General features: G+C 35.5%; 4 protein-coding genes across 5 annotated transcripts; 1 reads left to right on the top strand and 3 right to left on the bottom strand.

Annotated features, from left to right (window-relative positions):
• Positions 1-12,360: 12,360 nt before the first annotated feature.
• LOC131640754 (small ribosomal subunit protein bS16m/bS16c-like) lies at positions 12,361-13,534 on the top strand. The gene is made up of 3 exons (XM_058911142.1): positions 12,361-12,519; positions 12,696-12,931; positions 13,154-13,534. The coding sequence occupies exons 2-3, from the start codon at positions 12,753-12,755 to the stop codon at positions 13,365-13,367; spliced, it is 393 nt and encodes a 130-aa protein (XP_058767125.1). The 5' UTR covers positions 12,361-12,519; positions 12,696-12,752; the 3' UTR covers positions 13,368-13,534.
• Positions 13,535-18,530: 4,996 nt separating this feature from the next.
• Positions 18,531-20,332, bottom strand: LOC131640755 (uncharacterized). 2 transcript variants are annotated; one of them, XM_058911143.1, is made up of 4 exons: positions 20,128-20,332; positions 19,742-19,982; positions 19,580-19,638; positions 18,531-19,050 (listed from the first exon to the last, which is right to left on the bottom strand). In XM_058911143.1, the coding sequence occupies exons 1-4, from the start codon at positions 20,153-20,155 to the stop codon at positions 18,815-18,817; spliced, it is 564 nt and encodes a 187-aa protein (XP_058767126.1). In that variant the 5' UTR covers positions 20,156-20,332; the 3' UTR covers positions 18,531-18,814. The 2 variants fall into 2 exon arrangements, with proteins under 2 accessions (XP_058767126.1, XP_058767127.1); XM_058911144.1 differs by having other exon boundaries at positions 19,742-19,979.
• An 8,396-nt stretch (positions 20,333-28,728) lies between these two features.
• Positions 28,729-29,922, bottom strand: LOC131640756 (ribonucleoside-diphosphate reductase small chain-like). Its single transcript, XM_058911145.1, has one exon. It carries the CDS (start codon positions 29,854-29,856, stop codon positions 28,864-28,866), a length of 993 nt encoding a protein of 330 aa, XP_058767128.1. The 5' UTR covers positions 29,857-29,922; the 3' UTR covers positions 28,729-28,863.
• Positions 29,923-41,275: 11,353 nt separating this feature from the next.
• LOC131640758 (lycopene epsilon cyclase, chloroplastic-like) lies at positions 41,276-47,497 on the bottom strand. The gene is made up of 11 exons (XM_058911146.1): positions 47,007-47,497; positions 45,157-45,328; positions 44,640-44,775; positions 44,412-44,522; positions 44,165-44,267; positions 43,499-43,642; positions 43,307-43,414; positions 42,614-42,710; positions 42,411-42,539; positions 42,026-42,158; positions 41,276-41,718 (listed from the first exon to the last, which is right to left on the bottom strand). Exons 1-11 carry the CDS (start codon positions 47,316-47,318, stop codon positions 41,553-41,555), a joined length of 1,611 nt encoding a protein of 536 aa, XP_058767129.1. The 5' UTR covers positions 47,319-47,497; the 3' UTR covers positions 41,276-41,552.
• Positions 47,498-72,089: the final 24,592 nt, after the last annotated feature.

Raw genomic sequence — 72,089 nt, 5'->3', positions numbered from 1 at the left:
TGCACTTGGAATATTCTTTGAATTCCTTCATGGCTAAGAAACCAAACTCACTACACTAAGCAAGCTTACTATGATCAATTGCTCTGAACCAATTGCCTATAAATAGAGGCCTCTTTCTCATTCAGAAACCACACCAAAGCAACAAAATTCTTGCTTTCTCTCTTCTTTCTTCATACTTAAGGTTTTCAAAGGTTCTTTGGCAAGAAGACTCGGATTCTTCAAACCAAAGCTCTTCCTTTGGAATTAAGTATTCAAACACATTAGGGAAGTCATTTAGAGGTGATCCAGACCTCTGAAACACTTCTGTAAGTGAAGAATCATCATCTTCACCTCTCACTTGGAGCTGTTGCAGTTGGAGGTCCATAGAGTAATTCAGGAGGTTTCAAGCCAAGCCAATCATCCAGGCACACTCCTCAGGTCATAGTGAAGCTAACCAGATGGCTGCAGCTCGTCTGTAACTCCAAATTCAACAACCTCCATGTCTACTTGAAGCTCAAATCGAAGGAGGTCCATAGAGCAATTCAGGAGGATTCAAGCTCCAATAAGCATTCAGTTAGCATCATTGAGTCTCAAGGAAGCTATTGAGATCATTCATTCAAGTCCAGGTGTTCTCCATCACCCTCACGACCTCCATTTTCAGAGGTAAGTCTCTGAACCTCACCTCTTTAATTTAAGCACTCTTTGAGTTAAAGCTCGATTCTATCTTGTTTAGCATCATCAGAGGATTGAAAACCCTCTATCATCTTTCATTTATTCATCTTGTTTGTCATTTAATTTCAAATTTAGGGTTCATGTGTTCTTAGAGTTTTCTGAGAAATTAGGTAGCTATAGTTCATATAAATAAATGTTAGTTACATATCTGGATTCGTGAGGAAATTTAGAACAAGATTGATGTTTACATCATGTCATTTAGTTGAGAAACCAGAGAGTTAGGATTTTGAAAATTCTTGAGCTCGAGGAAGAAGATGACTATGGCCATGGCGCGCAAAATTTAAATCTGGGGCCAAAGTTTATTTTATTTTGAATGGAAGTTGTTTTATAAACGACTAAATCGTTACAGCCCAGTGGTAAAGAGTGTTTGTGTGTTGCGCGTGTCCAAAGTCTGGGGTTCGAATCCCCCTCGCCCCAGACTTTTTGATTCTTTTATTTTTCAATGATTTATCACTTGTTTTGAAACATAACCAATTGAGTGAGAGTTATTATCACCAAGCGCGCGTTGGCTCAGTGGTGTTGTTTTGGGCTGGTGACTTCAAGGGCGTAGGTTCAAATCCTCCAAGGGCCAAAAACTATTTTTTAACACATAATTTCTTTTATTTTCTTCACAACTTCACATGAATAATTCACCTATCAAATTAAATCATTTTCACTTCATTTTTCACACACTTGTCATTTAATATATCTATTTTGTAAATAATAAAAAAAAATCATAAAAATATTATTTATTTCATGTGTTTTAATTAGGTTTAAAATAGTATGTTTTAAGTGTTTTCTTAAATACTTTAAATGTATATATTCACTTTGTTTTAACCTAATCATTTTGTAAATAAGTTCATGATAAAACCCTAATTGTTTAGGTCTTAATTAGTTAAAAATCTTTATTTTTACCTTAATTAAGTTGACTTTTGTCAATTTTCAAAACTGTTTTCAATCTCCGAATAAATCAAATGATTAGGGTTTTCAAACAACAAAACCTTGTATCATTCCAAATCATTTTCAAATTGCTTTTACACCAGTACTGTAAAGTACTGGGCCTCTAATAGAGTGTAAGTCCCAAACACCTTCTCTTCTTAGCTTGTTTTCAAAACTGTATTTTCAAAATCTTCTTTCTGTTTTCAAAACATTCTTCTGGTATTTGAAGGGCATTATTCCCGGTGAAACTCTTCAGATACCTATGTGACCTTTGTCCATCTTCACTTCTTCTGTTTTCAAAAACCATTAACTGTTTATTATATATATTCAACTGTTATCAACAAAACAACAAAAATACTGTTGAGGCTCTGTACATACTTCTTCAAAGGCCTCCACTCCATCCAGGTTAGGCTTTACAAGCTTTCAATGTACAGTCTTTATTTAAATTATTGTCAAATATAAACTGTGCATATATTAGTTTAGAACTACGTTTGAGTATAAACCTTAGGACAGTTAAACTATATATATATTATAGGAATATGACCTAGGATTGAGAATGTCTTCCCGGTGAAGGCTCTTTCCTAATTAGAGATCTGTAGTTCAAACCACCAAGATGAATTATTCCCGGTGAAACATCTTGGCAAAAACCTTAGAATCCAAAAATAATAGGACACATCCACCCAAAGAGGAATTATTCCCGGTGAAACCTCTTACCCATTTGCTTAGAGCCAAAATAAGTTCAAAACCACATAGCTTTCTCTTGTGCTATAACAAGGACCCTCGATTAGCCTCCTCTTGGGCTTTGTACAAGGACCCACAAGCTTCTTAAAAGCATTTCCAGCTTCCTCTTGAGCTTGTATACAAGGACCCATCAGGTTTCTTATAAACATAGGAACAGGTCTTTAGTCACCTTTTAGCCTACCCTGGTGAGTTTCTTCCAATTTAAACTAGACTTTAAACAAGCTAAGTTTGTCTCAATTTTGCATTGAGTACACCTTTTGGAATGAGAGACATGGACAGTCTCTGTCACCCTTATCTTCATCAATCTTCCTTAGCAGAATCTAGGATCCATATTTGCTTATCCTCAGCATGAGTCAGCCTTCATCTTGGGCTTTAAACAAGAAGTCTCCACTAGATAATCTTTCTGCCAATCATTTCAATAAAACCCCTGGAAAGGGTTAGCCTCCAAATCAATCCATCATTTCAATAAAACCCCTGGAAAGGGTTAGCCTCCAAATCAATCCATCATTTCAATAAAATCCCTGGAAAGGGTTAGCCTCCAAAGTCAATTAATAAAAATGTCAAAAAATAAAGATTCATTTCTCTTAGGAGATAATTTCCCCAAAAGAGTCAAAACCCCTGGAAAGGGTCAGCCTCCAAAAAACATGATAAAGTCAGTCTTTTACCAAATAATTTCTCCAGTTGAGTCAAAATCCCTGGAAAGGGTTAGCTTCCAAAGAAAAACAGTCTTTCAATAAATAAAATCTCCTCAGTAGAGTCAAAACCAACAAAAATAGTTAGCCTCAACCTTGGGCTTCATACAAGGCACCAAACAATAAAACTCCCCTGTCAAGAGTCAGCCTCAACCTTGGGCATTGTACAAGGCAGATAATAGAGTCTCCCCAGTGAGTTCTTCATCACTCAGTAGCCACAACCTTGGGCTTTGTACAAGGCAGATAAACCATATTTTCATGTGTCAAAGATTCCTAACACCTAGGATCTTTTCCCCATAGAGTCATCCATACTCAGTTTATTTAAGAGTCTGCCACAACCTTGGGCTTTGTACAAGGCAGAAAATAATGTTTTCCCTAGCTAGAGTCAGCCACAACCTTGGGCTTTGTACAAGGCACACAAAATAGAGTCATTCATAGTCATTCATTCAATTATCCTCAGCAGTCAGCCACAACCTTGGGCTTTGTACAAGGCACACAAAATAGAGTCATTCATAGTCATTCATTCAATTATCCTCAGCAGTTAGCCACAACCTTGGGCTTTGTACAAGGCACACAAATAGAGTCTCCCTAAATAGAGTCAGCCTCAATTCTGGGCTTTGTACAGAACACAAAAATACCCTGTAATTAATCCCCAGTGGAGTCATCTCCCAGAGTCAATAATATTAATAAATCAATCAAAAAGCCTCAAGCTTGGGCCTCATACAAGCCAGCTAAAGTCAAATCTTTTATACAGTAGATAGACATAGCTTATCTCTATAGAGAGATATTTTTACTACTCTACCACATTCAAACAAACAAACATTTCAATTTCAATTTCAATCAAAGTCTCCCATTTAGGACTCTGAAAGACATGCTCTGGCACATCCCCAGACTTGTACACTTTCCCTAATTTGGACGAGCATCTTTCTTTCATTTAAGAGGCATCTGACTGGCATACTTGCACACACAAGTAAGGTCCCCCTCTTGAATGAAATGAATCCAGTTATTCTGTCACTCCTTTAAATGTTTGTGGTAGAATAGTACAAATACCTCTCTGTAAAGATGATTTCATGTCTCTTTACTGTAAACAGAGATTTAATTCCAAGCTTCAACCTTGAGCTTCAAGCAAGGCACCAAAAACATTTAATTTCCCTAGTTAGTTCCCCGAACTACATTAAGCTCTGACTTCCACTAGGGATATGTAGGCATGAGGTTCACAAGGAATCTCAGCGAGCTAATAAAATACCAAAAATAGTCAGTTTGTCTGTCTGTCTGTCTTTTCAAATCAATTCAATTCCTTCTCCTAACACAAAGGAGAAACTTTCCCAATCATTAGCAGCAAACACAATCACAATGACACAGAGAAGGTTCCTGTAGAGTACTACAGATATGTAGGGTGTTTAAACACTTCCCTATGTATAACCGACCCCCCGGACTCCAGAATTTCTAGTCTAGGTGAAATCCCCACACTTAGCAAACTCCTAGGGTTTAGTTGAGATCTTTTTTTTCCCTTTCCTACTCGTAGGACCAATAAGAAAGTTCGTGTGATATCGTAGGAAGAACTGAAATAAAATTCATCCCACCACGGGCGCATTCTCCTTCCAAATTTCGCGTGAAGGGTTTAGCGTGCCGTCCTCCCAAGTGAAACGGGGAGGTAAAGAAAACGACACCACACCGAATTGGAATAAAAGATCAAATATGGCAGAGATTGTATGCAGTTGATTTAAGACTTTTGGAAATTTATCGTGTAGTCGCTATGATTCTATCAAGCTTCTGATAAATTTTCATTAACTTTAAATCCGAGATCATCATTCACTCACCATCGATCTTCACTAACATCGTGGATATACTTGACTAGCTTCAAGATGATTCGCGTGCTAACATACTAACAATTAACTTTAAATTCCGCATTTTATTATATTGTTCTTTATATTTCTTGCTTTATACTTTATTTTATCATTCATCATATTTATGTTTATGTTATTTTCTCTTTGTCCATTTGGACATATTATTTATATTTCTGCTATTTTTTTTTCTTTGTCCATTTGGACATATTATTTATATTTCTGCTATTTTTTTTCTTTGTCCATTTGGACATATTATTTATATTTCTGCTATTTTTTCTTTGTCCATTTGAACATATTATTTATATTTCTGCTATTTTTTCTTTGTCCATTTGGACATATTATTTATATTTCTGCTATTTTTTTCTTTGTCCATTTGGACATATTATTTATATTTATGCTATTTTTTCTTTGTCCATTTGGACATATTATTTATATTTCTGCTATTTTTTCTTTGTCCATTTGGACATATTATTTATATTTCTGCTATTTTTTTCTTTGTCCATTTGGACATATTATTTATATTTCTGCTATTTTTTCTTTGTCCATTTGGACATATTATTTATATTTCTGCTATTTTTTCTTTGTCCATTTGGACGTATTATTTATGTTTCTGTTATTTTCTCTTTGTCCACTTGGACGCATTATTTATGTTTCTGTTATTTTCTCTTTGTCCACTTGGACGCATTATTTATGTTTCTGTTATTTTCTCTTTGTCCACTTGGACGCATTATTTATGTTTCTGCTATTTTCTCCTTGTCCACTTGGACGCATTATTTATGTTTCTGTTATTTTCTCTTTGTCCATTTGGACATATTATTTATGTTTCCGCTATTTTTTTCTTTGTCCACTTGGGCATATTATTTATGTTTCCGCTATTTTCTCTTTGTCCATTTGGACATATTATTTATGCTTCCGCTATTTTTTCTTTGTCCATTTGGACGCATTGTTTATGTTTCCGTCATCTTCCTTTTGTCCACTTGGACCATATTTTTACCTTTAAGCTAAAACATTAATAATCAAGATAAGACTTAAAAAAAAAAAAGCACTTTGCACACTTGCACCTCTATGGTTTTCCCTCTTATTTTTTTTAATCATACCATCATTTAAGAAAAGTATTAAATGCATAGGAAAGGTCTTATAAATTGAGAGTAGATAACTCCTAATTGCTTGCTCAAACACTTTCATTTTCAAACAACGTATTTTCAAAACTTCTCATCTATTTTCAAAACTTTTATCTGGTATTTGAAGGGCATTATTCCCAGTGAAACTCTTCAGAGACCTATGTGACCTATTGTCCATCTTCACTTCTTCTATTTTCAAATCAACAAAGCATTTAAAAAAGTGAGCTAAGCAATTAAGAGCCCATGGATAACCATGGATACAAAGGGTGCTTAAAACCTTCCCTTTGTATAACCAACCCCCCGAACCCAAAATCTGTCAAAAGGTCTTTTTCTGTTCTTTTATGCCTTTCCTAATATAATTGGATAAAATAAAAGTCGGTGGCGACTCTTGCAATAATAAAAAAATCAAAAAAAAAAGAGAGCAAGGAGTCAGTTCGCCTCAAAAAAAACGAGTTACAGTTATCACACAATCAGTAACAAAAAAATTAACAGATTCTTAACACGAAAAAAAACAAAAATTAAAATAGTTACAGAAGTACTACCTGATTTCCTTGACTGAATTAACAGCCTCAACAAATATAGGATGATTGACGAATGCTACACGAGGGAAACTCAATACTAATAGGGAAATGGAACATTACGACATGCCGAGGTTCCTCAAAATCTCACATGTTATGTCACAGGATTCATTACTACATCAACCTGCGCGAAGTTTGGGGTCAAACTAAATTTATCAGCGCATTTGTCACGTACAGATGATCTAACAATGTGTTATTTTGAATGAGTAAATAAAGAAACTAAGACTCCTAAGTGTCTTTGTCAATACAACAAAAATTTATCTCAAACACCAAACAACTCTTGACAATTTATTGAAAAAACATTACGCATAAAGCAAGCAACATTATCGGTGTTGTGTTCACATAGGAGGTACATGAAATAATGGAAGACATTAAAAAAATTGTTCGGTAAAAAGGGTGTTTGAATTTCTGATCACCAATCCAATAGAAAACATAGGAGGTACCTTTCACTAATAAACATCCATTTTTCAATGTCCAGAGCATTTATTCCAACATAAAGGAAGATAAAGATCTTAGCAACAAACGATAGGGTAGCATAAGAATGTCTGTGGAGTGCTAGACAAAAAATATATGTTTAGATGTATAGCAGATATCTCTATATAGAGAGACTCAGACGGTGAACATATCTTAATGAAACCTATTTAGAAAACATACCTGTTAATGACTTTTGAGCTCTCAGTCACATTACCTTTTCAACTTACCTGCATAAAATTGAATTGAAGTTTGGCTCAAACTCGAGGGAAGTCCACATCAGCATGTAAACACGCATCGCAAAGGTTTGTAATACGGTGTGTCCATTCATCTACGGCTTGATAAAGCTATTACCTCAAAGGTTGTTGGCCACAACTACAATCTAGGCTCTATCTTTAATGCTAAATGCATATCTCGTGGTCGAGACCAGAAGAATAAATCCTACCGGTGTTTGTGAATTGGTAGCACTCTCCACATAAACTTGTAATATTGGTTGCACCAGTAAAATATTGGCTGCAATCTCGACCACCATTCCCACAACAATTGAGCAAATGCATAAGTTACCAATGGCTGTCAACACTTGATCGCCATAGCCATCAAGATATATGTCAGTACTGATTTTCATTAGTAATCAACATATATTACCGAGCAAATTTTGAAACAATATCGATGACGGATTAGTAAGAAATAAGTACCTTTTGGAAATGATGTAATCACCCACAGATGAATGTTGTCAGTTACCATTTGATTAACCACCTTAATTGCAATCATTAATCAAAACTGTCAAACCAGACCACACATTAGAACATTAAAATCAAAACACTCAAACAAATAGAATGATATTAATAGTACAAACTTCATTATTCAATTCACTATCGTCCTCGTACATCAACATCAACTCTAGTAATCTTATTAATAAAAGAGCTCTTGCCAACATTCGGATAACCACAAATCAAATTCATTCTCGTATTCTGATCAATCGAAGAAAGCCTAGCCATATGATGTCTAACATGTTCCAAATAAGCCAATTGAAAACAATAGTTATTATTATAACTATAATGATAAGTAAAAATGAATAAGTATTAAAATGATGTACTCTGGAAGTGCTACGGATAATTACATGTCACTGCAAACTGATTTTAAACATGCTGGATATTATAAAGTCAGAGACCACACTACAACACTGTTGTTTACCAGCTTCCCATGGAATTTTGATATAAATATTAATATATCTAACCGATCAAACAATGAAAAATATATACTCATCAAACATATGACACATATACATTACTTTAACACTGACTTCAGTACATACTCTCACATCATCTTTGACATCAGGGCGACAAGGATCCTGAAGATGGAGATTAGTTTTAATTCAGATGAAGGAACCCTAAAATATGCACATCATTGCTTATTACCATCCATAATACTTCATCACCTTCAAACAATAACAATATCAACCACGTCAACAACAAAAACATATTCAACACAACATTAATAATGAAAATGGTTAAACGAAACAAATCCAGAAGAATGAAACAAATGAATGAGGAGAAGAACAAAAAATGGTAAGGAAATGAGAAAGTCAAAGTTTACCTAACCACCGCGTCTCACTCAGTCCAAACGCTGCACCACTGCAAATCGAATCGCATACCACTGTTGTTTTCGGTTCCCTTTTTTTATCACAAATATATCCATTGCAAACGAAAAAATAAAGGAAGAAGAAGAGGAGAAGGAAGAAGAAGAGGAAGAAGGAAGAGGAAGCAGTTTGTGAGAGAAAGAAAGAGAGAAAGGATCATGGTTAATGACTGAGAGGTATTTGTGAAGAAAAGGTGTAACCGCTTGCAAAAAAAAAAAGAGAGAATTGGTTTTATTAAGTTTTAAGTTTTAATTTTTTTATTATTAATTTAAATTAATGAGTTTTAAAACAATGGAAAATCAGGTTGCTTAATGTTAAACAGTACCACATGGATGATTATAGAGTAATAAGGGTAATTAGGGGTTTTTAAGAACACCTAATTTTCTTATACGATAGATAAAATATTGAAAAAGAACTCCCATTTTAATTAAATAAATAGTTATTATAACCATTTAATTGTATTTACTTGATATAACCGCATTTTATTTTTTAAGTATCAATTTAATAACTACATCTCATTTTGTATTGAGAGAAGATTTTCTTTGAATTTTAATTCTTTCGTACTAAATAACATTACTCTTAATTTAGTAATAAATTAATTAATTAAATAATTATTAGCATTAAAAATGATAACTCCCATTTTCAATTATTTTTTATTAAATAAGCAATTAAAAAGTAGTCCACCCCACATTTTCAATAAGTATTTGCACCTTCATTTTTAATTATTTAATTAAATTAAATAAAAGATTGAAAAAGAACTCCCATTTAAATTAAATAAATAGTTATTATAACCATTTAATTGTATTTACTTGATACTGCGTTGCATAGGTACGGGTGCGTACCAAGTACCCGGTACGGGTACCGGTACGGAGTACGGCATTTTTAGAAAAACTAAGGTACGGGTACGTTAGTATAATGCTTTAAAAATATAATTATAAAAATAACTAAAGAATTATATTATTTAAATAACAACAAAATAATAAATTAAAAAACAGTTTGCTTAAAAAAAGTTAATATCTATGCAATAACATAAATAAATCACACTTAAAAGTTCTCATTCATCTCCACTGATATCCCACATTTTTGTTAATCCTTCGTTATAAAACTTACTCTTTCTCCGTGAGAAGACAGAGATTCGTATGAACAAAAACTAAATCCTCATCCCGCATTGGATCGAGTCTATTTCTTTTCAATGAGTGAATAAATTCATATGTGCTCCAATTTCTCTCGGCAGAAGATGAAGAACATGGGTGTGAAAGAAATTTCAATGTAATAGATTAGTTGTTCTTTCACTTTTCTTATTTATAAATAGAATACATAACCTAATTTTTACCCGGTAATTTTTTTTTTCAAATTATACTATTCGAAAAAATTAAAAAAGTTGGATACGTGGTACCAAATGTGTGCCGTTGGTGTACCAACTTAAAAATAAAATTAAAAAAATTGGTACGACTTCGGTGCGTACCGGGTGAGTACCGTACGCGTACCGGTATCCGATACCGGTACTTTACCTAAAATGGAGTACCCGTGCTTCACAGACTTGATATAACCGCATATCATTTTTTAAGTATCAATTTAATAACTGCAACTCATTTTGTATTGAGAGAAGATTTTCTTTGAATTTTAATTTTTTTTAATTATATTGAAAATATATTATTATTCTTTTGATTATGGTGTGTGTGACAACAATTTCTTATAGTATTTGTAGGAGTTTTCATTGAACTGGCAAGGAAAACATTAGCAAAAAAGCTCTAGTGGCCTGGGATCGGATTTGTGACCCTCTCTCTATAGGAGGTTTGAACTTGATCTCTCTTTTGGAATGAAATAAAGCGATAATTGGGAAACTCCTTTGGAATGTGTGTGAAAAGAAAGATAAGTTGTGGATTAACTGGATACACTCATACTATTTGAAAAATTTGGATCCCGCGAGCTTCTGTCCTGGTATGAATTGCTTCTGGACTCTTAAGGCAATGTTCAAACATCGAGATATCCTTACGCAATATGAGGAATGAGAGGGATTTCAAAACACATGAAGGCATGTGACTAGAAAGATTTATCACTTGTTTAGAGGGGAGAAACCCAAAGTGGAATGGAGAAAACTCTTTTATGGCAATCTTGCTAGACCGAGAGCTAAATTTATACTGTGGTTGACCTGCCTATATAGATTGCCCACCAAAGACCGACTTCATCACTTTGGCGTCGTTATTGATAATAAGTGTGCTTTTTGTGGATTACATGAAAGTTGCAACCATCTCTTTTTTGAGTGTGCTTACACACATAAAATCTGGTCCGATATACTCAAGTGGATAACCGTGAGTCATAGTCTGAGGGGGTGGAATTCTGAGTTGAGTTGGGTGTGCCAGAAGGTTAGAGGAAAAGGTATAAAAAACAACATCATAAAAATTGCTATAGCTGAAACTGTATATGCAATTTGGACAACTCGAAACATGATCATTTTTCAGAACAAGAATGTGGACTCTCTCCAGAGTAGTGATGTGATTGATATTATAATCATGAGAGCTAGCAGTAATAGGAAGTTGAGCAAATTATGTAAGTAGTTTAATCGTTTTGAGCTTTAATTATCTGATAGGTTATTTTGTCATTGTGGCGCCTGAATCTTTTTATCGGTTTTGTACTTCCGTGATTTTTGGAAATAAAATTTTCTTCTTTTGATAAAAAAAATGTAAACTATTAAATTATTGTTAATTTCTTTAAATAAAAATAAATTCAACAAACAAACATTAATACATATATAATTGATATTTTTCTAAATTAATATTTAAGGATAATAACTTAATCGCGGGTAGACGTCTAGTTTAAACTATTTATATTAAGTTATAATTAAGAAATTGAGTTTTATGAATAACTGGTTAGGAGTGTGTTTGTTTCATGGCTTAAGATTATATTCTTTGGAATATTATTTCTAGGATTATTATTTTCGGGAATATTGTTCCAACATATGTGTTTGGTAGAAATTTAGATTTTTAGGAATAATTATAAAACTTGTTTAATTTTAAATTATAAAAAAATAAATAATAATAATTATGAATGGTAGTTAGAAGTTAGGATTGGTTTAACTTATTCCCACTCTTTAGTCATATTTTCATAAATATTTCTTGTATCCTTGAAACAAACACATCCTAATATAATACAAGTTATAAAAATAAAAATAATAAATATAAGAGTTAGTGAGTTAGTGGAAGAAAATTAGTTTTTATTAAATAATTAATTAAATTAAAATAAATATAAATAATATACATTTATCAAAATAACCTTAATTTTGACTCCAAAAATTACATAAGAGACTAACAACTTTTATATATAAGTTAAATTAAAATAAATATAAATAATATACAATTATCAAAATAACCTTAATTTTGCCTCCAAAAATTGCATAAGAAACTTAAAAAATTTTATATATAAGATGGGCCTATAATATCTAAATTAAAATCTATTACTAAATTTTATAAAAAAAAATTCAAAACTATAGAATTTGCACTTTGTAATTAAAAAAAAAATATTTATCATCAAGAAAAAAAAGTAAAAAGTTATTTGTTCTCGGTTACAATTAATTTTTTAAATTTTTAAACAATTTTTTTTGTAAAATGATTTACTTTCAGCGGTAGAAAAGCCCACGTGTCATGCTTCGACACTAGGCAACAATTTCTCAAATTTCAGTCCCACTAAGCCCTTCTCCCCTCTCTATCGTTCGATAAACCCTTCCGATCTCTCTCCAGCGATTCTCCGCCGCCGTCGCGTCATCTCCGTCTTCTCCAGCCCCGCCGTCACAGTGCCAGTCAGGTTAGTTCCCTCGTTCTTTCCTCCCTGTTTTTATTCTATTTAGCTTTGTATGTATGGTGTTCTCCCTTGATTGCATTCTGTTTGTTCCCATTTTCCGTTTTCTGTTCCCATGGTTGACACTGATTCATTCGTTTTTCGCATTGAAATTGATTTGTTCTATTGCTACCACAATACAGAGACAGATTCATTTGGTTTCTTCGACTGGATTTGAAAGTCACTGAATTTCGGGGAAAATGGTGGTTAGGATTCGGTTATCGCGTCTCGGATGCAAAAACAAACCATTCTATCGTGTGATGGCTGCCGATAGCAGATCTCCAAGAGACGGCAAACATCTCGAAGTTCTCGGTTACTACAATCCCTTACCTGTTCAGGATGGTGGCAAAAGAATGGGTATCAACTTTGACAGAGTCAAGTAAGTAATTAACACTTCTGATTGAAGGCGTGTCAAATGCCAGAGTGTTCTAAAATTATATTCAATTAGATTCATTTTCTCAAATTATTATCAATATCGATGTTTTAATGCAGCATTGTTGTGTTTGTGTCTGTGCTTTTTAGCTAACTAGCTCTTTATTTTAATGCAAGTTCCTTCATGTATATGTAGGTGATAGTGTTGTTTTTCTTCTTTTTGTTTTAGGTATTGGCTTTCTGTAGGAGCTCAACCTTCAAATCCTGTTGAGCGTCTTCTGTTTCGAGCAGGGTTACTTCCTCCACCACCGACTGTGGCCATGGCGCGCAAAGGTGGAGCTCGTGATACTCGTCCTGTTGATGCTTTAACCGGGCGTGTCATTGATCAACAAAAGCCTCCTAATTCCGACAACAAGGAGACCTCTGTAACTGAAAACCCGTGAAGTCTTATGTTTTTCATTGCTGTGTTTAAGAGAAGAAAATAAGATGTTATATATTGACGGGTCGTTGAAACAATTGATTTCAAAAGTTTGAAAAAATAGTTTGCTTATCCTGTTTCTCCTGCAAATGCATTTATTGGAATTTGGTTCTGTGTTGTGTTGTTGTTGAATGAGGTGTTTTCCATGCCAGTTTTGGGTGCTTTCTGTCGTTTTGGTCACTTAAGGCAATTATTGCACAAATACTAGTCGAAATCAACCTTAAGAGAATTGACATGTTTTGAGTGTTGTATGTTGTGTGTATTTTTCTGTTAATGCATGGTTTTTCCTGTTTAAGTAATTTGTTCGGCAGATCTATTTATCAGGAAGTTTCATCTAATTATTACTGTATATTCTTTTTTGGCTCAATATTGGTTCAAATTAGTTTAATCTAGTTGTTAGATCAACAGGAAATGGGATGAAATTGCATTCAAGCATGTGCATGTCTATGCTAAAGCCGACTTAGTATGTGCATGTAGGTGTGATAGGCTCGGCTGTAAATCATTAGGAATGAGTTTAAAACTGGAAAAAAAACAGTCCTCTAATTTGTTGTAGTTATAGGATCGGACTTGCCTCAGTTGGAGGGTTCATCTCTTGGTAAGGATTCTGACAACAAGTTGTTATGAGCTAAAAACAAAGTGTATTGCAGGCTGTTCTGAAACAAATGAAGTTTCAAAGAAAGAGCAAGTCTGGCAATAAGTTGGCACTTTGAAGTTTCAATCTAGAACCTCAATGGATGATTCTTCTTTTGATTAATCAGTTCAAGGCCAAGAAAGAGTGAAGGTTTCTGTTCTCTCTGCTGTTCTGTTGTGAATTATTTAGTTTTGTGGAACTTTTGATTCTATTAATTGGTGGCGTCTAATGACAAGTGTAACAACGTGCTTTCAGAATTCGAAAGCATGTTTTTTTGATTTGAAACTAATGCAGATGACACAAGTAAAACCCCTAACTTTTCCTTCATCCAGTGCTCCCGCATTCAAACAAGCTTTGTGGTCTCCTTTGAGGCATAATTGATGAAGGAATCGATAGCATTGCTAACATAAGGTGTATTTTGTGGTTGAGGATGTGACTATTCTCTGCCTTAATCCAAATGTTGAGACTAATTGCTTTGTCACTCAAGCACCCTTTTACATTTTAATTGAAGCATATTTGTTGTTTGGTAAGTTTCCAGTATCATGTTAGCCTTGCATTGTTTTGCTCAATACTAAAGTTGTGATAGCTGCATCCATGCTGCTAGGAAACCAGATCTTTTGTTGATTTCTGATCCCTTGGAAGTTACTTGACATTATAGATTTCATATTTTCATTTCTTGAATGATGTTGCAAATATACAATGATAAAGTGAAGTCCTATAGCTGCTCCATAACCCGGTGATTTAGTATGAGATGTCGTACAAACACGGTTGAACTTGCATCTTTCCTTGTGCATAAATGGTCTAATAATTTAGAAACAGTTTGCTGGCTGTTTTTCCTATAGTGAGAGTCTATTATTTCTTGTTCTGAAAACATTGCCCTTTGTTTATACAAGTACTTCTGCCGCTACTTAGAACAACTTTCAACAATTTGATTTGTCTTTTTCTTATATTTGACTATATGGTCTCATAGATAAGAATGATTTTACTGCAAACAATAATGCAGGCCTGGGCTTTATAAGTTAACTTCTGATACCAATTATTTTCAACATAGAAAGTATATACTAAATCTTGTATAAGCATGAGCTGTGAATGGTGACACAATGTTTAAATTGGGAAGAAGCTATTGGCATTTGTGCTTCGCTTATAGAGTATTGGTTTTTGTTACTGAAGTGGATGTTTGGATAAATAGAAAAGGGAACCGGGAATTAGTTTCTCATATTGTAACTTGTAAGAGCATCACAGTTTCTTCTTCTATAGATCTTTATTTTGATTTAGGGTTCATTATTTTGAATGGCTCTCAACATTATTTTGGGTTTGTTTGCTCAGTGGGTGGAAATGGCATGACAATGTCATATATGCATTAAGAAAACAAAGTACTGCAGCCATATTAATGATTTCTTTTACGCTTGTAGACATTTTTTTTATTGTCGCCTCTAAATAACTCGGGAAATCTTTATAAGTTTGTCAAAAATCATGTTCATTCAAATGCTATTATGTAAATGTGATACAAACAGCACAAAAATGTATTTGATGCTCTCAACATATGAACAAATAAAAAACCACCACCCACTCTATTAACTTAAGAAAAACTCTTTTTTTTTTTTCTATGGCGCATTAACATAATAATCGCATTAAGAAATTAACTTAAACTTATAAACTCATAATTGTCACATCATATCCGGTTAAATGAAATGCCAAATGAAGGGAATTTTGTGACGTTTGGGTCTGTTTGTTTCAGCTCTAAAAAAATAGATTTTATCTTTCTATTTTTGAAAATAGATTTTTAAAAACTGTTTTTCAAAATATTATAATTTTTTTATATTCGTTTTTTTTAAATGAAACACTAATTTTGACATTCTATAACATAAACATACATTATTGAAGACCAAAACTTAGTTAAAATCGCAATTTTTTCAAAAAGTTGTTTTTCAAAAATGTTTTTTATTAGTTTTCTATTATTTGAATTGGCATTATGTTTGGTAAAACTAATATAATAGTAATTAGTTGAGTAGGAATTATACTTGTAAGAGAAAACATGTTGAAGATCTACTTGACAGAAGAACATGTTGTGTTGAAGTATTTCAACATCTGAAAGCAACATGTCAAAGAAGATGTCGAAACATGTTCCATTCAACATCGCGCTAGGGCTTATCTCTCAGTTACTTCAGACTCAAGTATTTGACAGCTGCAGAATATTACTAACCGATATTATGCAATCATATGTGGCGCAAAGAAGAATCTCGAAGAATTAAATTAGAATATGTTTGAATGAAGACTTTCTAATTTTGGAGATTAATTAGGAAGATTTGATTGAAGACCTATTTGGTAGGAGAATCTTTTGGAGATTTGTAACAGCAAATATGTTGTGATTAGAAGCCCAAAACCAGTTGGGTACTAGGTTATAAATAGAAGCATTTTAACCTAAAAAGCCAAGCCAACCACCGTGTAAAATTATAAGGGTTGTGTTGGTCGATGAACCACCCGGTTTGTGGGATGGTCATCGTGTTCTCACTCAGAAACCTTTAGGTAATGAGTTGAGTATTGTTCTTGGAGGAAGAATTTAAGCACTCCAAGATGATGTTCTTAGCCTAGAGTCAAGGCTGGGTATGGAGGGAAATGCGGCTTCCTGCCCGACATAGGAGTGTGTCTCCTCATCATGGAAGTGTGTCTTCTATTCTATGGATATAGGATTGATGGATATTAGGTCGTTGCTACAGCTCCTGGGAATGGAGAACTGTACAACATCATTGCGATGATAGGATTTGGGATGGCCATATCTCATATCTAGGGAGGACCTAGGTAGAAGGATCATTGGGTAGGGATTAAGTGAGAGGTTGCTTGAGACTAGTTAACTCCGAATTAATACTACTGATAGTGGACTTCATTCCTAGCTTGGTATGCCCCCAGATTAGGTGTGATTTCACCGAACTGGGTCAACAATTCTGTGTGTTCTTTATTTTTCAGCTACTACTTTAACTGTCTTTATCTTGCATATATTGTTGATAACAGACCAGATGTCTCGACATCCTATGTGACATCTGATTTCTGCTATACCAGAATTTCATTTTTTATGAAAATCTATTTGAAATAGCTTCAAAATTAAGTGATTTTATGAAACTTTGATATCCAAATTTTTTCTCCATAAATAGATGAAATACCTAAAATCACATTTTAAGAATAACTATTCAAACAAAATTTTCATTTGAAATTTTTATAAAAAATTTCTTTATAAAATTTTTTTTTACAAAATTATGTAACACCATAAAAATCATTTTAAAAAACAAAACAAACGGACCCAATCTATTTAAGTAAACCAACCTATAATGGGCTGAAGGTTGAAGAACCACTAAAAATATAAATCTTTGAATTTTTTTTTTTTGGTAATGTTTTTCAAATGTTAAAATGGTATTATATTCTTTAATTGATCTTTTTTTTTAATTATAACAGCGGGTATCAAGTACTTAGGTACTTTTTGTTGGTAGGTTTACCCCGTTTTAGATATAAACAGGTTTTGAGAACCCTTAGTTCTCTCTTTAATAGTATCTTGCTTACACAAAAAAGTACTTAGGTATTTATAGAATACGGGTGTGGATATAAAAAATGACCAATGCGAGTATGAGTTCAAATACGAATATTTTTCCAAACTGCAAATTTTTTCAAATTACATATATATATATATATATATATATATATATATATATATATATATATATATATATATATATATATATATATATATATATATATATATATATATAAATGAAAACTATAGTACCCTACTCAAATTTTGCTCATTCGCATCCTTAATGGTAATTGTATAGGTTATATGCACCATGTACAAAATTTATTGACCCACTTAGTACATATTTAACAAAAAAACAATCAAAACTCAATAAATTTATCAGCAGACTTAGAACATGTCACATTTATAGGTCTTCTTGCGAATGAACAAATTATCAAAACATAATTTATTTAGGAAGCTATAAATTTTGGCCCTCTTTCATCTAATATATGACGCATGCATGCATATATTTACTACATTCCGAGGTTTGAACATTGTAGTCAAGATCGAGTGCTAAATTGTAAGATCTTATAAATTAAAGATGTTTGAGAATGCTACGATCAGAAAAAGATTGTTTTCGTCACCGGTGTGATTAAGATCAAGCTTTTAGAAGCAAGATCATAAAAAATGCGTTGGGCCTAAATTAAAATTTTCATGTTTTGTATATACAAAATTACCATTTATCCTTCAGTAAGATCTTACATATGTTGTATTAACAATTTGAGTTTTACTATCTTTCACAAACAAGCTGATCCTATTTAAGATCTCGTGATTGACTACATTAAGCGTGAGTACGAAATGGATACTCCTATATATCATTTTACAAAACTTCAGTGATCTAAAATACAGTGCACATTATGTTTCTCCATAATATAGAACTATAGTTGCAATGATAAGTGCAGAATTTAACAAAATAGAATTTTACAAACTTGGAATGACTAAGAGGTGAGTTTTACTAGCATCACTGATAAAACCAGAAAATCATGCAGAAGAATGTATCATGTAATATGCTTGTAAGAATCATAATTTACATGCACAAAAGGATGCTGTGCTTCACTATCAAAAAGGGGTTTGGAAGGATAGAACAATCATATAGACATATATGATATATCACAACAAAAATACATAAGCAAATGTTTTACTGTTTATCACATGTACATAACACTCATCCAAGGCGAAACTCAATTCAACACCCTTCCATTGTTGGGAATGAAAACAGTCAACTTTCTTTCTTAGGATGTATTGCTTGCAAAACAGCTTCAAATTCTTCTTTTACTCTTTCAAACACATTTGGTCCCTTAACTTCATCTATAGGAGTATTCTCATTGATATCATCATTCATTCCATGAGTTTCTTTATCATGATGATGCTGTTTTGATTTATCAAAGTGATGTATCACAGATTTAATCTCCGCCTTAGCTTTCAGAAATATGTTGCCTTCTTTTGCCTTTGTTTCTGTCAACAGAAAATGCCTCACATCAAGTCAACAAATTATAAGAATAAATATTCAATTCACTGTATCAAAACACGACAACAATGAGAATCAACGGCCGTTTCTAGCCAACAGTCAGACGACAATCAATCATAACTGATCCAGATCTGGATTCAAGGGAGATCTAGATTCAATGGACCACTTAAACGCAGAAATAGATCCGGATCAAAGCACGAATCAAAGAAGCAGATCTTATGGTATACAGAGTAAATAGAACACAGAACCAATTCATAAAATTGAAGTGGCCTAATGACAAACATTACTCAAAGGATCTATATGAATCTACTGCAGTAGAAATGACACAGATTCATAAGCATTAGTCAATTGGGGCTATTGATTTGAGATTAAATCATTTTTGTTATTGATTTCAGATCGGACAGTTAAAATCAGTAACTACATGTTACATGCATCTAATCCAAATTCAATATTATTATAGGCACAGTCTCAAAATGACCAAGAAAAAAAATCACTCTCACAAAGTAAGATATATACCTGATGAAGAACTTGAGATTTCCTGTTTATGGTTCGTCTCCGCCGTTTGATTTCCATTCCTACTCAACAAAAAAAAAATGCATAAATCAGATTTTATCAATAGAACTATCTAACTTTCAATGAACAATTTTTCATGTAAGAAAGTTAAGATTTCAATTCAACCTTATATCATGAGTTGAAGCCTTCTCATTGTTGTGATGGAACACTTGAGCAATGGCTTGAAACTCTTCCTTGGCTCTTTCAAACACATTAGGAGCCTTAACATCCTCCAACAAGGTATTCTCATCAATGTCACTATTCAATCCATGAGTTTCTCTGTGATGATTGCTTGAAGACTTATGAGGATGCAATATAGCCTCAAATTCTTCCTTGGCTCTTTCAACCAAATTGGGTCCTCTTGCTTCTTTAACCAAATGCATAAAAAATCATAACAAAGTCATCTCATAATTCAAGAGATTGAAAATCAAGATTCAATCAATCAAGCAATTTCAGTATTTGATTGGATGAATGGTTGAAAATACATAAGAAAGTAATTGAAGTATACATACCTGGTGGAGATTTAGTTGATTCCGTCATGGTGGATTTAAGGTTTGTGTGAAAAACAGAGTGGGTTTTATTTTTTTGTAGACAGTTTGTTAACGTTGTTTGTTTTGTTGTTTGTTAGAGTAGGGAAAGCAGAAACATAGTATGAATAAAGGAAAGAAAGATACGCAAAGTGCAAAGAAAACGACGCAACGGATTGAGATTCCAACCTGTGATCGAGTCACAGTTGATATAATAACCAATGGGATTTGGTTTTAAAAAAAAACAATGGGTTTTCCGTGGTTTTTTTTAATAAATACATCTCTATATCTGCCCCTTCCACTCATATATTTTCTCAATATTCTAATTTATATTTCAAAAGTTTTAATTTTTTTTTTTAAAAAAAATTACTCTCAAACCCTTGAATTTTTTTATACCAAAATCCGATATAATAAATGCATTATAAGAATATTTTTCAAAAAGAAAACGAGTGATGCACTGACAATGTAATTTAATTTTATACGGTCAACCAATGACAACTATGTATTATGCCATATCACGCTTTTATTTTAAAATTCTTTTAATGACATGACAGATGATTGATTTTTTATTAGATGAGAGAGTAAAATTATCTTACATTTTTCATTACATTATCTGTGGATATTCATTAAACCCTTTGTCAAATGTAATATCATGTAAACAAAATGTAAACAAAATATGCAATAACATTAACCTTTTTTTTTTTTTGTTAAATGCCGAATATTCAAACATTGATGAAAAATGTAGGATATACCACTAAATTGATATATGGCCTGTTTGTTTTGACTTTTTTAAAAAGGATTTTTATAGTCTTATATAATTTTGTGTAAAACAAATTTATAAAGAAACTTTTCATAAAAGCTTCAAATAAAAATTTGGTTTAAATAGTTACTCTTAAAATGTTTTTTTAGGTATTTTATCTTTTTATTGAAACTTTTTTTGGATATCAAATTTTCAAAAATAAACACTTAATTTTGAAGCTATTTCAAATAGATTTTCATAAAAATCATTTTTGAAATATCCCTTTTTGAAAAAAATTGTGATTTTGACTATGTTTTTGTCTTCAATAATGTTTGTTTATGTTATAGTATGTCAAAACTAATATTTCAATTTAGAAAAAACGAATATAAAAAACTTGTAATATTTTGAAAAACAATTTTGTAAAATCTATTTTAAAAAATACAAAGAAAAAATCTACTTTTTTAAAGCTGAAACAAACAGTCCCATAATTGTATTGGGCCTTGAGAGGAGCATCCCAGAATCCAAGCAACCCAAATGAGTTGTGAAAATGTTGTTAGAAGAATCGAGTGGGTGCGGCCTTGGGTCACCCAACTATGGTCTGGGTCACCCGACCTAGATCCATGTATGTTATATGTCCATCTTACAAACACATGGCACATGTCAATTTTAGTAGGAGGATAGTGGATTAAAAACACATAGATTGGATCAAAAACGAATGAGGGGGGTGTATCGAAAACGCATGGGGAGAGAGAGAGAGAGAGAGAGAGAGAGAGAGGGGAGAGAGAGAGAGAGAGAGAGAGAGAGAGAGAGAGAGAGAGAGAGAGAGAGAGAGAGAGAGAGAGAGAGAGAGAGAGAAAGAGAGAGAGAGAGAGAGAGAGAGAGAGAGAGAGAGAGAGAGGGGAAATGGACCCTTCCTGCATTTCTTCTACTGCCATCTCTGCTGCTCAATTTCCAACCCTTGGATTTAATCTAACCATTTGATTTTACTTATGAAGATTTTTTATCTCTTTTTTCCTAACCATTAGATCAAAGCAGAATATGCAGCATGACAAAAGAAATTAGAGAGGATCCAAATCCGTAGAGAGAGATATGTCTCAAGGATTTGTTTGTTGTTGTTTCGATTTCAATTTTGTTCTTCGTGAAGTTGTTGAGAAGCTTGTCAATCTTTATTAAATCATGTTTTCAGTTTTCAGTTTTGTTCTTCAGAAGCTTGTGAATCTTTATTAAATCAAGTTTTTAGTTTCAGTTTTTAGTTTTGTTCTTCGATTTGAGAAGCTTCAGTTTTCATAAGTTTTAGATTAGTTGTTGTTTTGATGCACAATTTTATTCTTCATAAGATTTTAGTTTTCCAGATCCAAAAAAATGAAATGTAAATATATATGATCACTTGTATATTAAATCATCAAAGGACAAAGTGACCTAGTGGTAAACCAAGTTTTGTAGCAGCCAAGGTAACCTTGGTTTGAATACTAGCTAAGATAGAATTTTGATTTTTTTTTTTTGAAATTTTGGAATGATGAACAAATGCCAGGCGTATGACCAGGTGCCACGTTGGATGCCACTAGTGCACAAATAGTCGTGGTTTATGAAAATTGAACGAAAAGGATTTAAATGACGTTGTTTGAAGACATAAGGCACCTAAATGGTCCCTTTTAGAATTGAGGGACCACAATGAACCCCACCCTATAGATACGGGACTAAAAAGGGTATTTGTCTTTTCCTTATGTCATCATTGTAGTCCTTATGTCAGGGTAGGATATTTTTGGGATAGTAGGCTTAAACGCATGCATAAAATAAACTATTTGATTGTAGTGCTAACAATATACTCCTAGACAATTTGTCAAAGTTTTGAATCAAGAACCACATTTGAGAATGGTTCAAGTCATGTTAAGTTTGGATTCTAAAAAGAAATTCATATTTTGCAAAAATAAAGTTTATAGAAATGTGATTCAAATCACAAACTTATATTATTTAAATCAAAGATACAAAAAATCCATAAATTTCTTTTGTGAAGTCATGATTCGGATAACACGTGTCCTAACTCGAATCAATCATATTTATGAAAAGTAGGATTTGGTTTTGTTTGTGTGATCGAAATCACAACAATCCATAATTGGAATCGGAGAGATTTGATTTGAATCATAGATGTGTTTGACTAAGTCAAACATAAATAGTAGTTTTTGGGTTTCGGTTATGTGGTTCTCACTCGAATCAAAGGTTTTCTTGACTCGAATCACAGAAATCTTGATTCGAATCATGGGTGCAGTTTTTCTTAATTATTGGATCTTGATTCAAATCATTTGATCCTTGACTTGGCTCATACTTTTTGCTTATGACTATAATCAAATATTATTTTCTCTCATTTTCGTGCTAGATCTATAGCACATATATAAACCTTTTCCTCAAATCCCATTCATAATATTAAAAAACATATATATCCTCTTTATTATTTAGAATTCACAACACTTTTTTTCTTAATTTTCAAAAGGGTTTTGAATCTTATTTTGAGTTTTACAAATGATATCTCTTCATCTTCAGCCTCATGCATCATCCATTTTAGTTTAGATCAAGCTGTCATCTTACGGTGTGGGATATGTGAAGAGGAACGTTATTATGATTAACATTGTCTTTGAAGATTTCTTAAGGATTTAAGGGATTTGCATTTATGTGTATGGTTATGACTGGGATTAACAAATCTAACGGAAAAGAAGGAGTTTTTTCTATTCATAATTATTTTGGTAGAGTTGTGTGGAACCTTGTAGACAAAGTTGAGCTTTTCTCATCTCCAGACAAGTCAAGGCTCAAGATACCGGAAGCATTGAGTAAATATCGTTGTAGAACGGAGACTTGGAGCAACATTCTTGGAGCTGAAAGATCATAAGACAAACTCGAGTGAAGATTTTGTAAGAGCTTTGTGTCAGGTATTGTGTACAACTCAACGAGCTTGATTCGAAGCATGGAAGTAGTTTTTCTTGGCTCTTGGATCTTAATTCAAATCATTTGATCTCTTGACTCAACTCATACTCTTAACTTATGACTCAAATAAAATAGTATTTTTTTATCGCATTTTTGTGCTAGATCTTTAACACATATATAAACCTTTTTCTAAAATCCCATTCATAATGTTGAAAAAAATACACATCTATTTTATGGTTTAGAATTCACAACACATTTTTTCTCTCAATTTTCAAAAGGGTTTTGAATCTTGTTTTGAGTTTTGCAGACAAAATCTCTTCATATTCAACCTCTTGCATCATACATTGTCATTTGGATCAAGCTCTCATACTAGGGTGTGTGATATGTGAAGAGGATCATAATTATGGTTAAATTTTTCTTTGAATATTTCTTGAGGACTTCAGAGGGTTTGCATCTGTGTGTATCGTTGGGGCTAGGATTGACAAATCCAATGGAAAATAAGGAGGTTCTTCTCGCTATAATTACTTAATTTGGTAGATTTGTGTGGAAGCCACGATACAAAGTTGGATTTTTTCTCATCTTCAGACAGACCAAGGCTCAAGATACCAAAATAATTGAGCAAAGATCATTGCAGAATAGAGACGTAAAACAAGATCCTTGGAGTTGGAAGATCTTAAGATAAAGTTAAGTGAAGATTTTACAAGAGCTTAATGCCAGATACTGTGTAGAAGTCAATGAGGATTCAGATCAAAGAGTTTTATTTTTAGCGTTATTAAAATTATGATTGTACATAACCACTATGTATAAATTTGTCAAAATCATAGTGGAAGAACAATAAATTTTGAATGGGAAACTATTGGAGACTGGATTAAGCGCAAGTGAGCACAAAAGCGCTGAACCAATATAAATCCTAGCGTAATCTTCTTTATCCCTATCTTTTTTTATTTTATGTATAGTTAAATGTTTATGTTTATCGCTTTCTAAGAATCACATGTGGTTAGAATTTATTGCATAATAGGGATTTCGTTCACAAGTGTAGATTTTGTTAGATTGGGACTTCAAATTATTCTTGTTGTTGATTAAACCTCGAGATTGTGATAATAGATTTCTTTGTTGTATTTAAATTATTCAACTACACACTTTGTGTAATTCGATTCTAATTCAATGAATACGTTGATTGATTTTGGTTACTTGTTTCATCTAATTTCTATTTTGTATACCAATTGAGTGTTATGTATATTTCGTCTAAAAGAATATATGTTATACGCACATTTTTCCGCCGCAGTAATACTTTTCAATATCTGATTAATAAAAATAAACAATTTTTTAACAGGTCAATTTTTTATCACATTGATGCAGATCTTAATGTAAAAGGGAATAGAGGTCTTGTAGCTATATTCAAAGATGAAAATAGGGAAATAATGACAACAATATTTTATTGCATGGATGGTAACAAGATCCTCTAAGATTTTCCTATCAAGACTATAAAACTAGGATTCCTAAATTAAAAGGGAAAGAACATTAAAAATGACAAAACTTTATAAGCCTTATGAAATAATTAGAATTCGATTATGAACTAATTAGAATTAGTTTGATGTAAATTAATTTATATTTAACTGACATTTAACTAAATCAGCTCATTTAAATTATTTTAAATGTAACCGGTTACGTGAAGGATGTAACCGGTTATATGGTTACGTTATGTTCAAAAATTTCAAAATCATGAGCATGTAACCGGTTACCTAAATGATGTAACCGGTTACATCATGTTGAAAAAGACCAATAACAAAGAGGAAAAACTACTGTCAGCAATGTAACCGGGTTACATGGTTTTGGTAACCGGTTACTTCAACCTAAAAACTCTAAAAACATGATTTTTCAAGGAGAGTGTTTATGATATGCTTTTGTTTGAAACTTTGATAATGCATTTGAATGAAACTGTATCTTTTGAGCACTAAAACATATCATTGTAAAAGAGTTGTAACTTGTACCCATATTTGAAGATCAATCAAACCAAGACTTTAATCTTCATGAAAGTTGCAACCTTTGATTCTTATCCATGACTTTTGCTCATCCTTTTTGAAATATGTTGTCTTCATCAAAACTAAGTCTTCAAGTAATTTTGGAGAAGCTTGAAAATACAATTCTCTCCATAATTACTTTGGTAGATTTGTGTGGAAGCCTGCACACAAAGTATGAGTTTTTATCATCTTCGGACAGACTAACGCTTAGGATACCAGAAGGATTGAGCAAAGATCGTTGTAGAACAAAGACTTAAAACAATATCCTTGGAGTTGGAAGATCTTAAGATAAAGTCGAGTGAATATTTTGCAAGAGCTTAGTGTCAGATACTGTGTACAATTTAACGAGGACTTGGATCAAAGATTTTTATTTCTAGCATTATTAAAATTGTGATTGTACATAACAACTATGTATAAATTTGTCAAAATCATAGTGGAAGAACAATACATTTTCAATGGGAAACTATTGGAGACAGAATTAAGCGCAAGTGAGCACAAAAGGGTTGAACCAATATAACTTCTGGCGCAATCTTATCTATCCCTATCTTTTTTATTTTTTGTATAGTTAAATGTTGAAAAGATACATCAATATTGAAAAGAAATACAACGTGAAACATAATGAAGAAAAATGAGGAAAAACATAACTGAAAACAATTCGAGCAAATAAGCGGAGATCAAAGACATCAAAAATCCAAATGGAAGTCTCCTAAGCAAGGTTAGATAAAATAACATTGATGCAAACCTTAACGTAAAATGAAAACGAGGTCTTGTCGCGATATTCATAGATGAAAATAGGGGAATAATAACAATCATCTCTTATTGCATGGATGGTAGCAAGGATCCTCACATGGAGTAAATTATGACTTTGAAGAAAACTAATGAGGCAGTTACGGATTGTTGTTTCTTAGATATGAAATTCGAAACAGATAACCTTAGTTTTGCAAATACGATGAAAGGCAAAAATAAACCTATAATTAATTGGGGAATGATTTGTAACTCTATTACTAAGAAGATGAAAAGTTTCAGGAGAGTTAAATTTTCTCATTAAAAGAGAGAAAACAACAATGTAGCTCACACAGTTGCTAAGCAATATACTAAAACTGAAAACAAAATTTGACTTGAAAAAAACCCTAATTGTACTAAAAACTCAAATCAATTATGAGTTAAGGCCCAATAAATAAAATTCCTTTGTTTTTTGTCCCAAAAAAAAACTTATTTACAAAAGTACGTTATGAAAAAATACAAAGAAATATTATCATCGGTATTTAAACTCTAAGGGTCTGTTTGGTTCAACGGAGAGGAGGGGAGGGGAGGGGAGGGAATTTAATAGAGGCGAGGGGAATGGAGGGGAAGGGAGGAGAGAGAATTTAACTAAATATATGTTTGGTTCAAAGAAGGGAAGGGGAGGGGTTTTTACCAACATGTATGTTTGGTTCAAAAGGGGAAGGGAGGGATTTTAAAATTAAATTACCTTTTTATCATTATAAATATTGTTATTTGTTCTTCGTAAAAATAATTCTAAATAACAATAGTATTGAGTAAATTTCTCCAAATAAAAACTTGTTTGTTCATAAAACATACTATAACAGTAAACAACAGCACACATTAGTTGAACTATAGATCTTCAACGCAAATCAAACAATTATCTGATTTTGATGATTCATCTAACCCAATAAAACAATTTTTATAATTAAAAATACATAAAATAATGTTAGAATGTTAAAAAAATTAGACAAATAATATTAAACTTAAAATCTTTATTTATAGCATAAACATAATATATTTGCATATTGTTATTATTATTAATAGTATAATAAAAAAATCGTATTACTATCATATATTATAAATAAGAACTAATATAAGGATGTTATTATTATTAAAAAACAACATAATATCAAAAAAGAAAATTCAACAAAATAAAAAGGAAAAAATTCACCTGAGAGCAACAAGCCACAAATAGCAACCGCAATGAAACATGAAATAACATAGAAAAATCTAGTATTAAATAATTCAAAAAGGACAATCTTGGAATTAAAAAAAAATAATTGAGGATAAAATAGGGAAAATAATAAAATTTTGATTAATGAATCTTCCCTCCCCTCCAAATCCCCCCAATTTGGAGGGGAGCAAAAAGTGAGTGTAGGAGGGAATTTGCTCCCCTCCCCTCATAAAAAATAAACCAAACACATTTATTTATAAATATCCCCTCCCCTCCCCTCCATCTACTTCCAACCAAACGGACCCTAAAACAACAACTCGTATTTATTTAGGTCAACTAGCAAATATCATTTTAGCTACAGTATCTTATCCATCTAAAGATATTACTAATTAAAAATATAATAAATTTAATAAAAATATTATAAAAAGTATTACAGAATTAGCACTTACGTTTACACTTTTTTAATTCATCATTCAATATAAATTTTCATTAATATTACATTAATCTATACTCTCAATTTCACCTTATCATTCTTTCATAGAACTACTCAAGCAAAATTTTAATTTTTGATGGAGCGATCTATTTTTTTTTCTTTTTGCCTTATCTTTAACAATCCAAATCCTATCCTCTCTTCTAATCCAAATCCAAACTATTGGCCATTGATATAACTTCTAGTTTTTGTGGTGTGACGTCCATCAGGCCACTCAACCATTAACCTCCATTGACGTTGGAGAGTTGTCAGTTGCCTCAGTGATCTCTTTTGTTAACCCATTTGTGTTTCAAACAAAGCTTTTGAATCTTAATCATTGACAAGAGATAGTTCAATTATGGTTTAAACTATATAATTAAGGTTTAAACTATACTGTATGAACGAATTAGAATTAGTTTGAAGAGAATCAATTTACTATTTAACTCACAATTAATTAAAACAGCTCTACTAAAATTAACTTAACCACTAAAACAAAGAAAACTAATTCAACCAAATTCAATTCTAATTTCCACATAATCAAACACAGTAATATTTGAATTAAGTGGATACCCAGTACACTCCTCTAAAGACAACACCAGTAGCAAGATATATTAATAATGTAAAACATTTTGTTAAACTAAAAATCTTCATCCATGTTGAAAACATGTTGAGCAGCCCCATTCCCAGTCAAGCTATTCATAACAGACGCTTTCTGATACTCTCCAACGCGCTTCTCAAAAAAGTTAGTCTTCCCTTGAAGCGAAATCAACTCCATCCAATCAAACGGATTCTCAGCATTATAAATTTTCCCACACCCAACTTCACACAACAACCTATCAGCAACAAACTCAATATACTTACTCATGAGCTCCCCATTCATTCCAACCAAAGCACAAGGAAGCGCATCACAGATAAACTCTTTTTCAATCTCAACAGCATCCCGCACAATCATCTTCACACGCTCCTCGCTCAGTTTGTTCCTCAAAAGTGAATAAATCAAACAAGCAAAATCACAGTGAAGACCTTCGTCGCGCGAAATAAGCTCATTTGAAAAAGTTAATCCCGGCATTAAACCGCGTTTTTTGAGCCAGAAAATTGCACAAAAACTTCCAGAGAAAAATATACCTTCCACACAAGCGAAAGCTATAATTCTTTCCGCGAATGAATCAGACGATTCGATCCATTTCAACGCCCATTCTGCTTTCTTAGCGATGCATGGGATTGTATCAATGGCGTGAAACAAACGATTCTTCTCGGTGTTATCCTTGATATACGTTTCGATAAGGAGACTATACATCTCAGAGTGGATATTCTCAATTGCGATCTGGAAACCGTAGAAGGCACGCGCTTCTGAAACTTGAACATCTTTCATGAATCTTCCGGCGAGATTCTCCAAGACAATACCGTCGGAGGCGGCAAAGAAGGCAAGAATGTGTGAGATGAAGTGGCGTTCACCGTCGGTTAGGGATTTCCAGTGGTGAAGATCTTGGGAGAGATCGACCTCTTCTGCAGTCCAGAAAGAAGCTTCAGCTTTTTTGTACATTTCCCAGATTTTAGGGTATTGGATTGGGAACATGCAGAAGCGATCTGGGTTTGGAGCGAGAAGTGGTTCTTCTGGAATAGAAGGCATTGTTTGGGAGTTGAATAATTGAGAAAAGTGATTAATGGAAAAGAAAATTATTCTGTGAAGAAGAATGAGGGGATGAGGGGTTTAAATAATAAATGAAATTGGCGAAAATAGAGGCGGGTGAATTTGAAAATTTAGGGATTTTTTAATTCGAAGAAGCGTGCAGGAGAAGATGGAAAGGGCGCGGGGTTTGTAAAAAAAAAAATAGGAAGCTTCCGTCAGAAGATTTTGGGAGAGAGAAATGGTAACTCGTAATAATTGTTATCAAACGGTGCGTTGGACTTAAAATTTGAGACGAGTTGGTAATTAATGAGAACTTTAGAATTGGAACGCTGTTTTTGTTCCCGTTTGGATTTGTTTTTTTTTTTTAACAAAGCAAAAGAAACCATTTATTAAGTGCACAAGGAGTGCTAAAGAGTTATTTTACAGAACACCATAACCAAACTACAGCACTACACCAGAGAAAACAGCTGCTGGTAGCAACTATATCTACCCCAACATAAAAAATGCATAAATATCTTTGAGACACTCCCCCACCACCTCCTAACCATAGCTAAAAAAAACCAACAGAATGATCAAGCTAAACCCAAACGCCCGAAAACGAGGCTACAGGCTCCAAATCGAAACAACAACAGATGGTTGATACTCCCGTCTTCAGCAGCCTACCATACACCGAGAAGTCTACCCTGTTGAGCCAGACCAGAGATACCACAATTACTAGAGTATCGAGACCAGAATCCTCCGCCAATGGGTAACAGATCTTTGACAGTTCTCCGCCGTCACGAGCCAAACTGGCAGAATAATTTAATTGAAATTTGCCCCCTGGAAATGAATTATACTGCTGCCAGGAACTTGAAGTCAATCACCCCTGAAACTCAAGCAATCCTTGGGGTTCATGTACCACATTGCTATGTCCACCGGAATTGAGTTTGACTTTATTCTTAGCCACTTCCAAGCCAGCATTTTCACTTCTTCTGCGATCTTTTCGATGCAAATCTCCTCGTTTCGAATTACTTTATGGTTTCTATTTTCCAAATGCTCCAAATGCATGCCGCCCAGATAACGATAAGCTTCTTAATTGACCTTCTACCTCTACCTATCAAATTCTCGAACTGCTCCAAGTGCTGCCACCCCTCGTTATGGAACGTTGAAGATACGCCAATCCATCTACAAATAGACTTCCATACATCTGCAGAAACAGGACACTCAAAGAAAATATGAGAGACCGACTCCTCACCCCCGCACTCTCCGACACACCATAACTGCCCCTGAGATAACACGCCCCTTTTACATAAATTGTCTTTTGTGGGAATTCTATTACTTAATAATCTCCAGACCAAGCAAGATACTTTTGATGGTAACGCCTTATTCCACACCTTAGACCAATCATGCCCAGAATTTTCTTGCTCGATCGATGCCAATTTCTTATATACCTCTTTCACCGAGTATTCATTTGATGTGGCGAATTCTTTTGCAGACAGATTACAAATCTCCTTCCACCAGTTTGAGACACCAACCGGCCCCGAATTTTGAACCTCTAAGTTCGACCCATATCTGTTAACCAAAGCCTCAAACCAAATACCCCTTCTCTCCTTGATTACTTTCCATACCCATTTTCCTAATAAAGCCCTGTTAAACAACCGAAGGTTTCTAATCCCTAAACCCCCATCCTTTAGTGGCCTACACACGTTATCCCATTTGACCCAATTGATCTTTCTCCCTACCTCACAACCCCCATAAGAAATGTTTAAAAATTGATTCTAGTCTAGAAATAATACCTGAAAGAGCCTTGAAGAATGAAAGGTAGTAGATCGGAATCGCATATAAGACAGACTTTAAGATTACAACTCGATCGTCGATGGATAATAATTTACTCTTCCACCTATTCAACCTTGAATTCACCGTATCTATCACATGGTTCCACGTTTCTTTACGGTTTGGATTTGCTCCAATAGGAAGCTCAAGATAGTTAAATGGCAGGGCTCCTACTTTACAATGTAAAACATTTGCTGCCTCAGTAATCCAGGAGTGAGGAGTGTTGATTCCTACAACCGAGCTCTTCTGGAAATTTATTTTCAGCCCTGACATTGATTCAAACAACATCAAAATCGCCTTTATGGTCCGAATATTCGTCCACCTCTTCTCACATATAACCATAGTATCGTCGGCATATTGGAGATGGGAGAAACCCTTATCACCGGAATCAAATTTGTATCCCACTAATCTTCCTGTTTCTGTGGCTTTCTTCATCATAACATTAAAGCCTTCCGCAACAATTAAGAATAAGAAAGGAGATAGAGGATCTCCTTGTCTTAACCCACGACCCATTGAAAATTCTGTAGTAGGACTACCATTTACTAACACCGAAACAGATGCGGATCTTAGACATTCAAGAATCTACTTGCGCCACTTCTCATGAAATCCCATCTTTTCCATCACATACATTAAGAATCTCCAATCCATTGAATCATAAGCTCTCTCGAAATCTACTTCGAGCAATATCACTTCTTTTTTCTTTCTTGTCGCCTCATCAACTATTTCATTCGCCACCAGCACCCCGTCTAGTATCTGCCTACCTTTAATGAACGCAGATTGCGTTTCCGAAATGATTGTATCAATCACATTTTTCAATCTATTTTCCAACACCTTGTATATCACTTTGTAGATGCATCCTACAAGGGATATTGGTCTATAATCAGTAATCCTAGACGGATTCCTTTTCTTCGGAATTAATACCAAAAAAGAAGAATTTGCACCCTTAACCATCCTGCTGTTAGTATGAAATTCAGAGATGACCCTCATGAAATCATCTTTAATCATCTCCCAAAACTCTTTTATAAACCCGAAATTTACCCCGTTCGGACCTGGACTCTTTGAACTATCGCACTCCCAAACAGCTCTTTGGACTTCCGCCTCTGAAAATTCTTGCACTAAATTTTCACTATCGCCTACTCCCATCTTTTTAAATTCCAGATTAGCAGGTATAGGTCTTATTCCTCTTTCCTCAAATAGCCTCTGATAGTGATCTCCAATCTCTTTTTTTATCTCCTCTACTCCCTTCAACATTCTTCCATTAGCTTCTAGCATTAGAATCTCGTTATCTTTTCTTCTCCTATTAATGTGAGCATGAAAATATTTAGAGTTTGCGTCTCCTTCTCTCAGCCATCTAATTCGCGATCTTTGACATTGAATGTTGCAGTTGAGATTCATGAGCTTGTGTAGATCTGCATAAACTTCTCGTCTCCAATCTAAATCCGAAGGAGACAAAGCTTCTGCTTCCCCTTTAATTTCCAGTGCGTTGAGCTCATCCTTTGCCTTTTTATCTTTCCTTCCAAATTTTGTCTATGAGTTTTATGCCAATATTTCAACTTGTACTTAATTATCTTCAGCTTTTCCTTTAACACATACATCCCCTACCCCTCAATGTCAGAATTCATCCAAAGGTCTTTCACGAAATTTTGATATCCGTCAAGTTCTTCCAACAGTTAAGCATGCGAAATGGTTTCGGTCCCCAATTTTGACTTGACTCTCCAATCAAAATAGGGCAGTGATCTGATAAACCCTTGTCGAGAATCCAATGCGTGTTGTTCGGCCATTTTCTGAACCACTCCTCTGAGATAAGAAATCTATCCAGCCGACTCATTACCGTATCACCAAGCCTTGACCATGTGAATTTCCTACCATGTGGGGGCAAGTCTAATAATTCTGCCTCTGTGATGAACTCTTCAAAACCTTCCATATCATCTCTTCTACTGTAATCACTTGATCCTCTCCTTTCTTCTTCAGATCTGACCGCATTGAAATCTCCCAATACACATAATCTTTCTCCATTCTTCTCGTTAATTCTCTCTACAAGGGAAGACCATAATTCTTGCTTTTTACTACTATCACAAGGTGCATATATGTTAACTACCATAATTTTCTGATTGTCTTCGCCCCATTCCCCTTCCACCCATAATCCGTGCTCGAGAACCTGGATGTTTTGCATAGAGAAAACTCTTTTATCCCAAATTGTCAGAATTCCTCCTGATCTTCCTACAGACGGTTTGCAAGCGTACTCAAAATCGTTTGATCCCCATAGCATACCACATATCTCTCTATTTAACTCCTCCATTTTGTTTCTTGGATGCAAATGAATGTCGGTTTATGAGACAGAATCAAATTTTGTACTTCTTTCTTCTTAGCCATCCCTCCTAATCCTCTTATATTATAACTGATCAGCTTCATATTCATCATAATTTTACCCTTCCCCCAATAGACCCTGGATATTTAGGTGCCACCCTCTCCTCCTTTCACCCCTAACACCAGCTCTTGGATAATTTCACCCTCCTCACCTTTATGAGTTATCCCGAATTCTTTCCCTAAATCCCAAATGTCCTTGGCTACCTCTACAGCATCTCCATGTAATATGATCCAACTCTTTTTTTTCCATTTCACTACCCACCAAATTCAAATCAGAATTATTAGATACCTGATTTTTAGAAGATCTCCTTTCCATGCAACTGCAACTAGTAGAACTCCTTTTCTTCTTTTTCCTTTCTTTCTTTTTTTCTTTGAGAATTTTTGATCTTCTTTTCCTTCTTTCCTTATACGACTGTCTCTCTTTAATGGTACTTTGATTTTTGGAACCAATCGTCGCTGACTCACCTCCTCTCATACCTTGTTGAGTGCTGATCGGAAATCCCTCTAAAACACCTTGAATTTTCTTTGTCGTCATGTCCGAAGAACTCGCAGTGTCCTTGACTGCGTGAACTCCAAGTTGACTATCGTGTGTATTGAAATTTTGTTCTACTGGGTTCTTCAGAAGTTCAGCTTCCTTTGTTGGGCCAATACCCATTTTAGCACTTGGATCATCAAACTGCTCCATCTCATTATCTATGTTACCTTTTGGGTCACTGATTGGGCCAAAAGACTGAATAAGCCCCACCTTAGTATAATTACTCTGACCAATTATATTTTTGTTTGCCAATTCTCCTCCTCCATTCAAATTTAACGATCTAGCTTCCAATTCCACCTCATTTGTTAAGCAAGAGGTGCAATGGCAAGAAGACACCTCAATCCAATTGTTATGTTTATTATTTTTATTTGTTTTTTTATTTATCTTTAATATTTTTTATTAATTAATAAAGTGAAATAATGAATGATATATAAAACTTTCAATATCTTTTTACCGCATATCTGTATAACAAAATTCACTAGTTAAATTGGAAGCTAGCATCATATAAATCTTATCCATAAAATTTAACATTAATCAACAAATCATTTGATATGTTAGAGAGAATGATCATAATTAACTGGTTTGTTAAAGTTTTGTAAGATGTTAGTTTTTATACATCTCGTTGACATATCAAATGATTTTTGATTGATATTAAATCTTATGTACATGATCTATATGATGTTAGCTTTTAATCCAATAGTGGATTTTGTTATACGAATATGCGATAAAGAGTTATACGAATATGTGTCATTTGATATTGTTCGATATCCTACAACTATGATTGAGAGAAGACTAAAATCACAATCTTCTCTCAATCATAGTTGTAGGATATCGAACTGGTGTTGAATTTGGTAAGAAAAATTCAAGTTCGATATTCTACAACTAAGGAGACTAAAATCACTTGATGTCATAATTTAGTTAAATCACTGAAACCCAAAATCTTTCTTATTTTCATGTCTAATAAATAAGTAGGTGGTGATACCTCAGGTAGAAGTTTTAGGTTGGTGTGGCAAAAAGTGGAATTGGTCAAACAACTCAAATAAAAAGACAATTTTGGGTTCGGTCCGTTGGACATTGCCCGTTTTGCCCTATACTTTTGTGCTGGGCAGATCAAAGTTTTAGACTTTCACCCTCTAGTGTGACTGCTCTGCTCCGCCCCGCCCTATTTTTATGCGGACTTTTGCATGCACGAACATTAACATAAATTTTGTATTTTTAAGTTTAAAAAGTGCAGTGTTCGCGGGCTTAACTCACCTCGCCCTCACTTTTTTGTTGGACATGATAAGGTTTTCGACTCGCACCCCAAACTATGACAGTCTCGCCCCGCTCTATTATTTTGCGGACTTTTGTAGAACGGGCTTAAACAGAATAGACATGCCAGCTTGCCACCCTTAATTTTATAAATAGATTTAGGCATATTAGTGAAAAGTTGCAACGGCCTCTTAGTGGTTGAAAATATCAGTGATTAGGCTTAGTGGAAAGAATTAGTTTTATCCCTTATTTTCATATGCGACATGCTAAAATTTCCACCATTATTTATAAAGATTTGGAGAAACTTCAAAAAGGATTTATATGGAAAGATACTGAGACAACCCGCGAGCTCATCTCATTAATTGAAAAGTATGTTGCATTGCCTAAAAACCATGTTGAATCTCTTACCATCTTATTAAAGGAAACGTTGCGAATTAACAGAGAACAATGGAGGTAAAATTTTACGGTCTGTTGCTGGTACTTAATGGATGTGGGGGAACAAAGCAACTTTCTAGTTTTGAATTCTTCTCTTGAGTAGTTCCTTTTCCTTCACATGAGTATTCATATCCTAGAATTTATTCCTTAATTCTTGTATGATGAATTCAAGACATATTTTAATGGGGTCGGTGAGGAAAACTAGAGATACACGAATTATACAAGATACACATCCAAAATAACACAGCACAAGGGATACAGAATCATAAAACACTATTGTATATAATAATTGTATATAGTAAAATATTAATATAAATATATGTATATTACAGGCAAATATTTGGATGGAGAAGATGAAGTTGCATCTTGGCGACAAACTTCTCTCTTTGAATTCAATGCATTGTGAAAAATAGAAAAAGTGTATATTACAATATTTGTCAGTGGGCTTATATATATAAGTAAGTAGCCCGAGACATAGTGTAGTTGGGCCTGATTATATAGCAGTAGAGCAAGGCCCAATAAGACTAATGATACAATATCTAACACCCCCCTTAAGCTTGGGGTATATGGAGTGTAGTCCTAGCTTAGAAAGGTTTATGTTGAATGGTTTGTAGTCTAATGGTTTTGTAAAAATGTCTGCCAGTTGCTGCGCTGAAGGTACAGGTAATAAGCGAAATAGTTGATTCTTGAGCTTTTCACGAACGAAGTGACAATCCAAGTCGATATGCTTTGTGCGTTCGTGGAAGGAAGAGTTGTTTGCGATGTGTATAGCTGAAGCATTATCACAGTACAGCAGTGCAGGAGCGATTGAGGGTACCCGAAGCTCTTTTAGGATGTTGGTTAGCCATTGTAATTCGTAAACGGTGGATGCCATGGATCTATATTCTGCCTCAGTTGAACTGCGTGAAATGGTTGCTTGCTTCTTTGATTTCCATGAAATGAGGGAGTCTCCTAAGTAAATGCAAAAACCGGTTACGGACCTTCTTGTTTCTAGGCAAGTGGCCCAATCAGAATCTGAGAATGCTTTAAGCTGCAGAGTGGATGTAGCAGGGAACGTGATGCCTTAAGCTGGTGAATTCTTGAGGTATCGGAGAACGCGCATAGCTGCAGCAAAATGCACTTCGGTTGGTTGTTGCATATGTTGGCTGAGTTGTTGTACAACATAGGATATGTCAGGCCGCGTATTGAGGAGATAGATTAGCTGTCCAATTAGGCGTCTGTATTGGCTGGGATCGTCCATAGGCTTGCCATCAGTAGAGAGTAGCCGTGTGTCACGAGCCATTGGAGTAGAAGCTGGTTTACATCCCATCATACCAGTTGTGTCAAGTAGATCCAAGGTGTATTTTCGTTGGCTGATATTAATGCCAGTATTGTTGCGAGCCAATTCTAATCCCAAGAAATACTTCATGTGTCCTAGATCTTTAATGTGAAAGTGTTGTTGTAGTGTGTGTTTGACACTGTTAATAATCTCCATGTTATTTCATGCAAGGAGTATGTCATCCACATAAATTAGTATAAAGGTATGAAAATTTTTAGAGTTATGAATGAATAAAGAATGATCAGATGTGCATTGACTGAAATTGTTCGCTAATAAAACAGTGGATAGCTTCTCAAACCATTGTCTGCTGGATTGTTTCAATCCATAGATAGATTTGAGAAGTTTGCACACTTGGTTAGGATGAGCAGGTTGCAGTCCCTTAGGAAGAGACATGTAAACCTCTTCATCCAAAGAGCCATGTAAGAATGCATTATGGACATCTAGCTGAAACAGATGCAGATTTAAGGATGCAGCAAGGGATAGAATGAGTCTTACTGTGGTTAGTTTTGCAACAGGTGAGAAAGTTTCGAAATAATCAATACCTTGGATTTGATTGAAGCCCTGTGCTACTAACCTCGCCTTGTGTCGCTCTATAGTCCCATCCGAGTGACATTTGGTTTTGTATACCCATTTACACCCGATGGCTTTCTTACCTTTGGGAAGAGATGTTAATTGCCATGTTGCATTGGTAGTGAGAGCTTTAAGTTCATCATTCATAACCTTAATCCATTCATGATGTAAGGATGCTTGTTTATAGTTTTTAGGTGTGACATTAACAGTTATAGCAGATATGTAAGAAAAAAATTAGGAGATAAATTGGTATATGAAATGTAGTTAGATATATCATACAAAGTAGAATAATATATAACATTGCAGTCAAAGTCCTTGAGGTGTGCAGGGGCAGATCGTATTCTAGTGGATGTTCTAATAGGTGCTGTGGTAAGATTGTTATTTTCCTGAGACTCGGGAGCAGAGTGAGAGTTAGTTTCTGGACTGGTTGCAGTAGGTTCTGGACTGGTGGCAGTAGGTTTAGGGTGTGTGGTGTGGGTAGGAGTTTGTTCTTGAGGAGTGTTATTATTGGTTTGTTGTTCTAAGGTGTGTATAGGTGGTTCAGGTATGTGTTCAAACAGGAATGGGAAGTTTGAATTTTGTGTTTCCAAAGAGGAATAAGAATCCATGGGAGGGGAAACATTATGATTGTAAGGGAAGGTATTCTCATGGAAAATGCAGTTCCTAAAGATGAAGGTGGATCTAGTATGCAAGTTAAATAAGAGGAAACCTTTAGTTCCTGTAGGTATGCCAAGGAAGATGCTTTTAATAGCCCTAGGGTCAAGTTTGTCTCTGTTTCTAGACAGAGTGGAGGCAAATGTAAGGCATCCAAATGTCCTAAGTTCTGTGTAAGAAGGGGCAGTTTTGAAAAGCATTTGGTAGGGAGTTTGGTGCTGCAATACAGGGGTGGTAATTCTGTTAATGAGGTAGGTTGCATGACACAAAGCATAGGACCAGAAACATTTTGAAAGGTTGGCATGGAATAATAGAGATCTTGTGACATTTAGGAGGTGCCTATGTTTTCTCTCTACTATAGAGTTTTGTTGTGGTGTTTCCACACAACTCCTTTGATGGATGATACCTAATGAAGCATAATATGAAGACATTAAGAATTCAGTGCCATTATCAGTTCTTAAAGTTTTAATGGTGCAATTAAATTGATTTTGACAATAGGCAATAAAGTTTTTTATATGTGCTCTAGTGTCAGATTTGTGATGCATGAGAACAGTCCAAGTATAACGTGAAAAATCATCTACAATAGTCAAAAAATATTGGTGTCCATCCATAGGAGTGGATATAGGCCCCCAAATATCCATGTGTATAAGCTGAAAGCATAAAGTAGAAACAGAATTGCTTGTAGGGAAAGGTAATCTAGTTTGTTTTGCTAAATGACATGTATTACAAGTAGAGTTTTTGGCATGTGTAATAGCAGGAAACAGTTTAGACATAGTATTTAAAACATCTATGGAGGGATGCCCCAATCTATTGTGCCATAAAGATGAGATGTGCTATGTGGAAACCGTGTTGTTAATGGAATTGCAAAAAACAGAATGTAAAGGCAGTCTGTCCAAGATGTAAAGGTTATGCTGCTGGATCACCTCCCCAATCATTGCCTTGGTAGACACATCCTGAATGAAGCATGATTTGTGTGAGAAGGTGATTGTGTAAGGAGAGGAACTACATAACTTTGCTATAGAGATTAGGCTAAAGTGAAAGGAAGGCATGTAGAAAACATCATGCAGTATGAATTGATCATTAAACACGATAGAGCCAGAATATTTAGCACAAAGAGTAATACCATTTGGCAGATGTATGTTCACAGGGGTTATATGAGACAGAGTTGAAAATTTTTGAATAAAAGGACACACATGATGTGAGGCCCCCGAATCCAAAATCCATGAAGATAGGTTATGAATAGGATTACCTGGAGTTACTATACCTGAAATGATGGCTGCTTCTGAGCTGCTTGGCTTTGCTTGGGGATTGTCTTTCTGTGTTTGTTGTAGGAGATTTATGAGGTGTTGGTATTCCTCCTTTGTGATGGAAAGATCTTTCTCTGAAGTAATAGCCGGAGCAGTCTTGGAATCATTGTTGTTCTTGGTATTCTTTGAACGATATCCAGGAGGAAACCCGTGTTTGAAGTAGCAGTTCTCGATGGTGTGGTTTGTCTTGCTACAGTTGGTGCAAAGCATAGATGATTTAGAAGCCGGTTTTCCCTTTGGTTTGCTAGCAGAGTTTGCATACAGGATAGCCAGTGTTGCAGAAGAACTTGTGGATGTGATTTGTTGTTGCGCAATTAAAGAATATACTATGCTGATGATTGGCAGAGGATCGAGAAGGAGGATTTGTGTGCGGATATTGTGATAGTTATCGTTCAATCCTTTGAGGAAGCAAGATACGTATTCCATGTGCTTATAGTGTCGCACAGCTTTCGCTATGTCGCAAGTGCAGGGAATGGTGCAAGAGCATGAAGGTGTAGGTCGAAGATCTTCAAGCTCGTCCCATAGAATTTTCAGATCCATAAAGTATGTAGATAAGGTGCGGTCACCTTGTTGGATTGAGTGCAAGTCTCGTAGCAGATCAGAGAAACGAAAATGATTCCCTTTCGTAAATCTTTCGCGCAAGTCTTCCCAGAGATCGAAGGCGGAATCAAAGCAAATTGTGCTTTGAGCGATGTGAGGAGATAAAGTTCGGTTGATCCAAGAAATGACCATGCTGTTGGCACTTTCCCAGAGCTCGATATTGGGGTCATCGTGAGATGGTTTAGGAAGGCAGCCATTGATGAATGCGAGCTTGTTCTTGGAGGTTAATGCGCGACGGATTGACTTGCTCCAATTGTGGTAATTGTTATCGTCAAGAATCAAAGCGATGATAGTTGCGCCGGGATTTTCGCCGACATGAAGATAATACGGGTTTCGTGGATTGAGGCTTGGATCTTGGGTTTTGGTTTTAGGGTTTGGTGCAGATTTGGGGCTTTCTTCATCATCAAAAGATGAAGCCATGAATGTTTTAAGAGAAGAAAGAAAGAATCTGCGAAGAGAAGAAAGAAAGAATCTGCGGAGAGATTATGATATGCGGAAGCAGAAAAGTAATAGTATTCACTGATACCATATTACAGGCAAATATTTGGATGGAGAAGATGAAATTGCATCTTGGCGGCAAACTTCTCTCTTTGAATTCAATGCATTGTGAAAAATAGAAAAAGTGTATATTACAATATTTGTCAGTGGGCTTATATATATAAGTAAGTAACCCGAGACATAGTGTAGTTGGGCCTGATTATATAGCAGTAGAGCAAGGCCCAATAAGACTAATGATACAATATCTAACAATGTACATAACCTACTAACTCTATTATGGCTTCTAATATAATCTAACCTGTCTCCCGATACAGGGTACTTAACAAGATGAAAAAGTTATACAAACATACTATATCGTCAAATAGGTTTTTATCATAGTCGCTCCTGTAGGATCTGAAAGCAGATGTCTGACTAGAGACATTCTTAAGTCATTTGGTGCTATTATGAACATATAAACTGCAAATAATAGAAGATCTTTCGAGGATAGTGAAGAACCAAGAAATCCTTGCCACATCCTGCAATTAAAATCATTTAACCATCTTTACATTCATTAAAGTGGGAAAAAAATAAGCAATAAGATAGAGTCAGAACCATATCACTAGAAAGCAAATTGGTTTATCTGATACTAAAAAAGTAGCTTGAATGCATATATTTACATATTCTTTCGGAAAGGGGATTTAATGTTAACAATAAAGCAGGGGCCAAGATAGAAGATAGGACTTGACAAAAATGTAGAGGACTCGAACATAAATCTGTAGCACATACTAATAACTACAACAAATTCCAAAACATGTACCACATATGAGAGAAAATAGACCATACCACTCAGGTAAGCAGAAGAAAGTACGAAAGAATGTTCTAGTGCCCTCAATGTCCAGCTGCACAATTAGTGCTAATCCAAAAAGAAAGAATGATCTCTGTCGTTTCCTTTCTTGTGGCCAAAGTGTATTCCAAGCTGAAAGAAAAAAGAAAATTTAAATGAGCATACAAATCTAAAACCTTACATCAATCCTAAGTCTGACAACGTCGGATCTAAATTTTGGAATGAGCTCAAATATATATCTCAGAATTACACACAACTTTGTGCCAGATAGCACTCATAGTAGGACTATTGAGGAATGAAAGGCGTAAGCATAGTTTTCTTAATATTGGAGGAATAGGGAACGCTTGGGTTTGAGGTTCTAAGTTTACGGGTATACTTGATTACCTCTCATGGATGGATTCTCCTTACTTCTTTCAAAGATAGCAATGTCCCTTGCATTACCCTCGTTCAAAATAGTAGCAATTACTGAAGCATATTCCGGAGCTTCCGACAACGATCTCACAACAGAGTAGCCTATTGGATGAAATCCGATATTAAATGCGCTGTAAGTTAAGTTAAGCATATGCATATTACGGAAAATGTCATGCCTGTGGCTGGATGCACCATGCTGGCAGCTGCACCAAATGCAAGGTTTTTCTGCTCTGTGTTAGGTAAGGATCCACCAACTGGGATATAAGACCATTCCTACACAAATTTTGTAGATAAAAACACTATGAAATGCAAAATATGTCGGAGTGCACTCAAAATTCACATCAGAAGCTAAATATGTCTGAATGAACTAAAAGAAGTACATCAATAGAAGCACTGTTTTTCAACCCCTCAAAAGAACTGAATAAGTAAATTAAATCGATGACCAATGAATAAGTAAATTATATTTTTTTCAGAGTAAGATATGAAGTATTAGGACAGAGTGGTCATTTAACAATATAAATGGGCAACCAATACTCTCCTATACGGAAAATGGATGACCCCTTCTTATTTTTTTTACAAGAGGATGAGTCCTTCTTGAACACTATATATGTTAAGTTAAAAAAATATACTAAAAATACTAGCAACACTCTTTTCAACTGTATTGAAATCATATGGGTAATATTAAATTTATGTTGAACCCATATAATTTTGTGAGAACTATTTCCAAAATAGCGGGAACCGATTAAATTTCAAACAATAGGAAAAACTATGTTGAAAAAAGTCTATTAGAGAGTATATTACTAGTGGTCCTCAAAATATAACAGCTAATGACCAATCAACAATCAAACTAGCATTGCCAAAGTCCTTACTTCTTCATATGTTTTTGTAATTCTGATCCCCATTGTATCTAATCTTGAAAAGAGTTTTTTCTTTAATAAATCAAAAGGCATGGCATCTTTTGACGCCAAACACGTTTCCTGCAATTGGAATTTTTATATAAATACAAACAGAACTGTAATAATCAATGTAAAACACTATACTAAAAAAAACATTGAACAAACCTCGAAGAACACTCTTGTTCGAGACATGGGCATCACATAAAGAAATGTTGGATAGCTCGCTTCTAGACTTTGAACATTTTTCTTCATATAGTCTCTGTAATCCATGAAAACCATCAAGCTTGGATCATAAGGATTGTTTTCCACCTAAAATTATAGTAAAAAGAAAAGTCATTATTACTAACCATCACATTTTATACATTATCTAAGACAAGGAAAGAAGAAGGTAGACCAATCTTTAGAGACTTCCTCGACTTGGTACGATTTATCTGACTTGTTCAGAAAGAAAAAAAAAACATTTTCTAATATTGCCATTCTGAACTTTTCATATAAGCACCAATTACTGATTTGCTTTAAACATATTTGAATATTGTTATAAAAACCTACAACAAAGAATTTCCAATATTGGTCTGATTTAAACAGGCTTATTAGTTACTAATTGAATTATTAGCAGAACTGTATTGAAACCAATGAGTCAAAATAGTGAAAATATTAGCCTGTCACCAGATTTCTTCCACTATACTGTACATCAATTCAATCATATTATGTCGGACAAGAAATAAGAGAAAGGACACTCACCATTTAATGTTGAAAGATAAGATATTTATAGGGAATAGTGATACTATCATAAGTAAAGCCAAAAAACTAGAACCGTAGTCAGCTTCCTACCTCAACTTCCACACCATAAGCTGTTTGTACACACACCTTTGGCCCCCCAACCTCATACTGCAATAGTTTCCCTGAAGCTGCTCCTGATGCAACAGTAGCAAGCCTATAATAAAGGTCAGAAGTTTCAATATTTAATAAGGGTGACCTGGTCCTATAACACTTCTTCCATAGCAAGGTCTGAGGAAGTTTCAATATATCGTAGATACATGGATAAAGTATAAACATTATAAAAGCATGCAAATCATACCTGCAGGGCACAACAATATCATATTCGCAGACAACATGGTTATGACCATTGCTAGCCTCAACAATCCTTTCTACTCTTGAGCCCAGATACGAGACACCTGACTCGACACACCTAGGGAAAATTAATATGAATCACAAATCTATAACAGTAAATGGAGCATTTCTCACCAGGAAGTTAAATTAGAAATAGTAGTGATAGTGGTACAAAAGATATCACCAACAATTTTACCTTTTTAACAATTCCTCGTGAAGCAAATGCCGACTGACACGGCCATAAGAACGTCCAATAAACATGGGATCTTTATTATCAATATATACAGCGGTATCCTTCCAAACATGCTCAATACAACCTTCAAGTCCAAGACCTGAAATTATAATGAAGTGCACTTGGTAATTTGTAATATCAACTAAGGAAGCGAAGTATATTCTCTTGTCAAAACAGAAAATATCAATTGTTTTTTAGGGAATAAATATCCAAGCTAGAGAGCAAAAACTATGAAAATGTCCAAGAGTTCATTGGTTATCAGAATAAAGAAGCAGACAGAAATTCCTTTAAGATCACTGTTTATATGGTTCATAAACAAAAGGGCAAGACAGAAGCCAAAAGCATTAAAAGATTTAGCTCCCAAACAAGCATGCAAACATTATCTAACATGTTTTATAACATTTTATCCAAGATAAGATCTAAACGAATAGCACAGTGATATAAATATAACGTAATCAGAATGATGGAGCGAGAATGATACCTTTAAATTCGTCCTCCCATACACCATAGTTGTTTGTAAAAGGGAGATCCGGTCCAATAAGTCCAACTTTTAATCCTAACTTGCTAGATTCAGCAGCTAGAGCAAGACCAGCGGGACCACAACCAATAACAACTAGATCCAGTATTCCATCTCCAATAGATATAGGTGGCAACTACAAGAGCAATTAACCATAAATTCTAAAAGGAATAATCACACGCAACAAAGACAAGATCAATAATCAATTTTGTCATCTTCGAAACGTCAAAACTGGTGCCTTTGTGCATGAAAGTTAACTATGCTTTTAAAACTATAAGCAATATTACCGAAATGACATTTCAAGCTTGAAAATAAATTAAAAACTGGTGCATATTAGTGTTGTCAATGGCGGATGGCGATCCATGGTGGAGAGCCAAAATCCAACCATAAGACGCTTTGCAGTGCCGTTATAGCGGATTATGGCGGAAAAAACTGTAATATAGGCTGATATTTACCATTGCGGCAAACTCAAAAACCGCCATGGCGCCGCTATTTCATAACACTGATGCATATGTGCGTGAAAGTTAACAATGCCTTCAAAACTACAAGCAATATTACCAAAACAATGAAAACAAAGATGTGTATGCCATTAGAAGGCCTAGTTCACATCATTTTTATTCATAGAAGGAGCTACAACTTCTTCATCCATTGAATTTAAATATCTACATTATACAACTCCTAAAGAATGAAATGCCATTTTAAATTGACATAGCATAATGCAATTACTCAAAAAAAGAAATTTTAAACACTTCTCAAACTACTTCTAAAGAAAACAATTCAATCAACAAATAACAGCTAATACCTAAAAGCAAAAAGCAAAAGCAAAGTAAGTCCATAACCTTATTCATATTTCATAACATAAAAAAAAAAATTAAAAGAAAGTAAAATCAAGCACACACAAAGTAGAGCTGTTTGGTAACAATCATTCTCTTACGAACTTGCATATTTTTCACTAGTATATAGCTTAATTTCAATACTATTTTAAATAGCATTTGAACTCAATTGAAAGAAAAAATTAAATAGTAATAAAAAATACTTTTATGTTATTTTTTATTTTTTATTTAGTTCAACAACTAGTTTTATCAAATACTAAATTAGGGTCCTGTTTGGATAAACAGATTATTTGGAACTTATACCACAAGTAATTATCAAAATAAGCCCTTATGAATAAGCTTGTATAAGCTATTTTTGTAACAAAAGATAATTTAAATTGTTTTTATATATACACAGTTATTTTTGTATGTTATCTTGAATAACTTATAAAAATAAACTCAAAAAAGTTTAGGAAAAATGTCATAAGCAATTTTGACAAGCACTGCAAGCAATGTCACAAAAGTTATGTCTCCAAACAGGCCCTAGATATGCTAGCATATTACTTATTAGCTATGAAGCACAAATACCGCAAACACATGACATTGAACGGGTAACAGTTTGAAAAAATAAATAAATTAAATGTAATTACGGTTTCAAACACCGACTCGGGACATAGACACACTTTTTTTCAAAGGTGTTGGTGCTAAAGAAAGTATTAGAGCTTAATTGAAAAAATTTAAATAGTAGCTAAATCAAGTTTTATGTTATTTTATAATTATCAATAGTTCAACCACTAATTTAAGCAAATACTACCAATTGAGTATGGTATCATATAATGATATTGTCATTACTCATCACCTAAATTGCACAAAACCTAATCCAAACCTGTGAAACTTTTTAGAAAGGATTATAGCCAAACTCAACATACATCATCATCATCAATAGCTACAACAAGAATCAGAATCTGAATAAAATACACAGATGAAGTGAGAACCAGATACCTTATCCGCAAGCTTAGACTGCATTTCCATAGACTTTCTCTGCTGCATTTGAACAAAATCGAGTTCGGAGCCACCGGCCTTAACAAAATCCTCCTCATCTGCAAAATCCTCTCTGGCAACAACCAAACTCTCGCTTCCTGTACTTGCTTTCGCCTCCACTTTCAGAGAAGACGAACCTAACCGAATACCGTCACTATACGACGACGATACTCCTCTTTTCCTCCAAAGCTTCTTTCTACGTAACTGTAACCTAGAAGAAGGACTCGAGCAAAACGCCATTGCTGCTAGGTTTCTAGCTCCAACGCACTCCATTGTTGTTGTGATTTTCGTCGTTGTTTTGCGTTTATCAAATTATCACTACTATCACCATGGCGTTGAAGAAGTAGCTGCTTTCAAGCTGAGTGTTAAACGACGTGTCGTTGATACTGCCACGGGTTTCTTCTAGTTCACTTTTTGTGTGAGTGTTTTCCGTTTTGGGTTGAGAGTTTCATTGAGATATATGGTTTGCGAACGACATGTTTAACAATCATCCGAAGTCCACGTGGAGTTCTCTGATTGGGTGAAGCTACCCTTATCGCAAACGAGTCGTTGTATTGTAACTTGTAAGAGACAGTTCGTGTAATAATTGTGTAGAGAGGAACATAATTAACCAATTTGGGAATATTTTTTTTAAAATAACTAAATTTTCAAAAATAATTAAGCAAATAATCAAAAAGTTTCAAATTAAGTATATAAATCATTAATTTTTCACTCATTTTATACATTATCGCCACCCTAGGTGGCGACTATACTTAAATTTAGCGCAAATCGTCAATGTAGTCGCCACTACGAGTGGCGACTTGTCCTAAATTTAAATGTAGTCGCTACCTACATTTGCGATTTGCCCTAAAAATTAAGTGTAGTCGCCACCTAGGGTGACGATAATGTGTAAAAAGAGTGAAAATGTCCATTTATGTAATTAATTTAAAATTTTAATTATTTGAGTAATTTTTTTGAAAAACTTAGTTATTTTTAAAAAAATTCCAATTTGAGAGTCGGTCTTTACGCCATTAAAATTTGTAAATATAAAAAACAAAAAATCGTGATTTTTAATGACCTGAATAATGTGGTAATATATATATATATATATATATATATATATATATATATATATATATATATATATATATTAATAAAATTCATTATATATCACCAATCGTTAGTTGGTTCAGTGGTGATTGGCGCTGAACTTGGTAGGGAGGATCACGGTTCGATCCCCCGCAGCTACGATCGGGAGTGGGTTGAAACTACTTGCTGGAACTACTTGATGCCAGCAGAGTAAGTGGGAGAAGTTATGAGAGAGGGAGGAAAAAGTCAAAATAAGTTTTTGGTATGTTTTGGAATGAAACAAGTGACTTCCTTATATAATGAAGTAAATTAGTCAAGATTTCTAATCTAAGTTGTAACACTCCATATTTTCATAATTTAATTTAATTAATTTAATTGAATTATGGGGAATTATTTGGAATTATTGAGGATTAGGAGGAATTAAGCAATTGAGCTTGAGTTGTGATTAGTAAAGAGGGGGTGCATTGGTAGGCCCTATTACTAATTAGAATAATTTCATTTCATTTTAATAAAATAGAGGGAGTTCTGGAATAGAGAAGGTTACAGCATTTGGAAAAGAGAAACACGTGAAAAGAGAAGAGGAGCAGAGAAGTGCGACAGAGGAAGAGCGAAGAATCAACCTTCAGGTAAGGGGGGAATCTTCCATTTATCTTCTATTATGGGTTTATAGGTAGTGGAATGGAATTGAACATGTTGCTCATGCTAATTGAGTTATGCTTAGGTTGTAGAGATGTTAGGTTTTGGGAGAATTGATTAATAATGTTGTATTGATCATGTGTGGTGTGAATTGGATGATTGAAATGTGTTATAAATGTGTTAATTGTGTTTGTGGTTGCCGTTTTGGTGTTATAATGCATTTGGGTGCGAAGTGGTATGGATTCGGTTCGATACGGTGTTGAAAAGTGTAATACGGTGAACTGACTTTATTTGAAATGTGCGGATAGCAATGAGTCGCCACCGACTTTTATTTTATCCAAATTAAATCGGAAAGGCTAAAAGAACAGGAAAAACCTTTTTAAATAAAAACAGGGTTCGGGGGGTAATTATGCAAAGGGAAGGTGTAAGGCACCCTTTGCATCCATGGTTTTCCATGGGCTCTTAATTGCTTTGCTCTTTTTCGTTCAGAAATGTCGAAGAAGTGAATATGGACTTTAGCTCGTAAATGAGCGTAGCCATTTTGAAGGTTTATGATAAAGAATATGAAAAAGGTTTTAGAGCAAGGCAAAGCAATTAGGGGCAATTACCTTAGTAATGTAGAAAACAGTTCTTTTAGCCTTTCAGGATGAAATGGTCTATCCATGCCATAAGAGGGCAGGAAGCCTTTCATTTGGAGGTTGAAGGGTCATCGAGAGTTCGTTCGCCATAAGACTATCCCATGCCATAGAGAGGCAGGTAGTCTAAGGGAAGAACCAGAATAGCCTTTCGTAGGCAGCCAGAGGATACCTCAGCCTTTCGTAGGCAACTTCCGAGGGTCGAGATCATGTTTAGTGTATCGAAGGCAGCATCATTAGGGACCCATGATCTTAATCGAGGCAACATGGCTGAGGTATCCTCGTATTGAGGGACATGGCTATTCTGCAAAAACACAAGGCAACAAAGGCAACAGGCAGCAAAGAGGTTACCCCAAAAGTGTGCATGTGTGCACCAATCACGTGATTAGTTCAGAATATATTATCTTATATTAATTAAATGATTCTAATTTAATTCATGGTTGCACTCCCTAAAATTACTAACCACATCAGTCAATAAACAAACATAATTAAAGCAATACGGGGAAGGGGAAAAAGAAACCAGCGGAGGAAAGGGGAGATGAAACCAGCGGAGGATAACAAATAAATAAATAAAAGCAGAAGAATAAAGGAGATTAACATTTAGGGTTACCGACTATTCGAGCCTTGATGGTTGGCAAACCCTGAAAAGGTGGGAAAAATAGCAAACAAAAGTAGGGTGAGTGCATTATCAGCCCAAATGCCAATTAGGGTTAACCCTAATTTAATAAATAAGATCAAATAAACAAATAATTTAAAATAGAAAAGAGTACTTAGCTTTTAATTTGATCTGATATGGTTGGCGGTCGGAGGAAGCCTTGGGGTTAACCTTGAAAAATGGCAAAGCAAAGGCAGAAAAGTGAATGTAGGCAAGATTTATTTAAAGGCAAACCCTAATTAAAAGGAAAACAAAATAAACTTTAAAATAATAATAATTAAATTGAATACTTAGCTTTGGATCTTGACCAGGCGCATAGTCGGAAGATGTCTGATGATAAACCCCGAAAAGGATACAGACAAATATTTCAGTGTATGGAATGATCTTCGTAATCCCTGATTAGGGTGCGAATTGAACAACGTAACGTAAACGATTTAATTAATTATTGGTCTCGCGACCTAATTAATTAAATCGGGGAAGCGAAAATAAAATCGGGCACGCAAGTGTTTTTTATGAATTTTTTTAGAGTTAGAATAAAATATATATGAATTTTGAATAAACATAAGTAATTAAATATAATTTAAAAAGAAAATAAATAAATATATTAAAATAAACAAGAAAATAATTTAAATCATATATATATATAAAAAATAAGAAAATAAATATAATGTAATAATAAATATTAATTATAAATAAAGAAAAATAAATAAGATAAATATTAAATAAAATAAATAAATTATTAATATTAATTATATAAAAGTTTTGAAAAAATAAAAAAACATATAATAGTTTTATATATATATATATAATGGAAAAGAAAAGATATAAAGCAAAATATATATATATATATATATATATATATATATATATATATATATATATATATATATATATATATATATATATATATATATATATATATATATATATATATATATATATATATATATATATATATATATAGGAGGGATCAAATTACACCCGAAGAGTTACACCACGAGTTACACTCGTTTAATAACTACATCTCGAAATAATATTTTTTAAATTCAACCGTTGGATTGAAACATAATATCATATAGATCATTCCTATAAAGTTCGAGCTTAATCTATAATGATTTACTATGTCATTGAATAACATCAAAATTAACGTTATATGTAAGCTCATTTTGACGTTAATCTTTGGATATCTTGATGATATAGTAAATCATTATAGATTAAGCTCAAACTTTATAGGTATGATCTATATGATATTATGTTTCAATCCAACGGTTGAATTTAAAAAATATTATTTCGAGATGTAGTTATTGAACGAGTGTAACTCGTGGTGTAACTCTTCGGGTGTAATTTGATCCCTCCTCACACACACACACATATATATATATATATATATATATATATATATATATATATATATATTAAATAAAAAAAATAGGCTATGTAATTAAAAATAAAAAAAATTGCAAAAAACTTAACTTGCGATCAGGTGTGGCATTCGCTGAGGGTGCATGATGCGCTTGCAGTTTCTGGCACGTTGGATGAGGGTTTAATGAGATCTGATGGCTGAGGACGTGTGGACGCATCATACGCGTGTGAGCCAAAAAGCATTGAATCTGTCTGATTCAAACATCAAACGCGCGCGCGAACGGACCACTAGGGAGACGCCACCTAATCATCTTCTTCGCTGGTCCGTCGTCTTAGCCATGTACAGACTTTTGCCTACGGTTTAACACCGTGGCTATAACCTACATATTACGAATGCAGCAAAACACACACAAAAATTTTTCGCGAGCATATAAAAAGCATCGTCCAGGCCTCGTGAGGACGACTATGGCCTTAATTAGCCTTGATTTTACCTGTACCAAGAAACCCTAAACAAAGCTAAGAAACCCTAGTGTCATACCCCAAAATTTGCCCATACTTTTTCTCCTATTCAAATTCAAATCAAGGTACAAAGCTCCAAGACACACTCTCCTATACAAGGCTCTGAAACTAGGGTTTGGCTTATTCAAAGGAAAATCAATGAATCAATGGCTCCAAGGCATCCCATATGGCTCAATATATCTCACACGACCTCTACGACAAGTATCAAGTATCAGCTCAAGGGATTGATCACTCAAATGTTCAGAAAGTCAACAGTCGATTGGGTTGACCTAAAAGTCACCTATGGTCAAAGTACAGTCAAAACTCCTGATTTTTTGTCAACGTCCTTATTATGAAGTATCTGTCATACCCCAATTTTTGACCTAAGATACCACCTCATATCATTGCATATGCATCATTTGCATCTCTAACAAATTGCATAGCTTGTGTTTGCTACTTGTGACTCAGCAGAGTTTAATCAAGAAGTCACTCATCAGTACAAGTAACAATCAATTAGGGTTTTGTTCTCCCTTCATCTCAAAAGAACCATCTTCATCAACAATCAACATTTGGTCCTCAGAGATTCATTTCAACAAGCTCAACAGCTCTGAATCAACCAGATTAGGGTTTTGACTGAAAATAGCATACTCCTGATTTTTGCTCAGAGTTTGACTTAATGGCTTGAGACATGATATCAAGACTTCAAGTGCATCATTTTGACCTAATCCATTGGCTCATAACATCTCCTACACAAAGATTGATCAGACAAATCCTCAGCTCAGGGTTTTGAACTATCAGGGACTGAAATCAGGGATCACATTTGGGAAACCCTAAAAACCCCCAGGGAGTCAATCAAAAGTTTCAATCATCTTCAAATAATCCCTATGACAACATCCAATGGAAATTACATCTCAATTCAAGATCCACAGTCATCAATTTCATCTGGTCGACAATTAGGGTTTTTGACCTAATTCACTGAACAACTGACTTTTTAATCAGGACATGGTGCCACAACTCAAACCATGGCTCAATATCCTCCAATTCTTCAATGTGATCCATTCATACCATTCATATGGTGAGGATAGCCTGTTTCATTTGAAATCTCCAGAAACGCGATTCGTCTGAAAAAGTCAACTGTACAAGATCACCATTGACTTTTGGGGAATTTTGGTCAACCATGACTTTTGAAGTTTTGAATCATAAATATATGATATATGAAGTCATTTGATCAAGAAAAATCAAGAAAATCAATCAAGAATCAAAAAGTCAAAGTTTGACTTTTCATACTTAGAAAAATTTCTAAGTGTTTTTCAATGGTTTTTTCCAAACTTTGAAAGGGAATTTCTCAAAATTTCACCTACAAACTGAAAAAAACTTCCAACATGAAAGTTGTAGATTTTGATCCAATAAACAACTTTGACACATATAATTTTTTTCCATAAGATCAACCATTTAAGAGATATGGAGCTTCAAAGTTGGCATCTTATGAAAACTTCACTTAAAACTTCATTTTTCTCAAAGTTCATGGATCTTTTTCACCCATTTCCTTAAAGGTCTTGAAGAAACTTCCAACTAGGGTTTTGAAGTATGCAACATGAGCTTTCCAAAATGTCCAAGAGCATGAAAAAATATGGAGTGTAGCTATGGTTTTGAATTATGCATTTAGTGATCATTTTCACTTGAATTTTCACCACTTTTCACTAAGTTTCAAGACTACATTGCCTATAATCCAAGTAATGATGCAAAGAGGCAATAATTGAAGATATTTTCTCTGATTTGAGATCAGAATGGAAGAGGATAAGAAGCTTGAGTTTTAACCATGGTTTGGTCACTTTAATCATTTTGCATTAAATGTAAAAGATTCCTTTTTATCTCTTAAGCCAAATCATCAAACTTTGATCAAGTTGCAAAGCTCTGCATTCAGAACTCTTGGCCTATAAATAGAGGTCCAAACTTCATTGCAAATCACACCAAAACCTCACAATTATAGGTTTTCTCTCTTCTTTCTTGAATTACAAGTCATGTGTTTCAAAGTGAGGTAGAAAACTCAACCTCCAAACCTTGCAAGTTCTGAACAAAGTGATGCTTCCCACAACTTCTAAATGTCATATATGATGTGTCTGAATCACTCATACACCCCAAAACACCTGAAAACTCAAAATCATCATCTCACCTCCAAATATGCATAACATGAGACTTATCATGCCAATTTTTGTTCAGGCTCAATTCTGTCCAAACTACCACTTCTAACATCATCCATATATCACATATGAACTATCCAATCCATCACATATAGCCAATAACCTCAGAATCATCAAATTCGATTCACTCTTGAAGCTTATGCAGATCGGGTACCATGGCCATGCCCAGATGAATTCAGATGGTTCCAAGCATCCAGACACCTTCCATAAGGTTCATTGAAGCTATCCAGATCATCAAACAACTTCTGTAACACCTCCAAGCAAGAATTCGATTCTTAGTTGTGCCGTTTTTAAGGTAAGTGCTCATGAACTTCAAATTCATACTTCCACGCATCATAAATGAAATGTGAGCATACCATCTTGTTTCTGCACCTATGAGGATCATTAACCCTCAATCAATTGCATCATAACTTGCACATACACGATTTCACATTGAATTTCAGTTCTAGGGTTCTTCATGTTCATGCGAAAATTGACCCCTTTAGAGCAAAAATAAATGAATTCTGAGATCACCATCATGTTCCTTGTGAAAAACCGAGTGAGATAGACCCTTTGCTTGATCAAAACAACACAGTTTTAGAGATTTTCAAATTTCAGTTGAAGGGTTGTTCTTGGCGCGTTTTTGGTTCAAAGGATTTCTGGAAATTGATTTAAAATATAATTAATTCAACGCGTGTATATTACAAGCCACAAGCGTGGCTCAGTTGGCTTTTGTTTTGAGTAGTGACCTCAGGGTCACGAGTTCAAGTCCCTATGGGACCAAACCCTTCTTTTTTATCACTATTTCTCTTCATTTTCTTCACAACTTCAACCGTTAATTTAACCAATCAAATTAACTCATTTTTTATTCATTTTTTACACACTTATTATTTTATATATGTATTTTATGAATATCAAAAAAAAATCACAAAAATATATTTGTTTAATACATTTTTAATTAAGTTTAAAATAACATATTTTAAGTGTTTTTTAATACTTTTAAATATTGTTTTTCACTTGATTTCTCAAATCTAATCACTTGTAAATATTTTTTGAGCAAACCCTAATCATCTAAGTGTCAATTGAAGACAATCTTTTTGTTTATCTTGATTAAATTAACTTCTTTCAAAATTCAAATCATTTTAAATAAGCGATCGCGATTCTTTTCAAAAACGATAAACCATTTTCTTTTGATTTTCAAAGAAAACTATTGATTAAATCTTTTTAATTGATCAATTGATTTTCAAAATGATGTGGGGCCTCTCGAATATTAGAGAGTATAAGTCCCTTTTCTTTTTCTTTGTACAGTTTTTTTAAACAGAAAACTTTTTCCAAATTACTTCCAAACAGTTTTTAAAACAATAAATCTCACATCTTTTTTCAAAACCATCCACCCTGTTTTATGAAAATAAAACAGGGGCCTCTCGAATATTAGAGAGTATAAGACCCACTCCTTTTTTTTCTTTTATACAGTTTTTCTTTATACAGAAAACTCTTTCAAAAAACAAAAACTTTCAAACAGTTTTTCAAACAACGCGTCTGTAAATAAAACAATCAACCATGTTTTATAAAATATACCATGGGCCTCCATGTAGGTATAAGTCCCGAGCCTTTTTGTACATACCCACTCCAGTACATGAAATTAGGTATTTCATTGTACGCATTTTTGTACATATCTTAATCTGTTTTTTAACTTTGAATAACAAACCAAAAATGAAGGTTTCTTTAAATCTTCACAAAAAATATCATGGGCCTCCATGTAGGTATAAGTCCCAAGCCCTTTGTAAATACCTGTTTACATAGCTTCGAATAAATTCAAGTGGACCTTTCCTCGAGTATAAGTCCCGAACCCCTGTGTATACAAATGGATCATGCTTACAGGTATATTTCCTTCATAAACTCCATTATATACACACACCTTGTCATATATAGGTGCTTATATATAACTGTTCATATTTGTTCATGTTTGTTCATACTTGTTCATGTTTGTTCATATGTGTGATATGTATGCTTGTTCAACTTAGTACAACACTAGGTTCCCCATAGCCTCCTATTGGGCTTCGTGCAAAGAATCTCCACTAGTTTAGGTTAGGACATAGAGTATGGTTTCCCGGTGAAATCGCTCTAAGAGCTCAAACCAACTATACCATGCCTCCCCTTGGGCTTTGTACAAACGAGTGACCCTCCCATAGCCTCCTCTTGGGCTTACAATGCAAGGACCCTGGATTGTCCCTCCCATAGCCTCCTCTTGGGCTTACAATGCAAGGACCCTCGGATAGCCTCCTCTTGGGCTTCGTACAAGGACCCACGGGCTTCTTATAAGCATCCCCAATATCCAAAACAAATACCCTAGGAGATTAGACATTTTTCATCTCTATGCTAGGAGTATCTCTTATATATCATCACAAACAATCAATCAATCAAACTTTTTTGCCACAAGTCTGGCTAATCAATCAATCTTCTTTTGCCACAAGGCTGGCTAATCAATCAAACCGTTTTGCCACCGTACTGGCTGATTAATCAAAGTTTTTGTCACAAGGCTGACTTCATTGAAACTTTTGCCACAAGGCTGGCTGATTAATCAAAACTTTTTGTCACAAGGCTGACTTCACTGAAAGTTTTTGCCACAAGGCTGGTTAAACAAACAAAAAAAATCAAATAGATGTATGTGATGATATAGATTAGATACATCTAGCATTTAGACGACATTTGTCTATTTTCCTTTGCTTCCACTAGCATAAGTGGGAACTACGATTGCTCTGACTTTCTCAACATCCCTTTGAGAATACGTAGGCACAAGGTCGATCCTTGGCGAGCAAAACAAAACAAAACAAAAAAAAACCATTCAAACCTTAGCACCCGTAGACCCCGAGCTACAGATGCTCTGATTCCCTTTAAGGGATATGTATGCAGAGGATCGCGATGATCTTTGCGAGCATAATCAAACAAACACCTTAGGTCCCACCAATTTCACAACAGAACCTTCACCATAGCATAGAATAAAAAAAACAATAAAGAACCCTGTAGAGTACTACAGATACGTTGGGTGCTAATACCTTCCCTTCGTATAACCAACCCTCTTACCCAAGATCTCCCCCCACTTTTAGGTTATTGCAGCTTTTTTCCTTTTCCTCCTTTGGAAATAATAAAAAGTTTGGTCGAAACAAAGAAAAATCATTTTTATGAGCACTCGAGCCCAAAGAAGGCATCAGGTGTCTCATCCCACAAAAAAGAGGAACAAAACGGTTTTTCGCCCGCGACAGAAAAATGGCGACTTCACTGGGGACCATCTTTTTATTGTTTCCAAAGGAAGGGTTATTTCTAATTATTGTTTTTATTTTAATTTTTGTTACATGTGTGATTCTTTGGTTCTGTTACTTGTGTGGTTCTGTTACAAGTGATACATTATGGACAAATCCTAACCCGGATTAAGTACACATAAGAAATTAGGTGGAGGGTATAGTCATGTGCAGGCGCACTTGAGAATCCTTCCGCTCAGTGGAGGTTCCTTGTTGGTAATATATGTTTAGCATGCTTTCGTAGCGAAGACATTATTGCCGCATTGAACTGTAGAAGCTGAGTTGACCGTAGAACCCCAACCCATCCTGGCCTTATTAGGACGTGGTGCAGAAACGATCCAGGTGAAGACTTGGATAGTTGTCATGCGGAGAACCACACTCAGACGAGTTTTTCTTGAGAATATTTCTGGCTCATCAGTTTAGTCGTGAAAGCCGGTAATATCCGAAAGAAAAATGTAGACTCTGACGTATCAGTAGAACATGTTGTACAGGTGATTAACTAGATCTATCCCTATTTGGTTCTCTGACCTCATGCTCGTGACGCTGGACCTTTGAACCTGTGTGTACTATGTTTGAATTACCATGTTTGTGTACCATGTTTGCGTTACCATTACCATGTCTGTTTTACCATGTTTGAATATGTGGCATTCATGCACCCACGCATTCATACATTCAAAAAAAACCCATTTTTTTCCATAAAAACATGATTTTTCCAAAGATTTAGAGAAATTTTCTTTGCAAACATTTTAGAATTTAGTCATGGAAGAAGTAAAAAGGCATACCAAGAAATACGGTTTCAAAGCGCCTGATGTGGGAAAACTGATAGAGTTAGCATCTTCTGTACAAAATCCTTCCAATTTTAGGAAAAGTTATGGAAAGCTTTTGCCTATCCTGAACACTCATGTTGATGAAGGACTTCTCAAAACTCTGGTTCAGTTCTATGATCCCGTTTACCGGTGTTTTACCTTTCCAGACTACCAGTTGGTACCGACCTTGGAAGAATATGCCAATCTTTTGGGTATCCCTGTGTCTGACAAAATACCCTTCAATGGTTTGGAAGCCATTCCTAAGTCACACGTCATTGCAGCAAGTACCCATTTGAAAAAGTCTGAAGTAGAGAGTAATTGGACTACCAAAGGAAACCTCCCGGGTTTAACCTCACACTTCCTGATAAAGAAAGCCTTTGATTTCATCGAAACTGGTAGCATGATAGCTTTTGAAGCTATACTAGCCTTGCTCATCTATGGGTTGGTTCTGTTTCCCAATGTCGACAACTTTGTTGATATCAATGCCATAAAGATTTTTCTGATTGGAAATCCTGTTCCGACTTTACTTGGTGACATGTATTTCTCTGTTCATCATAGGAATCGCCAAGGCGGTGGAATCATTGTATGTTGTGCACCTCTATTGTTCAAATGGATTGTTTCACACTTACCTGAGTCTCCTATTTTCACAAAAAACCGAGAAGGTTTGCGTTGGCCTCGAAGACTTATGTCTCTTACTAATAATGATATCCGTTGGTATACCTTGGCTCGCTGTGGTACAGAAACCATTGATAGTTGCGGAGAATTCGCCAACGTACCTCTCATTGGTACACAAGGAGGAATTAACTACAATCCGATCTTAGCCCAACGACAACTCGGGTATGCAAATTCAGTTAAACCTGTTGGTCTCGCAGTAGAAAGCTACTTCTATCAAGAAAGGGAAGATCCTCAAAGGTTGAAGACAAGAATGATGAGAGCTTGGTACGACGTCCGATGGAAAGAAAAAGGTGAGGAAAGGAATTGCATTGCTACGGACGCCTACACCTGCTGGGTAAAGAAAAGAGCAAAGGAGTTTCAAATGCCTTATGATCATGAAAAACCCATGTCTCTTGTGGTACCTCAACTACCCAATATTCCCATTCCCACTATGAAGGAATACCAAGACACTTTAGCCAAGATGAGGTTAGAGAAAAATGCTTGGGAGCACAAGTTTCGTAGGACCGATATGGAAAACAGAAGGTTGAAGAAACAAGTGAAAGATCACGAAGAAACTCTCTACTGTCAAGATGGATGGCTCATGAGTAAAGATGAGAAGATTCGTCAGAAAGACGCTGCAATCAAGAGGTACATCAAAGAAAGCAAGAAAAAACCTGAAGGTTCAACAAGCAACGCTCCAACTCCTGACGATTGGAAGAATATTGTTGACAAGCTAAAGACCGAAAAGGCCGAATTGAAAGCTTACTATGGGAAAGAAATCATGAAGCTCAAGCTGCACAATGCATTTGGTTCTTCGTCTGATGAAGATGCTTAGGATTATTTAGCTTTTTATTTATCATTTGCTTTTGTAAGGAGCTACGCTCCAATGTTGTAACATTTCCCATTATTGCAAAAAAAAAATGAATGAATAAAAGATTTGTTTGTGTTCAAATGTTTGCAAGAAAATAATCTTAAAAAATGTTTGGAAAAATCATAAAATTCTTTTTGCATACATCATTCTGCATATCGAGTCTGTTGTATAGAGTCTCATCTTTTGGATCTTTCTCCATTAGATCGTCAAGCTGTCGCGTCTCAAAGTTTCTCGACCGCGCTCGCAATCAGATCACAGATACAATACTCGTTCAAGCAGAAGAAGAGTAATGGAACACTCTGAACAAGAGAATGTTGAGCTCCGTGGTACAGTGACCACCCTTCAGGAAAAGTTGGAAAGTCTCACTACTTTGGTTGACTCCTTAATGGCCGCACAGAATCAGTCGCCGCCACCCAACAGTCAAGCAATAGTAACATCTGAGGTCACTACTCCAGTTTCTACAGTTGCGTTCGGTATTCCATCTTTCTCCATGCCAGAAGGTTGGGGCACGCCTTTCAGCTTTGGTACAGGTTTCCGCCATAATGTTTCTGGGGTTCAAACATCCACAACTGAAGCGCCTGCTGCGCAAGGTTCAGCATTTATTCCACATTCAGGGGTAACTTTTTCCCAAATCACTATGGCACTTTCTCAACCCACTATGACAGTTCCGACCCCTACGGTTCACACTGTTCCTTATGATGGCAATGAGATTTATCATGATCAAGGTGATAGCACAAATCAGCGTAACCTTGTGGAAGATCTCCAAGAACAGTTCAACAGGATTCAATTGGAAGTCAAAGCTATTCGTGAGAAAGATTTGTTTGGAAAGAATGCCCAGGAGCTATGTTTGGTTCCCAGTGTACAAATACCTGCTAAATTCAAGGTCCCTGACTTTGAGAAGTACAAAGGCAGTTCTTGTCCGCAAAGTCATCTTGTGATGTATGCCAGAAAGATGTCTACTTATGCAGATAATCATCAGTTGCTTATCCATTACTTTCAAGACAGTTTGACTGGTGCCGCACTGAAGTGGTACACAGGCTTGGATAGCACTAATATTCGAACATTCAATGACCTAGGTGAGGCCTTTGTCCGACAATACAAATACAACTCGGATATGGCTCCGGACAGAGATCAGCTCCGATCCATGGCTCAGAAAGACCATGAAGCTTTCAAAGAATATGCCCAACGATGGAGAGAAACTGCTGCTCAGATTAATCCACCATTAAAAGAGAAAGAGATGACAAAGATCTTCTTGAATACTCTCAGTCCGTTTTATTATGAACGCATGATTGCTAGTGCTCCAAGTGATTTCACCGAAATGGTAAACATGGGGATGCGTCTAGAAGAAGGAGTCCGAACCGGACGTCTAACTAAAGAAGGTGGATCTTCAAGTGGAACCAAAAAGTTCGGAAGTGGTTTCCAAAAGAAGAAAGAACAAAGTGTTGACATGGTATCCCAAGGGAGGCCGAGAGGAAATGTCAATCGTCAGCGACAGGTAGCTGCTGTCACACCAGTCGTTAACACAACACCGAATCCGGGATTCACCCCGCAGTTTCAACAACAGCCTCGACCACAGGTTCAGCAGCTTAACAATAATCAGAATCGTGTACAAAGAGCTCCACAGTTTGATCCGATTCCAATGACCTACACAGAATTGTACCCTGCTTTGATTGAAAGAGGTCTTGTGCAAACTAAAGCACCACCACCAGTACCTGAGAAACTCCCATGGTGGTACAAAGCGGAGGTCTCATGCCCTTATCATCAAGGAGCACCTGGCCATGATCTTGAGCATTGCATAGCCTTGAAATATGAAGTTCAGAGGTTGGTTAGATCTAATCTCCTCTCTTTCAGAAATTTGAATCCTAATGTGCAAGCAAATCCGCTGCCCAATCATGGAGGGCATGTTGTAAACATGGTGTATGGATGTCCTGGTCCGTACCGAGTCTATAATATTAATTTCTCAAGAGCAGATTTGGTACAAATGCACGCCACTCTTTGTCGGGGGCAGAATTTTCGCCAGCATCAATACGGTTCCTGTAGAATATGTTGTGTGGATCCTCACGGGTGTTCGATTGTGAGAAGAGATCTCCAAGTTTTGCTAGATAATGGTACTATTGAGATCTACAGAAATAGGGATGAAAATGAAGTTAACATGATAGGATGTTATCCGCATGAGCTTTTAGTCTCAGATATCAACTCGGAAATGCCTACGGTTAACATCATCGTTCCTCATTTCAACATGCCCGAGCGCATAGAAGTTACTTACAACAAGCCGAAGGTTCCTATTGCTCCTTTGATCATTTGTCTACCTGGACCTGTTCCTTATAACTCTGACAAGGCAGTTCCATACAATTACAATGCTACAATGATAAAGAATGGACAAGAAGTTCCTTTACCTACTCTTTCATCCGTTGTAAACATTGCTGATGTAAGTCGTGTAACAAGAAGTGGACGTGTGTATACTCCACTACCTCCAAAGCAGCCTGTTACTCCTGCAACTGGGCAAAATCCTGTTGGTACACCAGTAGGGAATCCTGTGGAAACTCCTGTCAGTAATACAAACACTGATGTTGGTCAATCCAGTGGAACCAATGTCAATCCTGATTTTGATGAAATCTTGAAGCTTATCAAAATAAGTGAATATAAGATTGTGGATCAGCTTATGCAGACTCCTTCAAAAATCTCAATACTTTCATTGCTTTTAAACTCAGAAGCCCACAGGGAAGCCCTGATGAGAGTCTTGGATCAAGCTTTTGTAGATCATGATGTGACTGTTGACCACTTTGATGGGATAATAGCCAACATAACAGCTTGCAACAATTTAAGCTTTTGTGATGAAGAACTCCCCGAGGAGGGTAAAAATCACAATCTTGCTTTGCACATTTCTATGAACTGTCAGTCAGACTCTTTGTCCAATGTGTTGGTAGACACCGGATCTTCCTTGAATGTGATGCCAAAGACGACTCTTGCTCGCTTGTCTTACCAAGGAATGCCTATGAAGTTCAGTGGTGTAGTTGTCAAAGCATTTGATGGATCGCGAAAATCTGTTATTGGCGAAGTCAACCTTCCCATGACAATTGGTCCACATACATTTCAAATCACCTTCCAGGTCATGGACATTCAAGCTGCTTATAGCTGTCTGTTAGGACGACCATGGATCCATGAAGCAGGGGCAGTAACTTCTACGCTCCATCAAAAGTTAAAATTTGTAACAAATGGAAAATTGGTAACAATAAGTGGAGAACAAGCCTTGATGGTGAGCCATTTATCCAATTTCTCTTTCATCAGTGCTGATGATGTGGAAGGAACTCAGTTCCAAGGTCTCTCTTTAGAAGACGAATCTTCCAAAAAGAAAGCATCAATCTCTTCTTACAAAGAGGCCGTAAAAGTAGTGAAAGATGGAACTACCACCGGCTGGGGGCAAGTTGTGATCCCTACCAAGAATGAAACTAGAGCAGGACTCGGATGTTCACCAACATTCTCAAACTGCACCAAGAAGGATGAAACCCTTCGTCCGATCAAAGAAACATTCATTAGTGGAGGATTCCTTAACCCAATTCCTCAAGAGGTTAATGTCCTTATCGAAGAATGCATCGAAGAAGGTCTCTCCGATGATGAAGAAGAATGGAAATGTTATCTCAATGACTCGGGATACATATCTCAGGAAGAACCATATCCTCCGTCAGAGAAACCCAAAGGCAAAGAAACTGAGCCTGTTCCTGCAGAAATCTGGGACACCTTGGGACAACCAAGTGGAAAATTTGATTATATGGTGAAATACACTGCACCTGAAAGTTACAAGATTGCGATTGAAGATATCCAACCAACTGGATGGGGAGATTCCTTTGAATATGATAGTCAACCAGAAGAGGTTTATCAGCCCTGTCAATTTTCTCAGCAGCCTGAAATTACTGAAGATTTCGGATTTAATGCATCTGCCAAGGTTTATAATCCTGAAGGTGGTTATTATCACATAAATGCCATTTTTGAAGATGAAGGGGAAGATGGTCCCGCAACTGACTCAGAAAGTGTCGCTGACAATGAGTCTCTTCATCCTGAAGACTGGGAAATACACCCTGAAAATTCTGAAGATTGTGACTCGTCTTATGCTCTTCAAGAAGTAGAAGAAGACCGTTTCAACTCTACAAAGAACAAGAGTGACAAACCAGGACCTTCAAATCCTGCTCGACCAGCGGTCAATGTCAATACTGAAGATAATTCTGGGGAGAATTTTCCTGAATACATAATACACAGAGGAGTTCGTTGCTACTGGAAGGCTGTCGACGTTCCGAATGTTGTTCGCCGCTCAAAGTAATCACCTCGCTGTTATTTTGACCTCCTGCCTTGCCCAAAGCAGAGAGATGTTTTATAGGGCTTTGCTTTTAAATGTTCCGCCCAAATAACTGTGTGTATAGGGCTTTGTTTTAAAAGTTTCCCTCTTTGTCCTGCCCAAGACAAATGAGTTTGTGTTTAGGGCTTTGTTTCAAAAATGAATCATAAATAAAGTGTCATTTTAAATTCCCTACATTATGTGTTTTATTTTTGCTTTTTTCTGGAAATGGTAATCCTAAAAAACCAAAATGATAAAAAAAAAAAAAAACTTTCTCAAAAAAAAAAATCTGCATACACTCCTGCATTCATAAATTTTCTGAAATAAATATAAATCATATGTGCAGATTTACTATTGATAAACCCATTGAATGCAATAACCCTATGCCCTCTCCCAACTTTGAGTTTCCTGTGTTCGAAGCCGAAGAAGAGGAAGAAGAGGAGATCCCGGACGAGATCTCTCGATTACTTAAGCACGAGGAAAGAGCCATTCTGCCTCACAAAGAGCCTTTAGAAAAGATCAACTTGGGTTCTGAAGAAGACAAAAAAGAAGTGACCATTGGATCACTGCTTGATGCTGATATCAAGAGTAAGTTGACAGACCTTCTCAAAGAATATGTTGACGTGTTTGCCTGGTCCTACCAAGACATGCCTGGGTTGGATACCAATATTGTTCAGCATTACTTGCCATTGAAGCCAGAATGTCCGCCAGTTAAGCAGAAATTACGAAGGACTCACCCTGATATGGCTAACAAGATCAAAGTGGAAGTTCAAAAACAGCTCGACGCAGGTTTTCTTGTCACCTCTGAGTATCCTCAATGGTTGGCTAACATAGTGCCAGTTCCGAAGAAAGATGGCAAAGTCAGAATGTGTGTTGATTACCGTGACTTGAACAAGGCCAGTCCAAAAGATGACTTTCCATTACCACATATCGACATGCTGGTTGATAACACTGCTAAGTTCAACGTCTTTTCCTTCATGGACGGGTTCTCCGGTTATAATCAGATCAAGATGGCTCCTGAAGACATGGAGAAGACATCCTTCATCACCCCATGGGGTACCTTTTGCTACAAAGTGATGCCGTTTGGCTTAAAGAATGCAGGCGCAACTTACCAAAGGGCAATGACTACTCTCTTCCATGACATGATGCATAAAGAAATTGAAGTATATGTGGACGACATGATAGCCAAGTCCAGCACAAAAGAAGAACATATTGAATACCTTTTGAAGTTGTTTCAACGACTAAGGAAATATCAGCTTCGCTTGAATCCTAACAAATGTACTTTTGGGGTTAGATCTGGAAAACTCTTGGGTTTCATTGTCAGCCAAAGAGGTATTGAAGTAGATCCCGACAAAGTCAGAGCTATTCAAGAGATGCCTGCACCAAAGACTGAAAAACAAGTAAGAGGATTTCTCGAACGATTGAACTATATCTCCAGATTTATCTCTCAAATGACTGCTACTTGTGGGCCAATTTTCAAGCTTCTCCGCAAAGATCAAGGGGTTGTATGGACTGAAGATTGCCAGAAAGCGTTCGACAGTATCAAGGAATACCTGTTAGAACCACCAATATTGATTCCTCCAGTTGAAGGAAGACCATTAATCATGTACCTTACTGTGTTGGAAGAATCCATGGGTTGTATGCTTGGACAGCAAGATGAAACCGGTAAGAAGGAGCATGCCGTCTATTACCTGAGTAAGAAATTCACAGACTGTGAGTCTCGTTACTCCATGCTCGAAAAAACATGTTGTGCTTTGGCTTGGGCTTCAAAACGTCTCCGCCAATACATGATCAACAATACTACTTGGTTAATCTCCAAAATGGATCCGATCAAGTATGTCTTTGAAAAGCCTGCCTTAACAGGAAGGATTGCCCGGTGGCAAATGCTGTTATCCGAATATGACATTGAATACCGTGCTCAAAAAGCGGTCAAAGGAAGCATTCTCGCCGATCATTTGGCGCATCAACCAATTAATGAATATCAATCTCTCAAGTTTGACTTTCCTGATGAAGATGTCTTATACTTGAAAATGAAAGATTGTGACGAACCGTTACCTGAAGAAGGTCCTGAGCCTGGATCAAGATGGGGCCTAATTTTTGATGGAGCAGTAAACGCTTTTGGCAATGGAATTGGGGCAATCATCATCACTCCCAAGGGTACTCATATCCCGTTCTCTGCCAGACTGCTATTTGATTGCACCAACAACATCGCAGAATATGAAGCTTGTATCATGGGTCTCGAAGAAGCCATTGACTTAAGGATCAAGATCCTAGACATATATGGAGATTCAGCCCTTGTGATCAACCAAATCAAAGACAAATGGGAAACTTACCACCCTGGCTTGATTCCTTACAGAGATTATGCAAGACGTCTATTGACTTTCTTCAACAAGGTTGAATTGCATCATATACCTCGAGATCAGAATCGAATGGCAGACGCCTTGGCTACTCTATCTTCCATGTTCAAAGTCAGTCACTAGAATGATGTGCCTAAAGTCAGAATTACGCGCCTTGAAAGGCCCGCCTATGTATTTGCAACTGAAATAGTCATCGATGATAAACCGTGGTTCCACGACATCAAACGCTTCCTTCAAACTCAAGAGTACCCGCTTGGGGCATCAAACAAAGATAAGAAGACTCTAAGGAGACTTTCTGGCAGTTTCTTCCTGAACGGAGATGTGCTATACAAAAGAAATTTCGACATGGTTTTGCTCAGATGCGTGGATAGACACGAAGCAGACATGTTAATGCATGAAGTGCATGAAGGGTCCTTTGGAACTCATTCAAATGGACATGCAATGTCCAAAAAGATCTTAAGAGCAGGATACTATTGGTTGACAATGGAATCTGACTGTTACAAACACGTGAAGAGATGTCACAAGTGCCAGATCTACGCAGATAAGATCCATGTACCACCGACGCTACTCAACGTTCTCTCATCTCCGTGGCCTTTCTCCATGTGGGGTATTGACATGATTGGAATGATCGAGCCGAAAGCTTCAAACGGTCATCGTTTCATCTTGGTAGCAATTGATTACTTCACCAAATGGGTCGAAGCAGCATCTTACGCCAATGTTACAAGACAAGTGGTTGTGAGGTTTATCAAGAATAACATCATTTGCCGATATGGTGTTCCCAGCAAGATCATTACTGACAATGGTTCAAACTTGAACAACAAGATGATGAAAGAATTATGTGAGGAATTCAAGATTGAGCATCATAACTCGTCTCCTTACAGGCCAAAAATGAACGGCGCTGTCGAAGCCGCCAACAAGAACATTAAGAAGATCGTCCAGAAAATGGTCGTCACTTACAAAGACTGGCATGAAATGCTGCCATTTGCTTTACATGGGTACCGTACTTCAGTGCGTACTTCAACAGGGGCAACTCCCTTTTCTCTAGTATACGGCATGGAAGCTGTGCTCCCCGTAGAAGTTGAAATCCCATCAATGAGAGTCCTCATGGAAACTAAGTTATCAGAGGCTGAATGGTGTCAAAGCAGATACGATCAGTTGAACTTAATCGAAGAAAAACGTATGACTGCTCTATGCCATGGACAGTTATACCAAGCAAGGATGAAACAAGCCTTCAACAAAAAGGTTCGACCTCGTGAATTTCAAGAAGGCGACCTCGTGCTTAAAAAGATCTTGTCTTTTCAACCAGATTCTAGGGGCAAATGGTCACCTAATTACGAAGGCCCGTATGTTGTCAAAAGGACATTTTCTGGCGGCGCCATGACTCTTGCAACCATGGATGGTGATGAACTCCCATATGCTGTGAATGCTGATGCAGTCAAGAAATACTTTGTCTAAAAAAATACAAAAGAACAGCTCGGTAAGTCGAAAACCCGCAAAGGGCGACTTAGGCAAAAATGAGCGTCTCGGTGGACTGAAAACCTGAAAGGGCGGTCCAGGCAAAAGTTAGAGACAATAAACAAAAAAATTCATCCTGGTAGATTGAAAACCTGAAAGGGCAATCTAGGCAAAAATTAGGGATTTATGACAAAGTAACTGCATCAGTCCGTACTTCGTCACCTAAGGAGTCTTTTTCATCAAAGGATCTTCAATCAAATCATCGCCAATCTGAAGCGACAAGCACAGTTGGAACTCAAAGTTGTTTAGGGAATAGTGGTTATTGCTTTCAATGTAGCCTTTTCCGCATAATTACCATTTCCAACTTTTGTAAATACTCTATGGAATCACGCCTTTAGCTGATTACCATCCTATTAAATAAATTTGAGCCTTGTGCCCATTTGTTTGCAATCTTTAATTTCTTTCAGCTTGCAAAATGACGCTTTAATTGTGTTATTCACTTTTGAAAAAAAAAAAAAAAAGGAAAAAAAGTTTTAAATGAATTTACTTCACTTTTTCAAAATAAAAGCGAAACTTTCCTTTGAGTTGTGAACAACAGAAGGAACATCAACAGCTATCTCCATAGGATGAACAAAAGGATTCTCCCGGAAAAATTGTTGAGACAACGGTATTCTGGTCCCAGAAAAGAATTCTTGAAGCAATTATCCCTCGAGGTAAAGAAGCTCTTCTCTCCCCAGTGAAGAAGCTCTTCTATCCCCAGTGAAGAAGGTCTTTTATCCCCAGTGACGAAGATTTTCCATCTCCAGTGAAGAGGTTCTTCCATCTCAATAAGAAAAGATGCTTATCATCCCCAGAGAAGATTAAAGCACGCAACACCATTCATCACCTGTGTTATTTACACCGTGTTGAAGAACATTTGCCAAGTATCTGGTTGTATTGCGACGTCGGTCCCTCTCCAGTATACTTCTTTGTCTGTCAGTTTTGTTAACATGCATGCGACATTCATGACATTCATCATTCATACATATTTGCATCATTTATGCATTCTTGCATTTTTCAATGTTTGCTTCGAAATCATTCATTCAGGATATATTTATCCTCAAAAAGAAAAAAAGAAAGAAAAAGGAAAAAAAAAAGAGAAAAAAAAAAGAAAAAAAGAAGAAAAGAGAAGAAAAAAGAAAAAAAAGAAACAAATATGGGCGTGTCATCTCTCCAAGTAGGTTGTCACCCATAAGCAGAAAGAACATCTTCTTTCTTCAGTTCCCCACTGAGATCATTCCTCGTGGAAGAAGGTTGCTTTAGTTTCTCCTTTCAAAACAAAGGAGGAAATCCCCAGTTGAGTTCATTCCTCATGGGTACAAAGTCGTGTTTGACTATCTCTTTCCAATTCATTCTTGGATAGAACCTTGTCTTTACCAGAGATTCAAAATACCAATTCCTCAAATAGAGTCGTGAAAAAACAGACCATAAACAATAGCCTCATCATCCGAGCAGCTTATGTCTCTTTCAAAAATTTCCTCTCAAGGAAATCAATCATGAAGATCATTTGACAAATCAGGGCTTTATTACTGTTCACAAGGCTGAATAACCAGTAATTTCCCTAGCAAAGTCTCCAGGATCATTTTATCACTCGGCTGATAATTGATCGTGTCTTCAAAACCACTATCACAAGGCTGGTAGTCGGTAACCTTTTGTTCTGGTTATATTATTAAACATGTCTATCACAAGGCTGATAGTCGATAATATTAACCAAACCTTTGAAACTCTTTTTACCTTGTCAAGTCTATCACCATGCTGATAGTCGGTAATATAGTTTCATACCTTTCACCTTCGCATTATTAAACAAGTCTATCCCCATGTTGATAGTCGATAATGTCGATAGGTAAGCTTTTCTTACAAAGCTATCATTCCCCGGTGAAGCATACACTTGCTTTCCTGAAAAACGGATTCTCTTCCTAAAATGGATTGAGGCACCCTTCCCGATCTCTTTTCCCCAGCGGAGTCAGTTCCTGATATTCCCTCGGTAAAGATATCCTTGCATCATTCGCAATTTTGGTATCTTAGGTCCAAAATTCGCGTCTTCTGATATTTAAGTCTCTTCCACCCTATCAAAACGAAGATTTTCAATCTTCATGTCTCAGGTTGAAGAAACTTAAATAGGGGCATCTGTCATACCCCAATTTTTGACCTAAGATACCACCTCATATCATTGCATATGCATCATTTGCATCTCTAACAAATTGCATAGCTTGTGTTTGCTACTTGTGACTCAGCAGAGTTTAATCAAGAAGTCACTCATCAGTACAAGTAACAATCAATTAGGGTTTTGTTCTCCCTTCATCTCAAAAGAACCATCTTCATCAACAATCAACATTTGGTCCTCAGAGATTCATTTCAACAAGCTCAACAGCTCTGAATCAACCAGATTAGGGTTTTGACTGAAAATAGCATACTCCTGACTTTTGCTCAGAGTTTGACTTAATGGCTTGAGACATGATATCAAGACTTCAAGTGCATCATTTTGACCTAATCCATTGGCTCATAACATCTCCTACACAAAGATTGATCAGACAAATCCTCAGCTCAGGGTTTTGAACTATCAGGGACTGAAATCAGGGATCACATTTGGGAAACCCTAAAAACCCCCAGGGAGTCAATCAAAAGTTTCAATCATCTTCAAATAATCCCTATGACAACATCCAATGGAAATTACATCTCAATTCAAGATCCACAGTCATCAATTTCATCTGGTCGACAATTAGGGTTTTTGACCTAATTCACTGAACAACTGACTTTTTAATCAGGACATGGTGCCACAACTCAAACCATGGCTCAATATCCTCTAATGCTTCAATGTGATCCATTCATACCATTCATATGGTGAGGATAGCCTGTTTCATTTGAAATCTTCAGAAACGCGATTCGTCTGAAAAAGTCAACTGTACAAGATCACCATTGACTTTTGGGGAATTTTGGTCAACCATGACTTTTGAAGTTTTGAATCATCAATATATGATATATGAAGTCATTTGATCAAGAAAAATCAAGAAAATCAATCAAGAATCAAAAAGTCAAAGTTTGACTTTTCATACTTAGAAAAATTTCTAAGTGTTTTTCAATGGTTTTTTCCAAACTTTGAAAGGGAATTTCTCAAAATTTCACCTACAAACTGAAAAAAACTTCCAACATGAAAGTTGTAGATTTTGATCCAATAAACAACTTTGACACATATAATTTTTTTCCATAAGATCAACCATTTAAGAGATATGGAGCTTCAAAGTTGGCATCTTATGAAAACTTCACTTAAAACTTCATTTTTCTCAAAGTTCATGGATCTTTTTCACCCATTTCCTTAAAGGTCTTGAAGAAACTTCCAACTAGGGTTTTGAAGTATGCAACATGAGCTTTCCAAAATGTCCAAGAGCATGAAAAAATATGGAGTGTAGCTATGGTTTTGAATTATGCATTTAGTGATCATTTTCACTTGAATTTTCACCACTTTTCACTAAGTTTCAAGACTACATTGCCTATAATCCAAGTAATGATGCAAAGAGGCAATAATTGAAGATATTTTCTCTGATTTGAGATCAGAATGGAAGAGGATAAGAAGCTTGAGTTTTAACCATGGTTTGGTCACTTTAATCATTTTGCATTAAATGTAAAAGATTCCTTTTTATCTCTTAAGCCAAATCATCAAACTTTGATCAAGTTGCAAAGCTCTGCATTCAGAACTCTTGGCCTATAAATAGAGGTCCAAACTTCATTGCAAATCACACCAAAACCTCACAATTATAGGTTTTCTCTCTTCTTTCTTGAATTACAAGTCATGTGTTTCAAAGTGAGGTAGAAAACTCAACCTCCAAACCTTGCAAGTTCTGAACAAAGTGATGCTTCCCACAACTTCTAAATGTCATATATGATGTGTCTGAATCACTCATACACCCCAAAACACCTGAAAACTCAAAATCATCATCTCACCTCCAAATATGCATAACATGAGACTTATCATGCCAATTTTTGTTCAGGCTCAATTCTGTCCAAACTACCACTTCTAACATCATCCATATATCACATATGAACTATCCAATCCATCACATATAGCCAATAACCTCAGAATCATCAAATTCGATTCACTCTTGAAGCTTATGCAGATCGGGTACCATGGCCATGCCCAGATGAATTCAGATGGTTCCAAGCATCCAGACACCTTCCATAAGGTTCATTGAAGCTATCCAGAT

The sequence above is a fragment of the Vicia villosa genome, unplaced genomic scaffold, assembly GCF_029867415.1.
Source record: "Vicia villosa cultivar HV-30 ecotype Madison, WI unplaced genomic scaffold, Vvil1.0 ctg.003297F_1_1, whole genome shotgun sequence".
Lineage (NCBI taxonomy): Eukaryota > Viridiplantae > Streptophyta > Magnoliopsida > Fabales > Fabaceae > Vicia > Vicia villosa.
The sequence above is the reverse complement of the archived record's forward strand: the minus strand, read 5'-3'. Positions and strand labels throughout refer to the sequence as shown.

Coding starts and splice junctions, on each gene's coding strand:
- LOC131640754 (XM_058911142.1), top strand. CDS start 12,753: ATGGTGGTTAGGATTCGGTTATCGCGTCTCGGATGCAAAAACAAACCA. Junction 12,932..13,153: donor ATCAACTTTGACAGAGTCAA/GTAAGTAATTAA, acceptor TTTTTGTTTTAG/GTATTGGCTTTCTGTAGGAG.
- LOC131640755 (XM_058911143.1), bottom strand. CDS start 20,155: ATGACGGAATCAACTAAATCTCCACCAG. Junction 19,639..19,741: donor GCTTCAACTCATGATATAAG/GTTGAATTGAAA, acceptor TTTGTTGAGTAG/GAATGGAAATCAAACGGCGG. Junction 19,051..19,579: donor AATCTCAAGTTCTTCATCAG/GTATATATCTTA, acceptor TTCTGTTGACAG/AAACAAAGGCAAAAGAAGGC.
- LOC131640756 (XM_058911145.1), bottom strand. CDS start 29,856: ATGCCTTCTATTCCAGAAGAACCACTTCTCGCTCCAAACCCAGATCGC.
- LOC131640758 (XM_058911146.1), bottom strand. CDS start 47,318: ATGGAGTGCGTTGGAGCTAGAAACCTAGCAGCAATGGCGTTTTGCTCG. Junction 45,329..47,006: donor AGTCTAAGCTTGCGGATAAG/GTATCTGGTTCT, acceptor TTGCTCTTGTAG/TTGCCACCTATATCTATTGG. Junction 44,268..44,411: donor GATATTGTTGTGCCCTGCAG/GTATGATTTGCA, acceptor CCTTTATTATAG/GCTTGCTACTGTTGCATCAG.